At 36.4% G+C, this 72,089-nt stretch overlaps 3 protein-coding genes across 3 annotated transcripts; 1 reads left to right on the top strand and 2 right to left on the bottom strand.

The window, feature by feature from the left end:
• Positions 1 to 23,643: 23,643 nt before the first annotated feature.
• Positions 23,644 to 28,665, bottom strand: LOC145012904 (uncharacterized). Its single transcript, XM_078971698.1, has 5 exons — positions 28,470 to 28,665; positions 27,575 to 27,725; positions 26,518 to 26,854; positions 26,225 to 26,388; positions 23,644 to 24,020 (listed from the first exon to the last, which is right to left on the bottom strand). The coding sequence occupies exons 1-5, from the start codon at positions 28,525 to 28,527 to the stop codon at positions 23,879 to 23,881; spliced, it is 852 nt and encodes a 283-aa protein (XP_078827824.1). The 5' UTR covers positions 28,528 to 28,665; the 3' UTR covers positions 23,644 to 23,878.
• Positions 28,666 to 39,063: 10,398 nt separating this feature from the next.
• ASHH1 (SET domain group 26) lies at positions 39,064 to 44,523 on the top strand. Its single transcript, XM_078971150.1, has 11 exons — positions 39,064 to 39,253; positions 39,355 to 39,435; positions 41,674 to 41,732; positions 42,403 to 42,559; positions 42,657 to 42,743; positions 42,840 to 42,924; positions 43,011 to 43,104; positions 43,180 to 43,378; positions 43,440 to 43,474; positions 43,577 to 43,937; positions 44,012 to 44,523. The coding sequence occupies exons 2-11, from the start codon at positions 39,409 to 39,411 to the stop codon at positions 44,243 to 44,245; spliced, it is 1,338 nt and encodes a 445-aa protein (XP_078827276.1). The 5' UTR covers positions 39,064 to 39,253; positions 39,355 to 39,408; the 3' UTR covers positions 44,246 to 44,523.
• Positions 44,524 to 45,655: 1,132 nt separating this feature from the next.
• On the bottom strand, positions 45,656 to 54,781 carry LOC145011726 (putative serine/threonine protein kinase IREH1). The gene is made up of 18 exons (XM_078970456.1): positions 53,848 to 54,781; positions 53,249 to 53,316; positions 52,978 to 53,160; positions 51,541 to 52,893; positions 51,293 to 51,465; positions 50,956 to 51,205; positions 50,793 to 50,885; positions 50,579 to 50,719; positions 50,051 to 50,143; positions 49,707 to 49,944; positions 49,533 to 49,618; positions 49,366 to 49,454; positions 49,239 to 49,290; positions 49,110 to 49,166; positions 48,861 to 49,031; positions 48,700 to 48,777; positions 46,349 to 46,582; positions 45,656 to 46,019 (listed from the first exon to the last, which is right to left on the bottom strand). Exons 1-17 carry the CDS (start codon positions 54,626 to 54,628, stop codon positions 46,493 to 46,495), a joined length of 3,996 nt encoding a protein of 1,331 aa, XP_078826582.1. The 5' UTR covers positions 54,629 to 54,781; the 3' UTR covers positions 45,656 to 46,019; positions 46,349 to 46,492.
• Positions 54,782 to 72,089: the final 17,308 nt, after the last annotated feature.

The raw sequence follows: 72,089 nt of genomic DNA, 5'->3' as shown, positions 1-72,089 counted from the left end.
GGGCTAGACCTGGGGTAAAATGGTTATTTTACCTAAAGGACAGTTAGCAGTGTTTGATTGAGTATGTTGTGGGAATTGCAGCCGGAGGATTTCTGGAGCAGCAGCAGCAGCAGCAGTCAGTCAGTTCCTGATCAGTTCAACAGCTACTTTGAGGTGAGTTACCTTCCAGTAGCGGTGGGTCCATGGCCACAATGCCGGCCCACCAGTAAGAGATGTATGATATATGATTGTCTTTGTGATATCATCTAGGTTTGCTACTACCTGATATGTTATATGCTAGCATGATATGTTGTATGTGATAGTAGTAAAGTTCGGTTGTTAGGACCGAAGGGTAGTCAGACACCCCAGAAATGTCTGACAGTATGTGATGATATGTTTGTATGCTGGCCTGTTATGTTATGCGATAGAGGTAGTAGGAGGGGACCAGTCCCCGAGGATCGGTTGTTACCGATGGGTAGTCAGCACCCCAGAATGGCTTGACACGGGTAGGTCGGCACCCCAGAATGGCCGTACCGGGTAGTCAGGCACCCCAGAATAGCCTGGCAGTATGTATATTATGTGTTTGTATGGTATGTGGTACGATGGGGGAAATCACTAAGCTTTGTGCTTACCTTTTACAATTTTGGTTTCAGGTACCTCTTCTTCGAAGGGGAAGGAGCTGGCGCGGTAGCAGCACATCATGCACACACTCTGGTTTCCGCATTTACGAGATTCACTGGGATTTGTACTCTGATATTTTGATGGGTTGTATAGTTTGGCTTTTAGACATGGTTTACGTTGTGTTATGGTTTGATCAAACAATGTTTTTAATTGTTAATGTTTTTCTAAAGTAATGTTTTCAAAACGAAATTTTCGGACATGAAAATTGGGTTGTTACAGAATTGGTTTTCTAGCTCAAGCAAATTTTGGGCTGAGCAGTACTTACGTTTGAACTGCACCAAAAACTCTGCCCATGTCAGTTGCAGGGGCTCATTGGGGCTTAGAGTCTTCCCCAGAGTGTTCCACCAACGAACTGCGCCTCCTCTGAAACGGCGTACCGCAAACGTTGTTTGTAGTTTGCCTCTGCAACCACACGTCATGAAAGCTAAGTCCATCTCCGAGATCCAATGCATGACCCCGATCGGATCTTCCTTTCCAGTGAAATTCGATGGCTTGTAGGTCTGAAAATCCTTGTACTTACATCCATTCCTCTCGACTTCGTCATCTTGATTGTTCCTTCTAATCACCGGTGGATCAGCTTGACCAACGGTCCTGCTGTCGTTCCCTTCCTCAGACTGCCCGTCATTCAGCTCGGGCTGCTCAATAGGCATTGTAAGTTCCTCTCGAGCTTGTTGAAGTAAACGCCTTGTTTCCTCCATTTAACGATCCAACATCACATGGATCATCGCTTGCACTCCGGCCACCGTTATTGGCTCAACAGCGGCTACCACAACCGGTATCTGCTCAATCACTGGGGGTTGGTTTTTGTTCCCATTTGTGTTCACGTTTCCGCTACGGGTCCTTGCCATCTTGATCTATACACCAAATAAGGTGAATCTAGATCTTTATTTAGGATTGACGTTTAAATCATCCTTATCACTCCGAAACGTTTATATGCTAGTTCTAATATCATAGTTAAACGCTTAGAACCCTAAACACATAAGGTTTCCAAATCCGGTCGGCAACAGACCAGAGATCCGAACAAATAATAGCATGTCAGGCACAAAGCATTTAGCACATAAAATCATTTTAGGCACAATCCCTAAAATAATCTAGTGCTCACACCTCACAATCATCGCTTAGCATTCTAAGTTTAACTCTAGAAATAAATCCATATTCCTAGTTCGCTTAAACTAATGCTCTGATACCAACTGTGACATCCCCATTCTCACGGCCAGAAAAGACCGATTTTGTTTATGCTTTATAAAAATCAGAGTTCTTCTTTTACTAAAAATGTTACGGAATTTGTTCCAATAAAACACGATAAATACGTTATTAAAACATTTTTGAAGAAACGTATTTTATTCATTTCAAAACGTTTGGGATGTCATCGTTAATACAGAAACATAAGCATAAACTGAACTTACATTTATGTACACTAGTGATCGACATCTCTTTAAATCTCTCAGTGTAATGTGACTTCATATCAACACCTGTGATGTAAATAAACTGAGTGGATCAGGTTGGGAAACCTGGTGAGTACATAGGGATTTCAATCCTACAATGTTATACGATATATATAGTTTAAAACTCACAAAATATACAATTTCACCGTATATATAAACAACTCTTATCCCACCACGTCGATCCTCACAACGAGGTTATCCATACTCTCGGACCTAAGATTAGTCGTTTTACCTACTCCATACTCCCGGATCAGAAATGAACAAATTTACCAAATCCATACTCTCGGACTAGGGACGAATGACTAATCCATACTCTCGGATTAATCATGAATGATTACGCCTAATCCATACACTCGGACTAGGGACAATGACTAATCCATACTCTCGGATTAATGATGAATGATTATGCTTAATCCATACTCTCGGACTAGGAACAATGACTATGTCTAATCCATACTCCTGGATAAATGACATATACTAAATTCTATTCTCTGAGTATAACTCACTTGTACTCGTAAGAATATACTACCCAATATTCCTCATATTTAATTTAGGTCTACTCTTTATCCTAAATTATCAAATATAATCACGTATGTTCTTTATCACGTATTTCAGGCAACATTAGTTAACTCGCACATAAACCTATAATTAATACTTCAATCAATACTTGTATTAAAATCATGTTCATGAAAGGGACTATGCACTCACCTGATAGGTGGTGACTCAGCACTCGGACAGCGCTTCGATACTCTTAAAACAACTTTCCTTCGATAAAACCTAGTACCAATACCACTAGGGTTTAGTCTAACGATAACCGCGACAAATTAATAGTCTGACTATTATTATTATTATTATATAAGCGTTAAATAACACTTAATATAACTCATAATAATAACCCAAATAATTATTTTAAGGACCTAATAACATTCCTATAATTATTTGAAAGCTATATTAAAAACTGCGTAAGCGTAGCACACTTACAGTGAATTTTATCGAAAACCGGAACTTAATTGGAGCAGCGTTTCGAAACCGAAAGACTCTTTTTCTCGGGATTCCGGGAGCCTCGGGGCTTCCCTCGGGAGCCAGGGGTTTTATCTAGGGCTTAGGGAGGTTTATGGAACTTATAGAGAGAAAGAAGCTAGAGAGAGTGTGGAATTTGGAGTGAAAAATGAAGCTGCCTCAGCCTCCCTTTTATAGCCGTGAGGCCTCGGATTACACTGGGCGTAATCCTTGGCTACGCTGGGCGTAAGGCTCGGATATGGTTGCCAAGTTTGCATAGTTGGCTCGCACTTGGAAGAAGACCCGGATAAGACCGGAGGTACGCGGGGCGTACCGAACCTCATACGCGGGCCATAATGCGAAGCGACGTGTCGTAAATCCGAAGCGAAGCGTGATCAGCAAGCGACGGCCCTGATTGAGCCACATCATCACCCTCGCAACAGATTTCGCAAATTCACTTTCTGACTTCTAAAAATCATAACTTTCGCATACGAGCTCCGTTTTCGATGTTCTTTATATCCACGCAAAGCTGGGAATGTACTCTACAACTTTCATTTAGAATCTGTCGGGTAATTTTGGCTCGATTTTTAATTTTATATTATTAACAGGCCGGGAGAGGATTGGTCCGTTAAATCCTCATAACTTCTTCATCCGATGTGCGTGTTCACCCATATTTTCTTCGTTACGCTACTCTTATCGAGATCTTCGATTCTCATTTAGGTCGTGTTGGCTAAAAACCATTTGATCTAACATTCGAATTTCAGGTTGTACACTGCTAATCCGAAACTTCGAAAAATCACAACTTCTTCATACGAAGTCAGATTTGGGCGTTCTTTTAATCAAAGTTCTTAGTTTAACACATTCTATGACTTTTGTTTAGATCGCTAGGGCTAAATCTCGCTCTATCGTAAATTCACTATTTACGTTTCTCGGTATTGTGTCGGTTCCGTCGCGAAACTTCAACGGGTCATAACTTGTTCGTTATAACTCGGATTTCGGCGTTCTTTATATGCATGGAAACCTTGATACATATTCTACAACTTGGTTAAGATTATTTATTCTAAATAATCTTTTGTCGAAAAGTCGTTTTCGACACTTATTGTCTCTAAATTGACTAGCCCGGATCTACGGGCGTTACAACAGTAAAATCTTAATATTTTGGAAAAAGTTTTAACTCCAAAATTTTTATTATTATTATACTTATTTTAATAAAATTAGTCCAATAAACCGAACAAACCTAACAATTTAATCATTTTTATCTTGTAACCCTCGTTTTACCGGTTTCACATGTCTATGAGGACTGCACATGCTGAGGTGGATGGTGACTCACTATAGGAGTCATAAATATAAAGCCTATACGTAGAAAAGTTTCATTCATGCCCTAAAATCGAACCAAGCATAAACCGAAGCAAGACGAGGACCAACAGATATCATCTTCGTCTTTTGTAGGAAGTCGAGGATCAAATCGAGGAGTGATGAATCGTCTAAGAAGCAAGTGTTATTGTGGTGACCTCGTTGGAAAATGGACTTCATAGACCCCATTAAATTCTAGAAAAAGGATTATAGGCTACCCAGATTACCAGGATGAACCCTGTAACGCCCGTAGATCCGGGCTAGTCAATTTAGAGGCAATAAGTGTCGAAAATGACTTTTCGAAAAAAGATTATTTATAACAAATAATATTAACCAAGTTGTATAATATGTCTCAAGGGTACCGTACATATAAAAAACACCGAAATTCGAGTTATAACGAAGAAGTTATGGCCCGTCGAAGTTTTTCGGCAAAACTGGAACGGCAGCGGGAGACGTAAATAGTGAATTTAAGATAGAGGACTTTTTAGCCTTATGGATCTAAATGAAAGTTGTAGAATACGTCTCCACCTACGCGTGGGTATAAAGAACGTCAAAAACGGAGTTCGTATGCAAAAGTTATGACATTCCGAAGATTTAGCTTTTAAAAACCCTAAACGAGCTAATTCACGACGTGAGAATTATGACGCTCACGACATTCTGTCATAATTCGGAATCTAGAAGTTGCGAGAGGATAAGATCCAATTCACGATGTGAGAATTATGACTCTCACAGCATTCTATATTGATTCGGAATCTAGAATCTGCAAGAGGATAAGATCCAATTTACGGTGTGAGGTGTCATGGCTACCATCCGAAGTTAGGGACGCGAATGGCAAGTCTACAGAGTGAATCATGAGATTCACGACGTGAGTGTCATAAAAACTTACTATAAATAGCATGCGAGCCATTCCAAAAATCTCACACCTTTCTTCATTTCTTCTCTCTAAAATTTCTCTCTCTAAGGGTTTTAACCCTCCCCTAAGCCTAGGTGATCCCCTAGCACCCTAAGGAAGCCTCGAGGCTCCCGGAGTCCCGAGAAAAAAGAGTCTTTCAGTTTCGAAACGCTGCTCCAGCAAAGCCCAGTTTTCTTTAAAATCCGCTATAAGTGAGCTACGCTTACACTATTTTTAATATAGCTTCTAATTAATTATAGTAACATTATTAGGACCTTAAAATAATTATTTGGGCTATTATTATGAGTTATATAGTGTTGTTTAACGTTTATATAATAATAATAATAATAATAATAATAATAATAATAATAATAATAATAATAGCTAGACTATTAATTAGTCGCGGTTAATGTTAGACTAAACCCTAGTGGTATTGATACTAGGTTTTGTCGAGGAAAATTGTTTTAAGAGTTACGAAGTACTGTCCGAGAACCGAGTCACCACCTACTCAGGTGATTGCATAGTTACTTTCATCTTACACATAGATATGAAGTATTTTACATAAATTACGTGCTACGTGTGCATATTATATGAATACTTGCTGTCTATGCTGGATGAATGATTTTATACATGTTTTAAATGATTTAAACTGTATGTTTATTTTATATCTACAAATACGTTGGGATAAAACATGGGTAGATGAAATAGTTGGTGTGTGATGAAATAAAATAATGAGAGATAGGTGATAATAGGAAGGTGATAATATTTAGGTGAGGATAGATAGGTGATGATGAATCGATGATGTAGGATACTACGACCTTGTCCGACAATTTGGAGATGTAGTCATCTACCAGAGTATAGATGGCAACCACAGACTATTCTAGACAACCCCGTGGAAACACTAGCAGGCTCATAACCTGTAGGTGATGAATTACGAGTTCAGGCGATGTTGTAACTACATATTCATGCGATGATACTCTAACCCCTTACTATGAATTAAGAGTTCAGGCGATGTTGTAACTACGTGTTCATGCGATGATACCCTAACCCTTGTTGGGCACGTATTGAGGGAGTAATCCCTGAATCAATATTGTCTATGTGATGTAGGTGATGATCCTTAGGGAGAGTCCTTAGGAACAAACATCTAAGGAAATGCGATGTAAGGAGATGAGAGGAAAATATGATGTAGGAGATGACCCTTAGGATAAATCCTTAGGGAAGGTACTTAGGAATAAAGAAAATAATGGGGATGGGTAATTGTGTTAATTTTTTGTTGATTAAACATAATAATTATATTATTGTGGGTTGAAAACCCTATGTACTCACCAGGTTTCCCAACCTGACCCACTCAGTTTACTTGTATCACAGGTGACGATGTGAAGTTACATTACACTGAGAGATTAAGGAGATATAGATCACTAGTGTAAATGAATGTAAGTTCTGTTTATGCTTATCTTTCTGTATTGACGATGACATCCCAAATGTCTTGAAATGAATAAAAATACATCTCTTCGGAAATGCTTTGATAACGAAATTATCATGTTTTTCTGGGAACAAATTCCGCAATGTTTTTATTAAAAGAGATACTCTGATTTTTTTTATAAAGCATAAAAAATAATCTGTCTTTTCTGGCCATGAAAATGGGGATGTCACAAACTCAAAGACTGCAAATACTTTTGTTGGGCGGATCCTCCTCTACCAAATCAGTAGCATGCAAATATCTTACTAAAATTTCACAACAATGTTAATTTGGAGAACAATGTAATATCTGGGGAGTTTGGACAACAACAAGTTTAAAGGAACTTTTTTGGAGACATTGTGGAACAACTAGTGGCACAACAACCGAGTAGGCATTCAGTGATAGAATGGAAATGAAGGTGGAAGATAAAATGCATCGTTTTATGTGTTTATGGTTTCTTTTTGTGTTTATGTTAGTGATGTTGAAGGATTGGTATGATAGATAGAAGATGTATGGGAAGTAGTGTTTTGGTTATGTTTGTTTGGCTAATATTAATGTGTTTTGGTTGTGTATGTTAGGGTACTATCAATGTCTTTTGGAGTGTGTGTACCATGTAAAATGTTGTGTCCCATTATGAAATGAAATGACTAAACAAGTTTATGTTTATGTAGGACTTATAATTGTTTCCAATGTAATCACGAATGAATGGAATCAATAAACAAATATGATGAATAAACAATGGAATCAACAATGAATAGACTCACTCATAAATGGAATCAATAAACAAAGATGATCAATAAACAATGTAATCACAATGTAATCATTTGTAACTGGAATTATGCATGACTGGAATCAAGTATGGATGGAATCAAACATGGTTGGAATTACATTTAACTAAACAATGTAATCATGGTTAAAGCACTGAAATGAAATTAAAAACATAAACATAAACAATTGAATCAGCTTAAAGAAACAAAAACCATTTTTATCATAGAACATGTCATATTAACCAAAGCCAAAAGTTTTAATTTCTCCACATAGATGCTCTCCTAAATTGGGATAAAATGTGCGCTCTTGGTCAATCGATCCACGATGACCCAAATCGAATCCACATTTCGCACTATCTATGGTAACTTCATGATGAAGTCCATCGTGATCTCCTCCCATTTCCAAATGGTAATACCCAACGACTCTATCTAGTTGTGAGCTCACTGATGCTCAGCATTGACTTTCCTGCAAGTCAAGCACCTCTCCATGTACCAAGCCACTTCCTACTTCATGCAGCGCCACCAATAATCTGGTTTGAGATCTGTGTACATCTTCGTCGCACCCAGATGGATAGAGAACCTTGACTTATATTCCTTATCCATCAATACCTGGCACACACCACACCAATACGGAAACCCTACCCTCTGATGTAAGGTCCACATTCCCCTACTGTCTTAGTCAAAAGATGACACCTTCCCCACAATACGCTCACTCTTGAGGTGCTCCTCTTTCATGGCCTCAACCTGAGCCCTGCGAATCTGCTCTAAGAGTGGGGTAATCACTATCATCCTCAAACACAAATCTAGGATATAAGTAATAGCTGTCTTGTGGCTAAGAACATCGACCACCACATTGGCTTTTCCAGGATGATAAAGGATCTCACAATCATAATCCTTCACCACGTCGAGCCACTGGGGCTGCCTCATGTTCAGATTCGACTGATCCATAAGACATCTCAAACTCTTATGGTTCGTTTAAATGATATAATTAACCCAATACAAATAGTGACGCCAAATCTTGAGGGAAAGAACCGCAACTCCCAGCTCCAGATCATGAGTAGGATAATTCGCCTTATGAGGCTTCAACTGCCTCGAAGCATAAGAAATCACATGGCCCATCTACATTAGCACTGCACCCAATGTTGTGATCAAACCATCACAATAAACCACGAAATCCTCCATGCCATTGGGTAGGGCCTGAATTGAAGCCTCGCAAAAATTTTGTCTCAATTTGTCAAATGTTGTCTGTTGCTCAGGATCCCAATGGAAAATTACAGTCTTCTTCGTCATTTTGGTCAACAGAACTGCAGTCCAAGAGAAGTTCTCGATGAACCTCCAATGATACCCTACTGACCCAAGCAAACTACAAATCTTAGATGGGGACCTCAGAACCTCCCACTAAATTATGGCCTCGATCTTGTCCTGGTCGACCAATATCCCCTTTTGATTGATAAGGTGCCCCAGAAACTACACATCGCTTAACAAAACTCTCACTTGGAGAGTTTGGCATAAAGCCACTCCCTCCTCAGAGTCTCATGGACCTCATGCAGATGATCCTCATGTTGCTCCTTGGTCTTAGAATAGACCAGAATATCGTCAATAAATACAATGACATACCGATCCAGCATCGGTTTATACATGCGGTTTATGAGATCCATGAACATGGTTGGAGCATTTGTGAGCCCGAAAGCCATCACCATGAACTCATAATGACCGTAACAAGTTTTGAAATCGTTCTTCTTCATGTCCTCCTATCTGACCCTCATCTGATGATATCCCGACCGTAGATCTAGCTTGGAGAACCAAGATACACCTTGAAGTTGATCGAACAAATCACTGATCTTTGGTAGTGGGTAACGTTTCTTCACCGTCAGCTTGTTCAACTCCCTGTAATTGATACACATCATGTGGGAACCATCCTTCTTTTTCAGTATCGGTGCTCCCAAGGGTGAACTACTTGGTCTAATAAACCTCTTGTCTAAAAGTTCATGCATTTGTGTAGACAGCTCCTGCATCTCTGGAGCTGCTAACTGGTAAGGTACCTTAGCTATCGAAGCCGCACCTGGAATCGAATCTATACAGAAGTCAACCTGCCTCTCCAGAGGCACTCCTGGTAAATTCTCTGGCAACACATCGGGATACTCCCGAATGATCGGCACATCATCAATCATCTTCCTTCACTACTCTTGGGTATTCAACAATTAGGCAACAAAACCAGAACAACCCTGTTGAAGAAATCTCCTAGCCCTTGCAGCCGAACAGAGAATCGGTCCACGTTGAGCACCCTCTCCATGAATAACTAGCTCTCCTCCACTTGGGGTTCAAACCAAAACTAACTAGTGCTTGAGATCAATCATCTCCCAGTTAGGGCTCAACCAATCCATCCCCACGATAACCTTGCTCTCATACAACCCCGGTGAACCTTTTATTCTTTCACTGAATGATCGTCGGTGATCTGCACCTCTGGTGGACAATCAAGCTCCCCGGCAGCATCACCAAATCTCTTGTTGAGCACAAGAGATACGAATGATCGGGTTGCGCCCGAATCGAAGAGAATCGATGCTGAAACACCATTCACTAAGAACGTCCCTATAAAACCACAAACACATTAAGCAAAACAAATAAACAATAAAATAAGATAGGGAGAAGATACATACCAATAACCACATCTAGTGACTAGCGTTGAACGTGCCTCCTCGGATATCAACTGGAAAGCTTGACTCCTCACGACAGGTGCCTCTGCATTACCATGGTGGCCGTCAGTGATCCTCGATGTCACTGGATCGGGTGTTGCAACCTCTTTTATGACCAAACTCGGGAAATTGTCCTTTTTATGGCCCCTCAATGTCACTGAACCCCTGGCTGTCTGCACCTACTCTGCGTTCCTCTTTCTGAGGTGCTCCAAATCGATCTCCCATTCCTAGGATCTAGCTATCATATCCTCTAATGTTCGATAAGATGAAAAGCTAACAAACTCCCTGGTGTCCGCTCTCAGCATGTCGTGGTACCATGTCTTCATGATCTCTTCGTCTAGGACATACTGAGGTATTAATAAAGCTCTCTTTTGGAACTTGGCGGTGATCTCTATCACGGTCTCAGTCGTCTAGCGCAGGTCCTGGAATTCCCTCACCAGCTGTTGCACCTCAACAACTGGTGCAAACTCCGCTCAAAATCAGGTTACAAAGTCAGGCCATGTCATAGCCTCAATATCTGGTGATCCTACAGTATATCCCCTAAGACATCCTGCAGCGAACCTCACCTTCGACTTCTCGGGGTAGAAGCTAGTCATTTAGGTGCTCTCCATGTATGTTATCCACCTCCTGGCGGGAATGGGGTCTTTCACCCCTAAAGAACTCTATCGCCCTACATCCCCTGAAATCCTTGAAGGAGAGAGTGTAAGCTCCGTGCTGCCCGACAGCCAACTTGACCCTAAAGTCCTGAAAGCGCTCATCCATCATCTCAATGATACCCTTATTGATTGTCCCAAAGGATACCTATTGTAATCTTAGATGCAATGAAATCGCCTCGTCAATTGATTCAGAGCCCGTGCCTGAGCCAGATCCAAATCTCGAACCTCCTGCTCCATCATGTCATCATCATGTTGATACACAACACATAAACAATCAATACACACATGAAGAGGTTCACACTCCCAATGTTTCTTGCAATCATCAAGACCTTCCTCGTCTCGTGTATAGATCTTATGCTTTAAGCACTACAGACCTTCCACGCCTATTTATACCTTCCACAAGGACTGCCTCAAATCCTCCAAGTCACTTCCCTACTATCAATTACTTCACTTGCATTATAGATCACCTTATATGTTAAAACATCTCCTAGGATTTCCTAGGGTTCCCTTCCCCACCACTCTCTACCATCATTTATAGAAGAGACTCCCTCCAATACCTTCTAACTACCTCGTGAATACAATTACATGTCACTAGTACCAAATAATTATTTGACTGCTAGGTCCCACCCCACAATGGTTAGACTCAAACAAGAGATGTGCCATAGGGTTGAACCTAATCTTATAAAATTATTCAGCCCCTATAACATGTAACTTAATGTATTCACTTGGTAGTTAGTTGACCTCATTGGGGTCTCTAAAGCACAAAACAAGCATCGAGCAGTCCAAACCAGTGTATCATCTAACAGGCCATCCTATCCAATATTCGATTCCCATACTAGCATGTAGTTCTACAGGCTCAATTAACATGCATATGAAGGCATCTCTCCTATCATCCTATTATCCAATCATGAGCAGATCATCAACCCTAATCTAGCATGCAACTCTCATATACTCATATCATAATAACATCCTAACACATGTATGAGTATTTTGGAAATACTTACTTGAGCTCGGTCTATTTCACACATCACACACACTTTTTTCTTTTTAGAAATATTTTTAGAAAAGTTGTTTTCCTTCAAAAAAATATCAATTCCTTAGTTTGATTTCAAACACACCCGAGAGCATACCTAAATCCATCAAACCAAGTTGTAACAACCCAAAATTTATGAGTGAAAATTTTTCTTTCAATTTTTCAACAACCGTTCATTCATTAAGAAAAACCCATCAAAGTATAAAACATGTCATATAATCATCAAATTAGAAAATGAAATCATAGAATGCGGAACACTGGTGGATGTGGTGCGGTCGTGTCGGGCCCTTCCTTTTCGAACCAGAAGTATCTGAAACCATAAACATAAAACTGTAAGCACAAAACTTAATGAGTTTCCCCAAAATACCCCATACTAAACATACATAATAGCATGAAGCTAAACCAGGTCTAGTTCACCCTCGAGTCTATTTCAACTCCTTCGGTGTTTTTCAACCGGTACGGGTCTATTTCACTAACTGGTATGAATATATATCACCCCGAATCTAGTTCAATTCCTTTGATTTTTTTCAACCGGAATGAGTTTATTTCACCCCCGGGTCTATTTCACCCCTACAACTATGCATACAGTCATATCAACAAGTGTAACATCCCCCTCTGGCACGTATCACAATGTTGTCCGCTTTGGGCTCTCGGCGCGAAACTTCCCACGGGGTCACCCATCAGTGGATTGCTCTCTCCCGGGATCACTTAACTGCAGAGTTCTTATGGGATCTGCTACCCTTACGGCTTTAAAACGCGTTGTGACAAGGAAGGTCTCCACACCCCTTATAAGGAAATGTTTCATTCTCCTTCCAAGCCGATGTGGGATCAGGTGCAACCCACCTTCACCCCCCCCCCCCCATTATAAGGTTCGACGTCCCTGTTGAACGCATCGACCCGTGCTCTAGCTCTGATACCATTTGTAACATCCCCCTCTAGCACGTATCACAATATTATCTGCTTTGAGCCACTCAGAACGAGGACTTCCCAAGGGGTCACCCATCCCGGTACTATTCCCACATCTTCTTGGAAGGAGAACTATAATGGGGGTGAAGGTAGGTTGAACCTGATCTCATATCGGCTTGGAAGGAGAACTAAGTATTCCTTGAAAATGGTGTGGATACCTTCCCTATCACAACGCGTTTTAAAGTTGTGAGGGCAGCATATCACATAAGAACTTTGTAGTTAAGCGTGCCCGGGAGAGAGCAATTCAGGGATAGGTTACCCCTGGGAAGTCCTCGTGTCGAGTGGCCTAAAGCGAACAATATTGTGATTCGTGTCGGAGGGGGATGTCACAGATGGTATCAAAGTTGGGGCACGGGTCGATGTGTTCGACAAGGACATCGAACCCTAAAATGGGGGGTGAAGGTAGGTTGTACCTGATCCCACATCGGCTTGGAAAGAGAACTAAGCATTCCTTGAAAAAGGGTGTGGATGCCTTCCCTATCACAACGCGTTTTAAAGTCGTGAGGGAAGAGATCCCATAAGAACTCTGCAGTTAAGCGTGCCCGAGCGAGAGCAATTTAGGGATGGGTGAACCCCTGGGAAGTTCTCGTGCCAAGTGGCCAAAAGCAGACAATATTGTGATACGTGTCGGATGGGGGTGTTACAGCAAGAGTCACAAAGACAACAAGCACATACAAACATATTAGTAAGTGCCTTCGACCCCCCGAGTACAGTGAAGAGACTCACCTCTCAATCGATACTCAGTTGCTGCTACTCTTACTGCAAAAATTCTAAAGCTACGCACCACCTATACCATTACATAAGGTGAACCCTCAACTCTCCTTGCAAAACTAGGAGTTTGACCAAAAGTCAACTAAAGTAAAAAAAAAAAAAAAAAAGGCAACGATCAACATTGACTTTAGTCAACTGCCACGTCGTGGCCTTCATTCATTGGGACAGTCGGGTTTTTCTCAGTCTCCACACGGTGATGACCTAAGGCCAGGCTATGGGCACTGGGTTTCCAACAACTTAATGGGTTAAGTTGTTTCTTCGATTCCAAGAGCTCCAAATCTCATATTTGATCTAGTTCGTGGTTTAGAGGGATAAAGTTTCCAACTTTATCCATTAAGACCACCCCAAATGTCAAAATACCAAACCCTAGGTCCAAATAAGGCTAAATACAACAATGTCTTAATCATTAAGCCCTTATTCCAAAAAAAGTTCTTAATCCAACCACTCCAGAAGAGTTTCTAGTACCAAATCTTTCAAAAAGGTTGGTACTTTATAGACATGCATGTCCAATGCATGTATTGAAGCCATAATAGGTCCAAAATATGAGTGTTTGATAAAAACAAATCTCATGTATGGCTCAAAAACTCAACTACATTTCATATCCAAACCCACAATCATACTAAATGTTCCAAAGATTCATAAAGTTGCAACCTTTATGAAGTCTCACCATTCTAACTATCAAGAACAAGAAATTTATGGGCTAAAACTCAAGATCTAGCAACCTAGCATGATAAGAATCGAGTTTCTGACACTTACAAAGGTTTAGAAGAGTGCAAGGGCGATTAATGGAGACTTGTTTGTCGGATCTTAACTCCCTTTTCTTCCTTCACACTTCCAAACTTCCATGAACACCAAAAAGGGCTTTAATAATGGAGGAAAGAGGTTAGGGTATTCTTTAGAGCTTTAGGAGGTTAATGGAGGTTGAGGGTGAGCAAACCCTAGCTTACTCATTCCTTTAAATAGTGGTCCGACCCAGAAATCTAGGGTTTCATTAAAATCATCTGCCACGTCGTGGCTGGTCATTAAATCTAAACCTTTGTCACATCGTGGTGAAGATCCACCATGTTGTGGCCACCTAAGAATGAAACTTACAAATTAATATATTAGCTCATACCTGAGACGGTTGTTACAGTAAGTCGAGAGACTCCAAGCGTTCACGTACGTATAAAAAAGGTCGTGCAAAAGAGGCAATGAAGCAAAGGGTACATGCGATAGATTTGGTGGATATCCTTGTTCGATTTTTGGAGGGATTTTGTGAGATCTTGAGAAGAAGGGTCGACTTTGTTCATTGTCGCATCCTCTTCCTTCCCTCAAGCCACCATCTCGAACCTTGTTTGATGTTTTGAGAGAGAGCAATGGGGAAATTGAGCTCGAACCAAAGATGTTTCAAAAAAAAACCCCTCGAATCGTGATTTATTTTCTCAATAATACATGGGCACGCGTTTTGTTAAAAGAAATATAAAACAACATGTCTATGACACGCTGAGAACCCTCCGTGTTTTCTTTCTTTTTTTTTTTTTGCTTTTCTGACACTAATTTTAGGGCACGTACAAATGCGTGTCCTCTATCCTTCAAATTTTGGAAAACTGACATTATTTTTAGGAAGCGCAAAAAATGTGTATCGTAAATTAGTGTGTGTCATTGTTCCTCTGTCATTAAAAGGTTGTTTTCTAGTAGTGTGGTGTAAACTAGTTGTGTCTACATGATTTTCAAACAATTCCATGGAGGTCTCAATTAGGTCGAACCCTTATCAGTCATTTCAACTCGATCTTCTATTGTTGGACTTGTCTTACGTGTTTCTTCGATGATCTTCATTGTGTTCACAAATTACCGTATATCTTCAGACATGGTAATGAGGAGTATTTTCATGTTATACAATGCTACTTTTCTCCGCTCCTCGTCCGCTGAAGGCGGTGATGAGATTTCTTATATTATCATTCATTGTTTCACCCGTTGATAATCACGAATCATTTCTAATGTAGTCATGTCAACAAGACATCGTTGCTCATTTTCAAGACGTATTGTATCATCTGTTATTGTTAACTCATCATCATCGATCGAGTCATCAGATGTTGGAGACTAAAATAAAATATATTATCATACACGTTAAAACCCTACTTGCATAAACGTATATAATAATAATAATAATAATAATAATAATAATAATAATAATAATAATAATAAAATCAGATTGTTGAAACATATCCATACAAAAATTGCGACTAATTTATCATAACAGGTTTATCTGCACTTGCTTCGATGTCATCTTTCGGAGTTCTATTTACTTTCAATTTAAGTTTAACACTCTTTCTGATTTCTTTCTTAATCTTATAGGTGTTTTTGTTGGTTTATTTTTATTTTATTTTCTAACATTTTAATACATTTCCGTAAAAATAAAACAAATATTTATTACAATTTTTTGTTTTTCGATTTTACCTTTATCATACGCAATTCTAAAAGCTCATGTAAATGGAATACAACTTCTTTGTCCTTAAACCCCATTTTTAACACCCATGCAAAATCATCTTTGGACTAATAAAAGTTATTAACCATCATCAGCAAAAAAAAAATACAATTAGTAGTTATTTCAGATTATCATTCTAGAATAGAATATCGGGCCAAACTACATTCTTCGTGTTCCGAACTTATAGTAACATTTTGGATTGCCTACAAAAATTATTTCCGATCTAAAAAACGATCCTAAACACTCTCAAGGACACTTACATGAGATTCAGACACATACAACGATAGAAAAACATTTAAAATATGGAAATTCTGGACTGGATCATCTTATTCCGGACTATTCTGGAATACTTAAAGTTGTTTGTAAAATCAAGTGTAAGTAACTTAAAAAGTAGAACTCACTTGGTTTGACAAATCCAGGCTGAAAATTAGATCTGAAATTCGAGTAGATCGATCCTCGAAATTTTACAATCTAGAATGCATATTCTAGATTTCTATATGTGGGACCTATATATATATATATATATATATATATATATATATATATATATATATATATATATATATAATTGGGCTACAGTACTAGGCTTGAACCGGGTTTTGTGTCTAAAATGGTCTATTTCGAACCAAATGGTTAGTTTTTTTAAAAAATGGTTACTTTTGTTAACTCTTTATTCGTGGTTAGATTACTCAATTTCCCAAAAAAATATATATCTAAAGACTTTTAAAAAATGAATATTAAATGAAAAATCTAAAACGAGAGGTCAAATAGACAAAAAAAAATCAAGTCTTCTACTTTTATAAACAATTCAAAAATATCAACATAGGAAGTTTTTAAATTAACTAAAAATAAAAAATTCAAAAATATCAACATATGTAGTTTTTAATTCAAAAGATCAATGGTCTAGGGGTAAAGAGTGATCCCTCATAGGAGAGATCATGGGTTCAAATCTCAGTGGAGACATAGGTCATTATTTAGAAATATGTTAGTTAGTCTGTCATTTCAAACAAAATAATAATAATAATAATAATAATAATAATTATTATTATTATTATTATAACGTTAAATCAAAAATATATTTAACTAAAAAACACATGAAATTAAAAATTATGTTACTTGGAATTGTTATGAGGGTGCACGAAATAATGAATATTTTTTGTGTTTGGTTGGAAATATCAGGGACATCCAATGGATGCATCATCAAATTGCTCTCTTCAACGGCTTAGTCATCTCTCTCTCTCTCTCTCTCTCTCTCTCTCCACGAGCTTACAAACTTGTACCCGACCTATGTTTTTTTTATGTTTTAAACTGAAGGGGTTAAATGGATTGGAAATATATGTGTTGTGGGTTGAAAAAGATAAAAAAAATAAAAGAGAAAATCCTTGATGTGGCATTGAATGGCTTCTACTCCTACCATCATTAATGAAATTAGGAAATGACTAACAAAATAGTTAAATTAATCCACTATAATAATAATACTGAATAAAAAATTATATACATAATTCATACACAGTTTGTAAGTAGAATCCATACACATTTTGTAAGTAGAGTCCAAAGTTTTTCAAGATAAATAGTTATTATTTTATAATGATAATATATTACATCAACCTTTTAATTTGATATAAGAATATTATTATTTTATAACTACTGACAATGAGTTAAGTGATTTATCAATATTTTGAGTACGTTGTTTTATTTTTTTTCTTCATAAGACAATATAAGATTATAGGGAGTGGCATAGTTTCTAACGCATCTTTTGCCACATAGAAAAGGGAACCCCCCCCCCCCCCCCCCCCCGGCTCTATGCGGTCTTGCGGACTCTCACTTTTTTTGGTTGCGTTTTGTGATTGATTAATAAGAAAAGTGATCGTTAAACGGTCAAAAAGTTCAAACATTTATTTATTTATTTATTTGTGTTTTTACATATAAATTAAACCATTTGTCTGTATTTGTTCAAACCAAAATCAAACTTTTAGATTTTTCTATTGTTTTTTCTCTCAAAATTAATAGAAAATATCATCTTTTTCATATTCCAAAGAATTTCAAGTTATTTTTTATACTACTATTGTTTGTACTCAAATGGCGGAACAAACGTATGATGCTTTTTGTAATAACGTTGCCGAAAGTTCTCAACGGAGAACACGAATATATATTTAAAGAAATTGTGAGGAAGTCAACCAACGTTTGATACAATATTACTTTCACGTGAATGTCACTTATCAATGATACTATTTTCATGCGTTTGATGTTCAAATATTTATACGAACATATAGTTGAAGATGTAATAAGGGAGTGCAGTTTTTTCCAACAACGTTCCAATGCTAAAGCTACATCCGGTTTCACTCCTTTATAAAAATGCACATCACACTTCGTCAATTAGCATATGACATCACGTCTGATGCGTTGGACGAGAGTTTTAGGATGTTTGTTAGGACTGCACGATATAGTCTCCACTATTTTTGCAAGATTGTGATTCAGTTTTATGTAGGGATGAGCATTGGAACCGGGTACCCGCTTTCGAAACTGGAACCGCCTCGGAACTGCCGGTTCCGGTTCTGGTTTCTAAAATTACGAAACCGCCTTAAGGGGTTCGGTTTCGATTCTCATTTTTTCAGAACCGCTACCCATCGGAATATATATATATATATATATATATATATATACACACACACACACACAGAGTATTTACTATTAATATTAATATGTGTGTGTTATTTAGACCGATTTAAAATATATTGGTCCGATTTTATCCATCTTTTGTCCGAATTGATTCGATTTCAACTAAACTAAATTACGGTTTTATTGAAAATTTTTAATAAAGTTGATGTAACCGGGTTACCTGCTCCAAGAACCGGAACCGCCGGTTCCGGGAGTGGTTCCAAAAATTTAAAAACTGCCTTAGACTAGTTCTGATTTCGGTATTAATTTTCTAGGAACCTTTGGTTCCGGTTCTTGCCAAATGAGGCGGGTACCCGTCTATGCTCATCCCTAGTTTTATGGTCCAAAATATTTATATAATCCTATACGTAATGACATCTTACAATTGTAAGGTTATCATGCTAGTGTACATGGCTTTTTTGGAATGATAAAAGTTTTAGATTGTCCTACCTCACGCCATGAGCAATTTACTCAAGGTGATCATGGTCACCCAACGGTCATACTTGAAACAGTTGCATCATAGGATATGTTGATTTGACATGTTTTTTTTGGTTCTCCCGTGTCACACCCCAAAAACCAAGAACGGCGGAAACGTTCAGGGGTGTAAGACGTCATGTACAGTATCACAACAATGCAAAGTAGTAAACAACCAACAACATCATCCATTACATTAAAAGTAAATATTTAATACATGTGTGTTCTTTAAAAGTAATAAGACACCAAAATATGAAATCAAAATAAAAGATGAGTCTTGTATGTGCTCCGTCTTCTCAAAACCTGGCCATCGTACCTGTCTACTGGTGACCTGAGAATACAAGTTATTTTGAAAGCGAGTATCAGCATAAAGCTAGTGAATTCATAAGTATTTAAGTGTCATTGTCTTGTTTTGGAAAGCTATTATGAATTCCATGTAAATCTTTTAAATGAAATAATTTATATAAGTATGAAAAATCCTAGAAAATCCCATATTTCCTATCAGTATAAGAGAAGTCTTCTATCAAGACCCGAATGTTTTGAAAGTAGTCTTCTACCAAGACCTGTATATTTTGTCGTAACAAAGATGGTTTTCCCCTTTATGACTACTATTAACAATATATAGTCTACCTCCTCGTTTATGTGAATGTAACACAAAACAAAAGTAATAGGGAAAATATAACCATAAAAGTATTATCCTTTTCCATTAGGATAAACACGACATCGCGACTGCCGAAATGTATAACCTTGAACATCCGTAGATTGTTCATTTTCCTCTGTAGCTAGCAGCAGGTTTAAGGAATGGTTAGTCTCGTAAAGGTACTCCTAATATAAGTATTGACCGTAGGCATCCATAGATGTTCATTACCTCTGTTGCTAACAGGTGGGTTCCGGAATGGTTAGTCCCGTCAAGTTATCCTTTTGAACTAGGATAGGCAGAACAATTTACACATAATGTACTAGTAATTCATCATAGTGAATCTAGGTACAAGTATCCATGTAAGTGTATACAAATAAAGGTATATATGTAAATGTATTCTGATAAGCGTATCGATGTACACGTATTCATGTAATATGTAATGTATAGTATAGACTCATGAATGAACTGACTCTGGTGTAATTCCTTGTAATAGGAATAATGTTTTGTATCTCCTAACTATCCCTATAATAGTTAAATGGAAGGTAATTGATTGTCCAAGCAGTTTTATACACCCTTGTTACACAAGAGTGTGGGAAACTGAATGAAGGATGACAGCTATCATATCAATACATATAAAAGAACATAAGTGTATAGATATAGTTTTGTTCAAGGAGATAAAAATAGTTTTGTATGACATTTAAGAGTTTTGAACAATAATTAACAATGACTTGATATCATTTTAATAAACATTTCAAAAGTAATACATTTGATAACAAAGTATTTTTAAGATAAAAAACCATTTCATACATCACATTTTGAAGCATGTGAAATCAGTTGGATGAAAACACAGTTATAAATCACATGTGATTGATTCTATAGCATGTTGTTTTCTACTTGTATCCCCCCCCCATTAAAGCATTTAAAATCATTTAAAACATTGATTAAGGGGTATGAACTCACCTGTAGATGGTGGTTTGGATGAACTGAATGATGTAGGATTGCTAGGTGTCAAGTGAAGACTTATACACACACTATGATCCTAGTGAACATATAATCACACATATATGCACCCAATTAGTCTTAAACTACTAATTGAAAATGTTAAGACATCCTAGAACATGATAAACACTTTATATAAGTGTTATAGGCCCTAAGGATTGCATCTAAGTTGTTGTAGGACAAGGCTAGTGGGTTTTGGGTTCCAAAGGACCCCATTCTTGAGTTTACTCTTCAATGTCATAACAACAAGGAGTTTACGGTCGTAAACCCTTGAGTTTACGGTTGTAAGATCCTAAGCTTAGGTTTATTTGGTGTTTTGAAGTCTTAAATGTCCTTTAGAAGTATTGATACTTTATGGCTTAGCCCTTGGAAGAGATTAGGGCACCTTTCAACCCCTTTGAGGAGTTCATGGCCCTAGGACCAATTCCCTTAGAGATTACGGCCGTAATCTCTTATGGGTAGGGTGATTTTTTGGTGATTTCAAGTCCATAACTTAACTAGGAATGCATCTAGGCTAGTGTCCAAGGCTTATGGAGAGTTTAAAGCATACTTTGGCCCTTTTGTTTGGAGTTCACGGTCCAAGAACTTCTTGGGCCGTGAACACCTTACTCTTGGTGTTCTTGGGGTGTTTTCTAGTCCTACATACATTAGGATACGAGTCTAGGCCAGTTTCAATGCAAAGGAAGGGACTAGGGCATCATTTGTCCCTTAAAGAAGGGTTTACGGTCTAAGATGTTCTTGGGCCATAAACTCTTTAATCTTGTGGTTTTGATATGATTTTTAGTTTATTAGACACATATCAAGCCCTATAAAACACTTAGATAGAAGCACTCACGATTTGGGACTAAAAGTCGAAGATCCGTGAGAGAGAATTTGACTTTTCTCTAGTTGGAAATGGAACAAATGAATAAATATGGCTAAGGATCATATATATACCCCTAGGGTTTCGGACAGCAAATTCCATGATCGGGTCGTATAATTCCAATTTCTTGGATTATGAAATGTCATTGTTACACAATAACCCTAATCGCATCCCCTCTCCTGGCATCTCCTAAAGTGTAAATCATGAAATGTTTCAAACTTATCCCAAATCATTTGAAAGTTAACAGTAATTGCTCCGACTTCTATTGACTTGACATGTAGTACATAATGAAAATTTCGGGTTGTCACATCCCGGTTCGATTAACGACATCAACGTTCTTAATCATTCACATATATTAACAACATATATAACAGATCTGCAACAGATTCTTCTTTTGAAGTGCATGGAACATCATATAAGTAGAGATGTACACAAAAACCGGTTTCACTATTCAAAACTGGATCCAATCCGAAACCGGATTTGGTCAAAACCGGTTTTGACCAAACCGGATCGGATCGGATTCAAAACTGGATTTTCAATCGGATCCTAATCCTACATTTCAAATCGGATTTGATACCGGATCGTAAACCGGATTTGCTAAAAACCGGATCCAAATCCGCCCCAAAATCCGCTTAAAACCCACTAAAATCGGTTTAAACTGGATTAGAATCGGATTCAGATTTTGACCGGATCTGGATCAGATTTTGAGCGGATTGAATTCTTGATGATGTAAGCAAAACCGGATCGGATCGGATTTAGGTTTTGTGCATCTCTACATATAAGTATGATTATTATTTTGTTGATGAGATCTATCATGGGTATGTTGTGTTTGTTAAACCGTTTACGTGTCCACATTGTTGTAGACAGAAAAAATTCAAAATAACTCAAGAAATAGCTAAGAAGGATGTCGAGCGGGCTTTTGGAGCTCTTAAGAAACGTTGATTCATATTGAAAAAACCAACAATTTATTTAGGTAAGAAAAAACTTCAAGAAATCATGTATACATGTCTCATATTAATATGATTATTGAAGACAAAGGAAGAGCAATATGTGTTTATGACGAGCAAGAAACCAATTGGTGGCGACGGGTATATGAACAGGAGAGCAGAGATACTTTGCACCGAACATTTCACAATCTTCGTACAAACTTGGTGGAACACATTTACGGGATTCAACACATTAACCTTAATTTGGATCCACCGGATGACTCGGAAAACAAGTTCTCGGAGAACAACCTTATGTAGCATGTTTTAATTCTTTTATTTGTGTTTTTTTTATTATTTTAATAAGTTGACGTGTGTTTTTTAAGTTTGTAGGATTTTTTAATGTCATGTTTTTTTTTTTAAATTTAAAGTAATGCAATGTAATATATATATATATATATATATATATATATATATATATATATATATATTGAAGTAATGAAAACTTATGTTTTTTTATTAAAAAAAGCTTTATTTAAATTAAATTATTTAAAAAAAACAAAAAAACAAAAATATAGCACCACTCCTTGAATGTGTCAAGGAACCATACTTATGTGGTAAAAAATGATGTGATGCCTATATAACAGTGAAGGGAGTACGGTTTCGGTGGCACCATTCCCTCCAACCTAATAATAATTCTAGATTTTACCTCAAAAAGTAAATACCAGCCAGCAAATGTCAAGATTTGAACGATGTCATTCCACATCAAAAATCAAAATCGGAGCATTAATAATATTGTGGTGCATGCCAGTGCCAGGATTAGGTTAGCTTTTCATGTCTAAGCCTCTTTAATGGAATCCCACACTTGAGCCATTTCATCAACAACTTTGGCCCCACAAGAAGCGGGTCCAGATCATTGGCCACCTCTGTGCAAATTAGTCACACGCTTTATAAATATTAAATAGCACATGACATTAGTTTTACAAACCGTGTACTAAAATTAGCTTACGTTGATTTAAAAACCTCCTCTCAAAATTCCATATCTTCACAAAGATTTCATCAATGAAATGTACAAATCTAACTGATCCAACATCAGAATGAAGCTACATTTTTCCTATTCATAGCTTGTAAGTTGTACCTTGAACTAGTGCCAGACAACTACAATTATTGTTTCTTCCAGATGTTAATAAAGCCAGATGCCAGCGACTTCAAATTTCCCCATATAGATGATGATGAAGATGATGATGATGATGATGATAATGCCTTCTCTCTCAACTCCTCATCTTTTTGAGTCTCAGAAGTCTCCCTACATTCAAGAATTTGCACAATTCATCCAATTAATAATATTACAGACACATATTTTATCTATGAATACATAAGTTTGTTTGCTTTTTGTTTTGATTTGAGCTACCAAGGAAAATTTGTTGAAAATAGCAGGTACTTTACTTGTCACCCATGAGAGCAACATGATTGCCTTTCTTTAACCCATAATAGCAACGTACTTTCATTTCTTTATCTATATAGCAATATGTAACCCAAAACTTGTAAAATGTTTACAAGTAAGAAATTTAAGTATGTTGTTATCAGAGGTAAACAAGTATAAGTATGTTGCTGTTATGGGTAAATAAATTTAAGTAATTGCTATTATTTGTATAAGTTTCATGTTAAATATATTGTTATAACCAGTAAAAATGTTAAATATATTGTTATAACAAGTATAAGTGCATTGTCTATAGTGATAATAAGAGTAAAAAAGTATGTGGCTATTTCCTGCACTTTGCCCATATATGAACTACCAGAAGTTGAGAGTTTAAAGAAGAATCATAGTGTGCAATTTCCCAGCAAAATAAAATGGGTGGTAAGAAGACAGACAACTCAAGCAGCACCAATCAAGGACAACAAAACATGTGAGGCTCAGAGATAATCAAAACAGCTTTACATCAACTGACCATGTCCAGAATAAGAAGCAACAAATGTAAGAGAGAGAGAGAGAGAGAGAGAGAGAGAGAGAGAGAGAGAGATATGAAAAGCTTGCATTTATAGTTATCAAAAAGCCTACACAAAGAAAACAAAGTATAAAATCTATTATATCATTCGTGATTGGTGGTGTAGCTTTTGCAATATAATGAAATACAAAAGAAAAACTATTTTGGATATTCAAATTGTAGTTATGATTAAACTAAGGCTGACTAAGTGTTGGTAAATCATAACAGTTAAAAGAGAAGAGATAACTACAAGATTGATCTTTCGGCAATAGGGACTGTACTGAAGAATTTAGATAGTAATTTTGGTTTTCAAAAATAAGTTAAATAAACTATTATAGTTAATGTTACATAAACAGAAACTATAGCCCATGCCATGCCTCATGGCTTACGACTCTGCTAATGAACCTTACATCCTTATGGATTAGGAGAAATATAGACAACAAAATAGCACTCTCTACATGGTGTATCGACCCAGAGAAGATGGATGTTGGAACAGATGTCCAAGTTCATAACTAAAGTGGTTAAAGTCAAAAACTAAATTGATATAACTTTATGGAATGCAAGTAAAGCCCTTTTTAGGTTGCCCTTAATAACTAGAAATGACTTTAGGAGAGAGAGAGAGAGAGAGAGAGAGAGAGAGAGAGAGAGATAAAATGATTTGTTGATTTATTATATGATTAATAAATTAATTAGAAATAGTTGGAATTAATTAATTATTAAGCAGAATTAATCTGGAATTAATTAAAGGTGCAAGGCTGAATTGTAATTGTTCATAATTGAGCAAGGAATGCAATTCTAGAAGGTTCCTAGTAGGGACGGTTTTATAGAGGTCTTTTAGGGTTTCTGGAAGCCTCCTGGTATCTGATAAGGATAATTGCCTTGAAAAGATTAAATCTAATATTCAATTATTCAAATAAGGTTTTATCCTAGAGATCCCCTAGCTATAAATACCTCCTCCCCTTGGCATCAAATTTCGTGGTTAATCTTTCTTAGAATGAGAAATCCGAATTTCTCATCCTCTCTCCTTGTGATTTCTAGTGCTCTAGGGTTTTTGGTGTGAGCCATTAGAGGCATCCATATATTTGGTGCTAGATTTCTGAAGCAGATCTGAGGATTCAAGAGTGCTACATACAATGTAACACTAATCTATCAATTTCGATCATGGCTAGTTTATATGATTGTTTCATAAGTATGTTGCTATAATGAGAAAAGACATAGATCTCTAGGTTGAATGGCCCATAATTAGATTTTATGATGTTTCCATTGTGCAATTACTTATTTTGAAACCTAGAAAATCCATTAGTGGAAGCATAGAATCAAGGTATAAGATTAGTATATGCATTAGCTTCCTTTCCATAGTGTATGCTTTCAATATACGTGACGTGCACAAAACTAAATAACGTTTCATTTGTAGAAAATCACTGCAACGCGTTTCTATGCTAGAGGTCATTATATGGAAGCAACATGTCATGGGACTGGGGTACTAATACTATTATGTTGTGTGAATTAGAATAAAGAAGATTACCTGGCCATGCTTCCTATCCCATTCCCATCATGTTCATGTTGTAGTTCAACTTTTGAGGCTATACCCTCAAATCCAAATTTATCATTTTCCAAGGGAGATTCATTCTCAAATTGCTCATGACGTTGAGCTCTCCTCCTCTCCTGAGTTTGTGTAGCAGTATCATCCTACATTGACAAGCAATTAATAAATATTTGTGGCAACTGGCAAATGCATATAATATTGATGTTATTATAGTAGCTGCAGCTCATATTAATATAACATAAAATCATTAATGCAGTAGAATATAAGCTTACTCTTGTAATATTCTTGCTCGTTGATGGTTGAAGCCCTTCCTTCCCTTTAGAGTTTTTGTCTAAATTACCAACAGATTCTAGCCAGGCATCTTCATAAAGATTTTGGTCCATGGTTATTTGACTGTTTGACACCTGTTGACTTGGAGATGCTATTACAGTATCTTCACTTTTATTCTGCTTTTTGGTCTCCTTTGTAACAGGCAGTTTCTCCAAAGAAGATAATTTAAAATTGTATTCCATTTCCTGAAGCAGCTTTCTAATTGAATAGTAACCACCACCTACTTCTTTCTGTGCACTTGTTGGGCTCGGGAATTTCCCTGAATTCATAGCTCTATACCTACAATAGCCCAGTCCAGACAAATGGTATTCTTATCTCTCATCAATCATCATGTATATGCTAGAGCCATACCATACACAAAGACCCTAAATTCAAAGACAGCAACTGGACACTTGTTTTTATTCGGGGTTAAATTTAAATGCAGGAAGGAAATAACATATTACTTTCATTTATTTGTTTCTTTCTATTACATCACCGTAGTTAGAATTGTTTTCTTATCAAGGCATTGTAGTTTGAGCTAAATCTACCCAAATAAAATATAGCATTGTGATTTGAACTTTTTCCTTTTTAGGACATTATACTTTGAAAATTGTTTTGCTTATGGATGACATGACATTACTATAACTGGGTGGAATTTTCAAAGTACAGTAGAAATGAAAAAGTAGGGTGCTAGTAGGATAAACAGGTCAAGGGAGGTACTGTTTATTTTGTATAAAAAAAAAATAAATAACATTGCAGCTTCTATTGCACATAGTAACAGTCATGAGTATGCAAATTTTATAGTCTTTCATAGCATTATGTGAAACAGAGGTGTCCATATGTAAATTTCGACATTGTTCAACAAGGTTTTTCATTATTACCCTACCCAGTAGTGACTAGTGACTACTGACTAGAGATTCAGTATTGCCTAAAAATGCAAACAAAGCAAAGCAAAGAGCATTAGTAACAAATAAATAAATAAATAAATAAATAAATGCAAGCATGTGAAAAGACACATACTTGTTGACAAAGGATTCCAGCAGCTCCTTCCGATCAGCAATACTTATCCTTTTACTTTTACTCTTAGAAGTAAAAGGAGCAGCACCACATCCTGACTGTTGACCATTTGAACCAGGCACCACCACACTCACACTGGATATCTCACTGACAACTGCCATGTCTCCACATTAATTCAACCATCACACTTTTATTTTTATTTAAGCATAATGCAAAGACAAAGCAGTTCACTATTTAAATCAGGTGGCAAGCAGATACAATGGCTACTCTCAACTCTCCTAATGGCTAATGCTTATGATGCTCGCTCACACAATTGTCTTCAATTCAATAATGAAAAAACCATAGCAAATACATACCCTAGCCTATCCCCCTTTACTTACTAATTACTATAGAGTATAGACTAACCCTAACCAAACAGTAATTTGATACAACCACCATCTCACAATAAATGCCACACCTTATGTTATTGATTCAGCTATAAGATCTTCTCTTGTAGGTTGTGGCTATATGCCTAACAATGATGAGTCGCAGGTACCCAAACTTATAGCTTTACAGACCTGTAAAAGCATTCAAGTTGTGTGCCTTGTAACAAACACAGATTAAACCCTATATATTCCAAACCTAAACTTGTGTGCCTAATAGTGATTTAGCAATTAAAATGCTATTTTAACTTGTATAAAACGTGCAAACAGAAACCAGATCCTATAAATATAAAGTTCACAGACATTCAAATGCAATTGATGAACACAAATCTAGACATACAGGTATTACGTTAAATCGCTAAACAAATGGAAAGATGTAAATGTATATTCGGGTTGCAGTCAACGAATAGGTTCATAAAACAATCGTGCCACATCAAGAAAATCCGGGTATGTTTACGATAAAAATATGAACAAACCTTGTCTGAAACAAACAATATTTGACTGAAATCGTCGGAAACCTTTAACGATCGGCATCAAGAAAGGTGCGAGGAAACACTAGGAAAACAGAATATGAAACTCAGCAGCATTGCAGATATCGAAACATGTACAGGAGTTGCGTCTACTTCATGTTTTAACATATATTGCCCATACCAAGATGTGGATGCAGGTGGACATTGGACAAGCAAGGTTTAAGGTTTTGGGGTTTTGGCAACAACAATTTATCGAGGTCATCAGGCATCAGCCTTTACTTTTACGCCATGTTCCGAGTTTTTTTATAAATTCATTAAAGGAAAGGGTAGGAAAAATTTGATAGAAATAAAGAAAGGTGAACGAAAATATTACGAAAATATTCATTGTTCTCGGGTTTGAACCAAATGAAAGGAAATGAAAGGTTTTTAGTTTTTGTGTTCCCAAGTTAAAGGAAAAAGAAAATAAAACTTAAAATTTTTATTTCACTTTTTTCCCACATCCGTTTTCCTTCCTTTCACTTTTTTCCCAAATCCGTTCAATTTGGAAGGAAAATATGACTCCAAAATCCTTCCCCTCTCCTCACTTTCCTTCCATTAATAAAACTCGAGAACACGATTTTCCTTCAACACCCCTCACTTTCCCTCCGTATCCTCCGATTTCTCTCCTTAAGTGGAACTCGGAAACACGACGTTAATTTATTTAATTGTTGCAACATGTTAATTTTTTTTAGCATTGTTTAAATGTAATAATTTAGACTAAAATAATGAATAATTTAGTATCTGTGTTCTGTGTATTTTATATAATTTAAATGTAATAATGTATATAACATGATCAAATTATGGTTTTCAAATGTCAAGATATGTATATGTATATTGAAATGTTTGTTAAAATAATAATAATAATAATAATAATAATAATAACTAGATGCTTACCCCCGCGTTGCGGGGGTTGGAAGATATTGTTTTTGTGTACATGTATAGTAGATTGTCTTAATTGGTAGACACACTTACGCATGTTACTATTTCGCCCTTTTGCAATTTTGATGCTTAAAATAATAAAAAGAAAGGACATTGCCCTTTGCAGAAAAAAGGATCCAAAATATATAAAGCTAAACATTAAATTGAAATTCATTACTCTATTTTAGTTTTTTTTTTCCTAAGATATGCAAAAAAAAAAAAAAAAAAAAAAAAAAAAAAAAAAAAAAATCCACTTAACATCAGTCTTGCTAATGTGCATTTGGTAGACTTATTATTTATTGACGCATCCCACTAAATGTGGAAGAGCTACTGCATTCAAGTCTGTTCCCATCACTGATTTCTTAATACCTCCTGAATAAAACCAATTATCTGAATTTTTAATGTTTATATTAAAAAAAAATTACTTGAGCCGTGGCAGTCTTGTCCATTTAAATCTTCTTTCAAGTTCGGGTTGGTCGATTCAATATTTAGCGGGGTCTCTAGCTGCTTTAGAAATAGCTTTCTTCAATTCATCCACCTTCCTATCAGCAAAATAGATTTTCAGCCTACATTCTTAAATCTTTTATGGAATAACAAATTCTATGTTCAGATGCATACCTGCCATTCAATATATGAATATATACGAATAGGCTTAAACCCAACTGAAAGTTTACCTACCAACGTTAAACCTTGTGCATGCATCCTATAGTGGGAAACAAATACATATAAAAGTAACCACAAAGATAAATATAAATTTTTTAAATGCTTCAATATAAATTACATGTCTAACGTTAGGCTTAAATGCAACTCTCTTAGCACTTGTGCAAGTCATTGATGTAGTAACTGATGTTGCACAAATTGTGCCTAAATATACATTTTTATCAAGACTCCATTATATTTTGTCGGTTTGATTATTCAAAAATCAAATCTATTATTATATTGAATTAAAGTTAAAGTTTATAAATTAAACTAAAGAATACTGGTAAGCTTGTAGTTTGAGATCACAGATTGCAAGCCTTCCATTTGACCTGCACCATACTTCCAATTTTTTGCTTCATAATATATAATATGAATAAACAAAAAATAGAATGTCATTAAATTTTTTTAACAGTTAGCAGGATGGACAAGGGGCAAATAGACAAACTGTTATCAAAGAGAAAATGATAGACCAACCATTTTATGACAAAATAAAAGTTTTGAATCATAATAGTTTTGTGGCAAAATCGTCAAAAACTAAGAGATTAATGACTAAATCAATAAAAAAAATATTAGTTTAGCGGCTTAATTAGTAAATAAAGTTTTTAGACGATGAAAAAAGTATAACGGTAAAAATAAGTTGTTTTTTTTTAATTATTATAATACAAAAACAGATCAATTTTTAGACAGTAAAAGAAAATATAATGGTTTAATGACTAACTAAAACAGGTAAAAGGCAAAATCGATAAGATTATGAAAGTACATGTGGGTTTTTTTTTAATTTCCCCAAAAATATAACAATACCACTATGAATAGTCATATTCGATTAGTATAAATTAGAAGGTAGAAACTAGAAAGTAATATGTTTTCAAAAAGCATACCTTTAAACCCCTTACTCAAATTTCATTTTTTTGGCATTGCAAGAACAATTGTGTAACATCCCGGAATAGCAAGAGTAAAGTAGAAGGACTAAAAGTGTAAATTTTGAAGGGCAACTCGGCGAGTCCATGGATGGACTCGGCGAGTAAAATCGCGACTTTGGTCGCGAGTCAGGTGGCCTACTCGGTGAGTCCAAAGATGGACTCAGCGAGTAGGTGCTAAGTGGAGAAAACCCTAAATCCGGGGAATGAGCCCTATTTAAAGAACATTATATCCTCTCCCCAACCTCTTTGATCCCCCTTGAAGTCCAGAAACCCTAGAAAGCGTGATTGAAGAAGATTGGAGTGCATTTAGAGCTTGGGGAGGTGTTTGTTGAAGAAATCTTGAAGGAGAAGACGCTTGGATCAAAGGGCTTTGCTTGGATTCGAGTTTCATTGCAGTTGGGGCATTCTTTTGAGGTAATATCTCGTTCTTGGGCTATCACTCATATGGATTCATCATTTTGGGGTTTGTGGGGAGTATATCTTGGTATGTTTTGGAGTTTGGAGGTTAGATCTGAGGTTGCTACCTCAGATCTGGAATATTGAAGGCCTAGAGTGCATTAAAGTTCCTATGTTTTAGTGCTTAGTGAAGCCATCATGTCCCAAACCCTAGCTCTAAAGTGAATAAGGCCTAGATCTCTTTGGATTCACATAAAGTTTGCCACTTTACGTGATGGATGGGTTGTAGGAGGCTAGATCTATGTTTTGGATCAATTGCATGGCCTAGAAATACTTATGTTTGGATTCAGACCGGTTGTACTCGGCGAGTCACAAGGGTGGACTTGACGAGTTGCTTGAAGATAAGCTGGAACTCGACGAGTTGGATGAACAACTCGGCGAGTAGATTGAAGATAGCCTTAGACTCGGCGAGTCTTGTCGAAGAGTCCCAATATTTTATGGTTTAGTCAAGAATCGGTGAGTCAAGGGATGACTCGGTGAGTTGTGTGCGAGTGGACTCAGAGTTGTTGGACTCGGTGAGTCTCGGGGCGACTCGGCGAGTTAGGTCGCGGATTGAGTGAAGTTTTGAGTATGGGAACTCGGCGAGTCATAGGGTAGACTCGGCGAGTAGGGTCAGTCAGGGGTTGACTTTGACCTAGTAATTGACCAAGGGTTAACCAGTGGTTTCCAGGGGTATTTTGGTAATTGTTGATTATGGTTTTGAGTTCAGTGCATTGGTAGCTGTCCAGTGGCGGAGATCGTATCAGGGATCGGAGCAGCTTGGGTTATCTGTTCAGTCGGCAGTTCGAGGTGAGTTATCCTCACTATATCTATAGGGTTTAAGGCACCAAGGCTGACCCTTTTATCGGATGGAAATCCGAGTAATTGTCTGTTGTATGATATTGCGGGATATGGGCCGGAAGGCGTTACGTTATGGGCCGGAAGGCATTACATGTTGTGGGCCGGAAGGCAATGCGATGTGGACCGGAAGGTCATGGCCTGGAAAGGCGTATGTACGTAATTATTATGTTGACTGAGTCGTAGGGTGATGTTATGCTAGTGATCGGCTAGGCTGGTATCTTGGTTAGGGTAATGATATGTTATGTGATTTGTTGATCGAGTTGCTAACTGTGAATAGTTATATGATTATATGTTATGTGCACGGTTGTCTGGTCTGGAGTGTAACCCGGTATGCATGGTTGTTCTATGTTCTGTTATGTTATGTATGTTTTTTATGTTATGGGCCGGAAGGCAATATGTTATGGGACGGAAGGCAATATGTTTTGGACCGGAAGGTCGTGGCCTGGAAGGGCATATATGTGGTTGGTATTTTGGGGGTATCTCACTAAGCTTTCAGGCTTACAGTTGTGGTTTAATGTTTTTCAGGTTCTTCAGGAGGCTGTGGCAAAGCAAAGGCATGATCGTACCGTTCCTCGCGTTGGTGTTTTATGAAATGGACCTGAGAAATACTCTGTTAAATAATGTATTGAAAACCTTTTTGTAACAACGTTATTAAAATAGATTGTTTTTGAAAAGTTTTAATTGTTTCGAAATTTCGGTCGTTATAAATTGTCTGGTAGAAAAGAAAAAAAAAAACTCATAAATGTATGATTTTGAGTTTTTATTTAAATATTTAATGGTAAAATGTTGAGTTTGCATGTGTTATGATTTTGTAATGGGTATGATCAGATACACCATTCTGAAACCCCATTATTATGCTAATATCTTCAACCTAAAAAAAAACGAATTTCAATATTTCATTATACTTCATTTATTCCGATAAATGCCAGTAATGGAACCGGAATATCATTAGTTCACTTACCTTAATGTCAGCAACTCGATTTTTACTATACATGTAAAGTAAGGGAGAATGAAAGGTCAATTAGAAATCAGGTGTAACTTACGGTGTCTTTTTTTGGTTTCTTTTGGCCACAAATTTGATTAGTAAGTTTTGTAATACAAAAACAACAAAATAAATAAGAAAATGAGAATAAAAATTAATGCATCGTTAATCAATATTGATTTTAATGAACGTGTACAAATGTAAAAACCTTGAACCCATTTGATACTTAAACATTTAATGTTTCAACAAATAATGACAACCGTAATGTAAATCAAGAGTGTAATCAAAGAACTATTTTATTTTATCTATAAATAATTTGATGAGATAATCATAAAATAATAATAATAATAATAATAATAATAATAATAATAATAATAATAATAATAATAATAATTGTATAAAGCCACCCAACTCAAATGTTGATTCTTCAATATCATTATCATCATAATCCAAGAGAGAATCCAGTGAAATTGAAGAGGAACGAAACTGTGACAGAAATGGTAAAATACATTATTTATTGCAATTTTCCTTAATTTTCAATATACTTAATTAATAGAACCAATACATAAGTTAAAATCACATACTTTACTACTCTCTTTTGTTTGGAGAACCCATATCTTTAACATCTTTCTCTTTTTTCACTTTCTCATTCTTTAACTTCTCCTCAATTTCCAATTTTTCTTTATTTTCAAAATGGACAATAATACCCTTCCTAGAAAAGAGTTAAATATAACCTTTAGGCAGTATAATAATAATAATTGATCAATGGACTACATTTAAATCTAAAATTATAATAATATGCTTTACCTTCAGTCCTCTGCAACAAATTGTTGCAGTATTTGTAATTAAAGATCATACCCACCAGATGATGCAAAACTTTTCTGTCAAATGAAACATAATCCAACAAATCATTAGTTATAGACTTTAAAGTTGTTTTATGCTTACTTTCCTAGAGCTAAACAAATATACAACATCAAAAATGAATTATGTAGCATTAACGTTTCGGTCATTCGATTGGTATCTTAAAATAATCACATTTGCAAATGAAGCTCAAGATATTAAAACTAACAGGTAAAAAAATACAATACCAATTATGGCTTTTTTCTCTTTGGAAAATCAAATAAATATACAATCAAATCAAATGAAGCATTAAAACAAATCCTTGGTTAATATCCATGAAAAAAAAAACAAATTTAAAATAAAAAAAAAAGTTGGTAGCATGACCATTTATCTTTTCAACCACAACCAGTGTTGACCACATTTCATTTGGATATTTTGTCAAACAGTTGGAGGGTGTTTTTTATGTAGATTATAGCTGAAACTCTAAAAAAAACAATGAAGGAACCAAAAACCAGCCTTCATTTATTCGTGTTTATGTGTGTATGAGTGCAAACAAATATATCGATGTTGGACCAGGAATCTATAAGCAGATGCAAAAATATCGTGAGAGAAACATAAAGATATACCTGCTGAAAATGAAACCATAACTGAATGGGGCTTCAAAACCACTTCGTCTGGCGGACTGACAATCGTTGTGTGTACATAGGCAAAGGGGGCGGTGTAATTGGAGTCAGTAGAAAGAGGGACGTGGTAGAAAGAAATGAAGCAATCGGTATTGAGTAAAATGACACTAATTGTCAATTGATCAGGGCTTCCAAATCGATGGACCACACGGCGACAACTTCAAATCGGGGGATGGGGAGGCGTGGTAGTTGGAAAACTGGGTTGCGGATTAGAGGATAAACATTGCAGATGGATGGATGACAGTGTAGAGAAGAAACAGAGATGAACCGAAAGGTACAATCGGCAGTGAGGTGGTTTTAATCCTGAGTCGAACAGGGGCGATGCTTGTGGTGAAAATCGGTGGAAGAGATTGTGAATAAGAGAAGAGAGTGGAACGATGAAGACAATTAAGTCGATGGCAGTGGATAAAGTCGATGAATAAGATAAGAGACTAAAAAGCAACTAATTACATAAAATACACGTGGAAGATTTAAAAGTGAACCACGCCATGAAACGTTGATGAGTAAGCAGGAAAGAAAAAGGAATTAAAAAAAAAAACCCGACAAAAGTGTAACAGATGAAGAATGAAAGTAAGGGAGCCAGAGGAAATAAACGAAAGTGTAAGGTCCAAAATTTACAAAGGATTTATATGTATATAATAATAAAAGTAAATGGACCAAAATAGACCAGAAGTCAAAACATGAGTGACAAAAGTCATAAATCAAAACTGTTACTTTACTTCATAACTTTATATATATATATATATATATATATATATATATATATATATATATATATATATATATATATATATATTAATAAATAAATAACATTCATGTGTAGAGCTAGTATTTTAACTATTTTTAGTACAAAAGTTAAATTTTGGCAAAATAATAAATAAATAAATAATGTGTAAAAGATATAAAGATAAAATAAATAAAATAGTCAATAATCTAAGAGAAAAACAATAATAACAATAAAAGGAAGCATAAAATAAAATATGATTAAGTAAAAATTTGTGAAAATAAACTAAACTTGACAAATTGGTAAAATATAGATTTGACCTAGATAGTTGACCCAAATAGTTAAAAATTACCTAAATATTATGTTATATAGTGGGAAGGGACCATAATAACCGAAATAACTAGTTATATTGGTGCTAAATGTAAAATGTATAAACATGAAGGACCAAATGTATAAATTAAGTATTAGACATGAACTAGTTGAGTTTTCTCCTCAGTTGAGCTGAGATCGATCTAAAGTTGGGAGAAAACCATGGAGTGTCGATTTCCATGAAGTTTGAAGATTCTGAGTGAATCATTTGAAGAAAAAGCTAAGATTTGGTGTTAGAAGTGGAATTGGAGCTTAAGAGGTTGTGGTTCTTCCCCTCCTTTGCCTTATGTCGATCTAGGGTTTAGAAACTCAATTCAAAGATAATAATGTTAGTATAATTATGAATCTTATGTGTTTGTTCAATTTTTTTAGCATCTAATCCACAAAATCCCATATGAATCTACATCCATTAGATTGTTATGGAGTTTATGGATGATTGATAAGTTTGATGCTTCTTTACTAATGGGTCTTAGTTGTGGTTTAAATAAGTGAAATGACTCATTGAGACTGATCAATTGAATCATTGGTGACGTTCAACTTTTAACATGTGGTTTTTATGGATGATGACCTACTTTGAAATAGGATTTTATGAAATGAATTGTAACCCAAATGACTCATTGAAATTGGATATATGTTTTTAACTAAGTAACTTTTGAAAATCACCTTCAATCTTTAAATCAATGTATTAATGAGGTAAACAAGGTTTCATTGAGATGATTGGAAGTTTTTTTTAGTAGGAAGTAAGTTCATTAAGTAATAACTGATGTTTTGGGAAGTTTGAAGACTTTATGGCTTAAGGGTAGAGGGAGTCCTACCCTCCCAACCCATTCAACTCACTGTCATATCAGCGCCACATCAGCATTTCTCTCTCATCTCTCTTCCATCTTTCTCAACCCACAACACATGGAAATCCAATCTTTCCCAACTCACTCAACCCACTTAATTTTTTTTATTTTGAAATAAATACAAACTAATATAAAATTATACAAAACTAATTTACATAATATTAAAAATATACAAACTAATTTAGAAAATAATTAAAAAAACATATAAAATTGTTTTGGTACAAGTTTTGATGCATGATGCACAAGTGATTATTGCTTGAATTGAAAATGAGGATCGGGTTAGTGAAGCCGCTTATTAAACCCATTCAACCCACAACTATTAAACCGTTGAATAAGGAACTGCTCCTTGGGGGTACCAGCGGTACCACCCATAAATATTTCCAAAACCGTGCATGATACTATCCCCCTAATTGAAGCTTTAATACTTCCATGGGTTTACCTGTTAAGCACATGAAACATTAAGCTCTTATGTCACACCCCCGACCGCCAGGGAAATCGCCATGCAGTGAGGCGATGTCATGGATCACAATGACTGATTACATATAACAAGCACAACAAATAACATAGAATGGGGAATCTCATTACTAAAAAAGAATTAATAAGGTGCTTGTCTAGAGTTACAACATTTAATATTACATAAACATGCCTCTAACAATAGGTTATATCTAAATAAGACTATGACTCCAAGACTTATCCATAGGCGTAAGCTTCCTACTCTTATTTCCCTTAAAATACATATTATTTGAAGAAATTCAACATAAAGTTGGTAAGTTAATATATATTAAGTATTTGAATCATGGTACTTTCAACCATAAATAGTTTTTCAACATATATATTACCAATGAATTAATCACACTTCAATGTTATGAAAAGTCCCTATAACCAAGTTCGTTATGACTAAGTGGTGTGCCTTGTTCGATGCTTCATTGACATCACTATAATTAAAGACAATTATCACTCATTATGACCTATTTGTCAAGGTTATAGCTAGCAACTATAGGCGAGACTCTCAACCCATATAGATTTATACATAATTATCTCGATCAGTAAGATTAACAATTATAAGTTAGAGTACTTCTAAGTATCGCATGTGTCTTTCGACTTCATCACACTTAGCTAATGAATGTGTTTCATGTAACCATTGAGTTATAAGTTCCATAAGTTTATATGTATAAGTCCATAAGATCACAAGTTCATAAGTTCGCAAGCATAAGTTCATAAGTTCGTAAACTTAAGTTCATAAGTTCACAAGCATAAGTTCGTAAGCACAAGTTCATATGTTTGTAAGCATAAGTTCATAAGTTCACACGCATAAGTTCGTAAGCATAACTTCATAAGTTCGTAAGCATAAGTTCCTAGGTTTGCAAGCATAAGTTTGTAAACATTTTTACATGTATTCTCCCTCTTACGTATAAAATTTAAGAAAAATGGACTGTAAAACTCACAATGATGATCACGTGCAAAAATCATAAGACTAAGGAGAGAAGTCCGAAAATAGTGTTGAAACGATCGTCGGAAAATAAGTTGCCAGAATATTCCTCGCCGGAAGTAGGCAACTTGTCGAGAAATTTGGTAAAAAAAGTTGTATGAAAGTATTTTTTTTTTTAATGTAAAACAAGTTTTTAACTATTTTGTAAATAACAAGGTTGTAAAAATCGTTCGGCGGTCGACTGGGATCAAACGATTAATCGGTTTGACGGGGATTAATCGGATGATTAATTGGGGACCATAAATTACTAATAAAACTATTTTAAAACTTAATATATCCTAAGAAAAAATAGTATTTGAAAATTTAAAATTTTTAAATTTTGAATTTTTGAAATATTTGGTATAATATTTGAAATTTAAAATTTTGAAAATTTTGGTGTAATATTTGAAAATTTGAATTTTTTAAAATCTTTCCGCCAAGGACCGTCTAGTCCGAGTTTAACCGATATTGACCAATTTCCGCCTAGCACCCCTAATCGTAATCAGTTGCAGAGCACCTAGCGCCTAGGCGGATATTTACAACATTGGTAAATAAAAAAATTGTAATTTTTTTTCTTTTAAAAATTATGGTATTTTTTTTTTCAAATATTTTTATATTTCAAATGGTCAGTTAAATTAAAAATTATTTATAGAATTGAGTAAATCTGAAGTAAATAAATAAAAAAAAGTTGAATAACTTTTATAATTTTAAACTTAAATAACTTAATATAACCCTCTTAAAACTTTGATTATCAATTAATTAAAACTACGTTTAACTTAACCCTTTTATCATATATGTCCTGATTAACCCTATTTTTGTAATGGAAGACAAACTTCAGGGGCTAATCGGAAATCCAAAGGACGGAAGCACACACTTGAATCGCAGCGCCAAAGATTTTGCAACAGCAAGCAACATTTTCCTTCTCTCAGATAAATGCGTAGCCACTGACGAAGATCAGCAAAATCCTCATCACCCATCACATCCTCGTGTTAGAGAAGAAGCATGAGGTAAAACTTGCATTTTTTCAAAACTTATCTCAAAAAACAGATCAACATGTGCTAGATTTTTCGAATTTTATGTATCTTAATCTCCTTTTTTGTTGTTTTAGAAGTTGTAATATCAAACCCTAGAGCAAGTGTCCGATTTTTTCTATGTGGCGGAAATGGAGCTCGAATTCAACAGAATCCATGTAGGTATTCGAAACCGGTCTTCGTTGATTTGTGAGTTATTGGTCAAATTTAGTGGCTTTTGGATTTTGGGCTTCTTATGGCTTCTTAATTAGCTTTCTGTTAATGTTTCGGAAGCAAACAACTTTCGGCTTATATTCCACTTTAAGATTGGCAACTCACACATAGTGTTCTTTTTACCCTAAACGTGGTTGTTTTCATGGAGAAAAGAGAATCGAAGGTGCCAAGTTTTAGATGGATATCAGTTTCCGGGACTAGTAGGTTTAGAGAATGGATTAATTTCTTATCAAGTAGCAACAAGCAAATTGGTATTCTTTTACCATATAAATCAAGATGCAAGCTTTGACTGACTCTTACATGTTTTTAGGTTAAAAGACAATTAACTGGTTGGTATTATGTGCTTTACACTAGAACATTGAACTTGTAGAACCATACTTTGGAACATTTGGACTATCTAACTAATATTTTATTGTCCAAACTTTTAATGATTTCTAATGCTATGCTGTTGGTTTTAAGTGGATGCATACAAGTTTTTTCCTTTGGTTTTGTCAAGTTAAGAACTATTGAGTTTCACCATGTGTTAATTTGGAACATTCTTTAGATAAACAAATCCAAAATCATAAGGGTGTTTTGGAGTTTTGAAGAACTCCTCACATTTCTTGAAAAAGCTGTTGATGAAATTGGAGGTGGATAGATACAATAGGACTTATATGTATGGAAGATATACGTGATCTTTTATTTTCTATTTGGCTCTTTTGTTCTTCGAGATGAAGTTGATGAAAGGAATAACATTTATGTTCTTTATTTATAAAATACAAGTTGAATTCATGTGACCTCATCGAGTGCTAAACGAGCATTTTGCACTCTTTTAGTTGGAAAACAGGGGAAGTTGAGGGGTGTAGGTCTAAATACAATTTATCATGAGGTTTATGGGCCCTCTCTCAGGAATATGAACTTTATAGGCCTATTTCCAATTTGGCTCAAAGTTCACAAGCCCAAATAGTGTCATTCCACTCCCAAATCTCCCTTACTAGGCTCACTCTCCATATTAATTCTAGATAGAGATTTAAAGAAAGAGTAGATTGGGATTATTTATTGTCGGGAGAGAATCATTTGGAGTCTTACACTCATTGACACAAAACCCTAACCATCTGTGTGTTGATTGATGGAGACGGGTGAACAAACAGATAGACATTCCCAATGTTCATATCTGGGAAAAAGAGCAAACCGCAACCTTGCTGGAAATAAGAAGGTTTGTTGGCTCCATAGCACATGTGTTGTCGATTTAAGATCCCTACTTATGTATCTTCACAAATCTTTTACTTTTAGTAGGGTTTTTTCTTTCGATATGTTTCTTTGATTTTTTATACCGATCAATCCATTTGCAAAATTTACTTGACACGAGTATCTCCTTCGGTTAGCGAAAATTTTGTTGATCCCTATATCTTTGTTCCCTTATATGTGTTTATTTTACTTTCCTTGTATGAGGAAAGAAAGATTAGAAAGATTTGGTTTTTGATAAATGGTAAGTGATCTTGATCAATTGATGCGGACGATTTGTTCTAAAAGTGAAGATCTTGGGGTTTCATTTTTGATTGGATGCTAATGCTGTTGTTGTCGATAGAAATAAAAATCCATAAACTTGATGCATAATTTTTGTCCCAATATTCTTATTGGTTACACTCAAACTTACATGTTAATATGACACAAGATCTTTAATTAACTATATACATTTACCAGGATTTTGAAAGCAAAAGTTCCTGTGAGTTTGCAGTGAGAAAAAGGCTAATTTGATAATGGGCCTTACTTTATATCATACTGTCTAGATTTGCTTGTATCCATACAGGTCTATTGGTCAGTTGACCTACAAAATGCATGTGAGAGTTAGAGAGTGGGCTTGGTTGATGCTATAATTTCATTCTGATCTGTTTACTTTATTTGACTTAGTACTGATCTAAGCTAACCTCCATCCAGATGCTATCTAAAATTGCACTTTTCAATGTATTGCTATTGAAATATGATTACCCATGTCTATGTTATGTTGATACGTTTGTAATAACATTAACAGTAATATAACTATGCTCCTCAAGGCTTAACATTAAAGACATATCACATATGTAGTTTACATTATTAATGGTTGTCTGAGGAGGTTTGCATGCATTTGACACTTGTATGATACAAATTTATCATATTTCTGATAATCCTATATTAACACTATGAACATTTTGTTTAATGCTCAGTTACCTGAAGGAGTGGCTCCATTCACACATATTACTCGAAATGAACGTTCAGGCCGGAAGTATGTTATTTCTTGCTCCCATTCATTATGATTAATGATAAATTAATTAGTCTGTCCACTGAATTTTTTTATAATACTTGATGAATATGCTTTTTGGTCATTTCTGCATTTACGAGAATGCATTATGTTAGCCTAACTTTTTTTTTGCTTGATCCTAAGTTGTCTTGTTTTTCTCTTTTTGTGCATCTCTGGGAAATTAGCCTCACTCTGTCTTCCTTAACTTCTTTCTGTTGTGCTTGGTCATATATTGTTGGTTTTGTCTTATGATTTTTGGAACAAAAGAGAGTTTAGAGTTTAGTAGGAAGATGATATTGACCCCAAAATGTAATCTTCCTCATTACAGCAATGCCAACTCCCTAAATCCCTATAATCATCTTACTCCAGTCACTCTTATACCCTTTTCCCACAAAAACCACCCCTTTCACTGTCTTGAACATGTCAGCAAGTAAATGTGAGCAGTGCAATGATGGTGGATATGGGTTTCTGAGTTGAAAGTCACATACACAATGCGTCTCCTTTTGTTCTGCTGTTATGCCCTTGTAGTCTTCAGTTGAAAGTTGTGGTGTCAGAAGTTTTAAGTTGTAAATAGAGATTTCTAGACTTGAGCTGTGCCTGTGTGTTTGGTTTGGGGTAGGTTTGAAGTTGTAATGTATGTGTTTGTACTTTGTAGACAGATAAAGAAAAAAGATGAGGATATTGTTGTGTGTGAATGCAAATTGGATCCTGGTAAGACCGAGCTTGCATGTGGAGAGAGGTGTTTGAATGTATTAACCAACACAGAATGCACCCCTGGATATTGCCCTTGTGGCACCTATTGCAACAACCAGGTACATTATAATTTTTATATTATTAGAAATGTATTCATGGTCTTGCATAAAAGGACTAGATTTTTGTGAATCAGTTTTAATGTGTCACCATTTACAGAGGTTTCAAAAATGTGAATATGCAAAGACAAAGTTATTCAAGACGGAGGGTCGTGGATGGGGTCTTTTAGCTGATGAAAATATCAAGGTTTAATATATATTTTTTTTATCATATACATTATATATGCACTGCTTCTATCTTTTAGATGTTTGTTTACGTTGGTATGACTTATTTATTGAGTAGGCTGGACAGTTCATTATTGAATATTGTGGAGAAGTAATATCTTCAGACGAAGCAAAGGCCAGATCCCAAACTTATGAAGCTCAAGGTTAGAATGTGTGTGGGTGGTAATGACGAAAAAACATATGTATATATAGTTATTTATTGGCATTGCATATTTAATTTTTTATGCAGGATTAAGGGATGCATATATAATTTCTCTTAATGGCAGCTACTTTATTGATGCCACAAGGAAAGGAAGCCTTGGTAGATTTATAAACCATTCCTGGTAAGGATTAAATATTAATTTCCATTTCCATTCCCATTTGTGGATTAAGTAAGTAACTTTATATTCTTTCTGCAGCCAACCAAATTGTGAGACTAGAAAGTGGACGGTTTCAGGGGAAACTCGGGTTGGGATTTTTGCAAAACAAGACATTTCTGTTGGAACTGAACTTGCATATAACTATAATTTTGAATGGTATGGTGGTGTTAACGTGCGGTGTTTGTGTGGGGCCCCAAACTGTTCTATTTTTCTTGGTGCAAAGTCTCAGGGTTTCCAGGTAAATATGTTTTGCAAACTTTTTCGATTCCTCATTTTTTAATCCGTTCTATTCACTTCAGGAGCATAATCATGTCTGGGAAGATGGCGATGACAGGTCGGTTAGTTTGTATATATATACATGTTTTTTTTTTTTTTATTTATTTACATGAAGTTGATAAAAACATTTGGGATTTGGTATTGTTTTCCATGAGTTCAGATATACAGTTGATGAGTTCCCTCTGTATGATTCTGCTGAAGATGAAGAGCCTTCAGAAAAGGTGAACAAGGTTACTACAGAAGAACCCCCTTCAGTAGTAACGGTGAGAAGAAGCGAGGTTAACAACAACAACAATGGTTTTGGATATAAACACAAGACCAATTTTTCAGGTGGTAACATTAAGCGTGGTGGTGGTGATATGGTGGTTTCTGGGGATTTTAACAACGGGCCTGCAAAGCGGGCAGGTAAACGCAGCCCAAACCGAAAGCAAAAGGCTTCGGGCAGGAAACCGGTGAATGGAAAACGTGTTGCACAACTCTTTGCTTCAAAAAAAGTACAAGATCAACTCATAAAATGCGAGGTAGCAATGGATCCCTTATTTAATTTCATAAATAAATATATAAATAAATAATTCAATATATTTATTGCATGCAGGATATAAGAAGTGAAGCGAGTGTGATGCTTGATTCTGTGTATGATGAAATACGGCCTGCAATTGAAGAAAGGGAAAGGGAGAGCCTGGACAGTTTGCCCACAAATGTAGCAGAAAAGTGGATAGAGGCTTCCTGCTCTAAATTAAATGCAGATTTCAACTTGTACTTCACAGTCGTCAAAAATGTCGTCTGCCCTTCTCCTCCTCCTCCTCCTCCTTCTGATCCTCAAACTTAATGTCCTTCTGCATCCACAACAACATATTGCATATGCATGCAGTTTGGGTCTGGAATTTCATGATGTAATTTTATTGTTCAAAAAGTTTGTGAATGGTAGGACCCTACTTTTTTCATACAAATTTTTTGCATAGTCAGCAAGGTAAGGTGGGTGTTGGTTCAATTTCAGATTTTATGAATTCGTTGTTATAAAACTCAAATCAGAAAAAGGTGTTTTTCAATTTGAGGAACTCTCGGTTTGATGATATATTTTATTTAAAGTGACATGCCATTCCAAGTTTTGTTAGATCATGCTCTCTTCTCTTCGATGATATAACTTCATGGCAGCCCTGTTGTGTCTTGTGATGCATAATTTAATCTCTTGTCTTGAGGCTTGTTATTGTCACTTTGAAAGAATTATTTGTTTTCTTCTTTTTTTGGTGGAAATAACATTTCACACTCATAAAATTAAATTGTTAGATGGATATTAAAGTAGCACTGATTATTTTATTGGAAATGTAATATAGTTCTTATTTTGTATACGTTTAGTCTTTATTGTTTTTTTTTTTAAATTAAGTCTTTTAACTTGTTTCGTACACATTCAATTCTTATAACTGGTTATTCTTGGTTAAATTTTTAGTTTTTACACATTTAATCTTTAATATTTTTTAATTGCAAAATAAATCTTTGTTTTTTACATATTTATTCCTTATGACTGATTTTCTTTAGGTTCCAGCATGGCATCATATGTAGCACAATAATTAATAAGGTGTTCTTATATATAACCTTTCATTTATATCAATAACCTAATTTATAAATTGGTCAAATAATGATGGTGTTTTAATTTTCTCCAAAAAGATGTCTTTGGTTTCAATTTCATCTATCTATCTCAATAGTAGACAAGAAATTCTTTATGATTGTTTTCTCTAAACCCGAATAAGGATTTCCAGACAAAATAACACCCTGAAGAAAAGTTTAGAGTGCTTTCTGATTTCTTGCTATGCCGATTTTGACCATTTTTCTGCAAATGTATTTTTTTTTTCTTTTCAAATTGACCCTAGATTTTGAAATTAAGTTAACAGCTGTTAAAGATGAAATTTACCTTGAATCAATAGAGTGATACAATGCAATGGTGGTAGAAAGGAAAAAACGACACATAGATCGTGCCAAATAGAAAAGAGACTTACTTGAGCAACAATAACAAATTATTGCAATATTTTAAAGAGCTTTATTATTTGTGTATTAGAAATTATTTAACCTCAAAGGAATAATATTATTGCATGCAAGTTAAAGAGTTATATTATTAATCAACTGCAACCAGTTGGGAATGAGATAGCAAGTCCAAATTTCCTTTGAAACTCTACTCCAATTCCTCAGTCTCATGTAGTCATGTAATGTAACTAACAGAAGCAACCCAATGACAATATCAATATGGCAGATTGACCTCTTGCAACAAGTCATAAAAAAACATTCATTAAATTATGAACATACATACATACATAACAACATTTACAACAATTCTGGGTAGCTGGCTGGGAAAAACAATCACTAACAAATCATGACGATACTGGATTCGATTCGATTCCAATCTAATCCAATAGGATGGGATGGAATGCCAATTTTGACAACTTCACTTACTTTGTGAGTGAGTCAACGACAGTCGTCATCATCAAAATCAAGTGTAGGAACTAAAAAGTGGATTGATGATCAACATTTTATCTTATTCCACCCATCATCATCATCATCATCATCATGTCATGTGATTTCCATTAACAGCTACTTGACTTGTAGTACATCTGCAACAAAAAAGAAGGCAACATCACATCATTCCGTGAAACTAATGGGCCCCGTTTTTTAGATAGGACAGAACAAAACAGGTTGTATTGCATTTGTGCAAAAGACGTGAATGCCCTCCACATCCACATCAGCAAAAATAACCCTAGATAGCCTGTTGAGTCCCGTCCCATTAAAACAAAATGCAAAAGATATATATATATATATATATATATATATATATATATATATATATATATATATATATATATATATATATATATATGAGAGAGAGAGAGAGAGAAAGGCGCATACAGATTAAAAATTTACAGACAAGAGAGGATGTACATACAGTAAACATGTGCAGCTGATGACTCCACTTTCATATTCATCTGCCATCTGTGATCTATCTATCTATCTGACAACAACAACAAACATTTTTTTTTACTTTTTCTTTCCGTGTGTGTCTTTTAACTGGAGCTGGAGGAGATCATGCTTATAAATTAGGATTTGTATGTGGATGTGGATCCTCTTTCAACCCTTTACTCAGTAAATCATAGTTGATTGATGCTAGTTGCGAAAGATTCTGAACCAAACACAGCAAACCATCTTCATGTTAATTATTAACATCAACATACAATGAAAGCAATATATATATATATCACAGCAACATAATAAGTACATTAATAAGTAAGTAATTACAATGTATTTACAGTTTTTATCCCCATAATAGTAACGTATTTTACATTTGCTAGCAACATGTTGATGGGCAATGTACTTTGTTGTTACATGTTGCTACTATTCATAAAAAGATTTACGTACATTGCTACTATCAGTAAGGAATCATAAGCATGTTGCTATTATGTGTAAGGAAATGCAAGTAAGTTTGCTATTATGGTACATTTCACAACTTTTAGGTTATATACTGAAATCAGGGGTAAAAAATATACAAAAATGTGGCTAGTAACTAGTTCAGTTATGTTTATAATTATCTTAATCTAGAGACATATACGTAAATTTATGTCTAGGTATAGAGATCTCTGTATACATATCATATTATGCAATCAATATACAAGATACTGTGGTTTATTATGGTGCCATAGTCTAAGGTTTACCTACCCTAAAAAAATCTAGTATTTACTGTTGTGCCATCATAACTCCCACAAGTTTGCATTTGCACTTACCAAGTATGGCTACTGCAGACAAGTTATTCGACTGTGTTGTTTTGATGGAACAATTCCCTGTCCATCTAAACACCTCACACCTACTCAACAGTATCATATCTACCATCAATTCATTGCGTGATAAATTAAATAGTGAACTACACGCCCTACTCATTTCCACGCCACGAGCAACAATCTTAATCTTGGTCTGGTCTGGTCTGGTCCGTCCTATTGGCTGGCTTTCAATTGGTACCTCTAAAGCTTCCTATGGCTATCAAGTATCAACAACCCATTTATTTAGTAACAAGGAAAACACATTATTTTATGGCACTTGCAATCGTTTGACTCCTCTATCATTTATACCAGTCTCAATGCCAATGTTGTTGACACTCGTGCCTCGGAGCAACCAACCAACCATGAAAGCATGGATCACTCTCATACCTATTTGTTCCTCCCTCACCACACAACACCTTTCATCTCTCTAATATTCCATACATCCGAATACACCAAAAATCTTCTCTCTTCGAAAAACTTGTCTTGAAAATCATGTATATTTTTTAATTTCATTCCACTTTTTTTTTTTTTTTTTGAATGATGAATCTACACACACTACCCTACATGTAACCCCAATGCTGCTCGTGCATCCTCTATTGTCTGGCACAAGCATCGTAGTCATCCACATCAGCGTCTTTTACATTCTTTGTTATTTAGATTTTCACTTCCTGTTACAAACAACCATTATCCATTTTTTGCACCTCTTGTCTAATGGGTCGATTGTGCAAACTACCCGTTTCAAAGCCATAAAATATTAGATTTAATATATTCTGATGGCCATATCACTTTATGTTATGTGTTGATTATCATTCTTAGTAGATGTGGATATTTCTACTAGCTCGAAAATCAAATGACTACAACACTTTCAAACTTTGTCACCTCTTGTTCACCAAAGATCTATTCTTGTCTTCACATTAGTCAGCAAAACGGATTTGTTAAGCGTTGAACCATGCTTCACTACTCGCAAACAAACCGTCTACATGGAGCAACAGAGTAGCTAAACTTACTTGGCTCCAAATGAACTTGGTGTCCTCAACTCCCAATTTATGGTGTGACACTTACCTCTCTGTCAATCCTATATCTTTCATGCTCGTAAAAAAGCATGTGAAAGTGAGAAAATGTTGTTCGGGAAAGGGGAAGTCTTCGTGTATAATTCATATCCACAAATGATCAGATTACGGATATCTTCACAAAACAATTACCAACTCCTAGATTTCTCTTCCTACAGTCCAAGCTGGCGTGTATTAGTTATGCATAGTAATCTGAATCTAGAGGGTAGCTATGAGTAACATTTATCTCTCTGTACATCATTTTATAAAAGAATTGGTAAAGGAATGTAAGTACACTGCTATGCTATTATGGGTAAAAACTAAAGTACATTAACTAATCACATAAACAAATACTGTTTGGCTAAAGTGTTTAATTTTATTCATTTGACTAGAATTCACATAATAAATAAGTTGTAAAGGCGAGGCATACAGCATACCTTGAAGGAGAAATTACTAAAAGAATAGTTGACAGAAGTTCCGGATTCAAGTTCAGCAAGACCCCCAAAATCATCAGCCTGAGACCAAAACAAAACAGAAAGAAAATCATACAAAGTTGAAAGTTTCAAATCATTTTTATCAATAAAATCTAACTACTAACCACTTCATCATTACGATTGCTTAGGCAGCTACTGCTACCACTCATGCTTCCATCGTCACTAGAATCCTCTGTTTCACTTGCTGCATATACCTGCTCTGAGTTATTCCATGTGTACCTACTTGTGAAATAACTTGTGTCCAGTGCACTCTCCGATGAAGGCACAAATGCAGCCTGACACAAAATATAATTACTTCTACTTTCTTTTATATGATCAGAATCAGATCAAACAAAGTTTTATAGTTCATGCACCTTTTGCCTGGCAAGGGTATCCCAGTTAATATCCCTAAAATACGGATGCTGTTTCACCTGCATTTATCAGATTATTCAGCTTCCTGTTCACAATGATTAATGTTGATCAAGAAAAAGAAGAAAGCAGACCTCGGTTGCTCCCCTCGCTCCAAGTCTCTGGTTAGGATCTTCTGTCAGTAATCTGCAGTGCACAATGATTGAATTCAGAAAAAATGTATTTAAATTTTAAAGATGATAACTAAAAAGTTTCTCTTACTGATCAATGAGATCCTGGGCATCAGGGCTCATTTCATCAGGCACTGCAGGCCAGGGTATGTTACGGTTGAGAATGTTGTCAAATATCATCTGAAAAAAACAATGAAGAAAAGATAAGATGACAGCAACTAACAAACAAGTGAAAGTAGAACCCCAACCCCAACCCACCTGAGGGTGCTCTGCATTGAAAGGAGGAATGCCAACAATCAGCTCAAATAGTATTACACCAACAGACCACCAATCCGCTGATGTCCCTGAAAGATATTTAAATAAAACATTTTCATGCATGAGATTTTATAAGCAATTGGTGTCATTATTATATCAAGTTAGTTGTGAAAAAACCATGTCCAGTTCCCAGAAGAATTTCGGGTGCCAAATAGTCTGGAGTTCCAACAGCAGAGCGGTTTTTGCGTCTTTCTTGTTGAGTCTCAGTGGCAGATAGAGATAGAGATGGAGATGGAGATGATAGAGATGACTGAGACTCGTTATCACCCAATAGTGATGTGCCGCTCACTGCTGGACCAGATAAATCGTCTGTACTGTTAATTAGACCAACCTTTGACAGCCCAAAATCTGTTAACTGCTCACAAAACACAAAACAATTATCCAAGCATGCTTACTGAATACATATTTTTGTATGTTTATAACCAAAACCAAAACCCAGAAGCTAGTTATAACATGACTACCTTAATATGACCATCATGTGCAATCAATAAATTATCCGGTTTTAGATCACGGTGAACCACACGCAGAGAATGTAGATACTCCAAAGCAAGCACCTGCAGTGCACAATATATCAAAACTCAACAAACTTACATTCATTCATTTGTCTGTCCATTAGCATCCTACTTTGAAAAATCTATTCTACCCAATTATATTTATAGCGATATCCTCCACAAAAGAAAAAATTGCAAGTAATGATACAAACTTGCATTATGGAAGGATTTTGTTATTTAAAACCATCAAAGGGTGTTAGATTGTAGGGGGCTTAGTGTTGTTTTTATTGTCTAATGTCTATCTATTCTTTCATAACAACCTACCGACTTAGGTGTTAGGGCAGAAATTGATTTTAGTACTTGTTGAATTGTAGACCTATAATTGTACTTTCTTTTAGCCAGTTCATATCATATAATTGGCATTGGGTAGATTTTTCAAGGTAAGATGTCTTGATAAGAAATGAAATGAAAATAAAATATACACAAAAAAAAACATACCACTTCTGCAATGTATATACGAGCAACATCTTCATCCAAGCAGCCTAAGTTTCTCAACAACGAATATAAATCACCGCCATTCAAGTATTCCATGACAAGGTACAAATTTTCGCGACAAGTAAAAGAATAAAAAAAACGGACCTGTCACAATTTTAAGTATTTATATTTGATTATATTTTCTAAAGAAAGACCAAAAAAAATTATATATTATTACCACAAACGGATTGCGGACTGATATCAAAATATCACGCTCTGCCAATATACTCTCAACCGCATTCTTCCGGATCATGTCAGCTTTCTTAAGAACCTGCCAAAAATCCATAAATATAAATATATCATATATAATAAACAAACGAATGAATGAAAGAGTGAACTACCTTTATAGCGAAAAGATCTCCTGTGGTTCTCTTTTTGGCTAAAAAGACACGCCCAAATGCTCCACGGCTAATCGGTTTTATAATCTCAAAGTCATCGATGGAAGTGCGGTCCTTATTTCCGGAATGTATGGGGCTGGTTCTCAAGCTCCGTACCACATCATCCTCCAATGGAGCATCCTCATCGATAACCGTGCTTGAGATGTCAACTTTTTCATCATCAACCATTTCGCACAGCTGCAAATACTTCTCCCTGCTTGTAACAGTTAACAGTTAACATTTATGATTTAACAAACACCTCATAAAAACATGTTTATTATAAAAATGTTAATGTTATCACCGAATAAGCTTCTCTATGCGTGCTCCAAATGTCTCGACGGTCAGGGCATCAAACTTTCTCCGGTCGATCACGACTCTCAAGTCATCAAGACACGTCAGCAGATACGACAGAGACCGGTCATCATCCAATGGCGTATTGCCAGCACATCGAGCAATATCAGCAAGCTCATTCATCTAAAAAGATTTCAATGTCAGTGACTATATCTCATACGAAACAAGAACTACCTAACCTATCACAGTATCACCTACCTGTGGAAGGTCATCATGTTCAGAATAGGCACCCTTCCCTGCCAACAACAAGTCTATCTGGCTGGTTTTTGGTGTCATCAATGGCGACCTAGGAGTCATGCTGCCAGCAGATGATGTGGTCATTCCTTGATCAGATTTAGGACCAAAGCGGGTCCTACATGACATGGAGGGGTGAGCTTTAAGATCATCCATTGATACAGAATTATCACCTTGATCAGGAAAACAATCAAGCATGTCTTCTGAACCTCTACGTGACCAATCACTAAGCTTAGGGGACATGAAATCACAGTCTTCGGTAACACTTGGACTTGCTTTAGCAGCGTCTGGACTTCTATTATCCTTTTGTGAAATCAACTCCATCAACTTCTCTAGGGTTTCAGCAACCCTTACAAGCCGTTCATCCACACGTATACCCGTCTGATCGCAACGATCAGCAATCGCACAGATTCTAGAATGTTCTTCCACGTGTAAAGTCGGAACCTCCTCTTCACAAATCCGACAAATGATGGAAGTTTCATCAGAGATATTCGGTTGATCCCCCCACCCCCACGAAACTCGATGCTGATGCTTAAAAGGCGTACTTGATTGTGATTGTGATTGTGCATGTGAATCTTTAACAGGCGATAGCTTCATGGTGGTGGTAGTGGTAGTCAGATCCACATCCACATCTTTTTCAGCAGCTACCCTCCTCTCAACAATAGCATCCAACTTTGTATCAGTCTGTTCCTTGACCACAACTTCTTCTTGGGGGCTTTTTGGTCCAGGTCCAGGAGATGGGAATTTCTTCCAAGAAGCCATTCGGTCTCTACCGGCGTCCAGGTTTTTAGGTATTTCTACAGTAGGCGGAGATGCAGTAGCATGTGCAGGATGTTGAATTTGTTTCTTGGGTTCCAGCATCCCGTGCTGTTCCTGACTGAAAGATTTTCTTGGTGCTGGTTTTGAGGGTCTCGGAGGAATACGTTTATCTGCTGAATGAAGGGATTGACGGAGCTGAAGAACAAGTTCATCTTCAGCCAATCCGCTTTCTTTATGGAACTGCAGGAGCCTTGTGCATCTTGTGAGGATGAAGAGCATTCGGGTGTGAAGCTGTTTCAAGATACCCATGGGGAGCTCTTGGCGTCTGTCGTCCAGTTCTTGAACAATCCCCTCGCACTGCAACCAAAACTCTCCAGGAGATGTCATGGCACACCTCTGAGCCAACACCAGTAAGTCCTCTAGGGTTTCCTGCCATTGCGGTTGACTCTCTGCATTCTTTTCTAGAATGCCAAGCAAATCTCCAGCAAATATATGAAGATCAGCATCTACTTCTTCCTTTGCTTTGTCAAACTTACCCCGTATCATCGACAAAACCTCCTGCTCCCCATCACATAAATTAAATTTAAATCAATCATCTATTTATCTTAAGTTTAACACAAATATACAAGATAATAAGCCTACCTCTACGTTATTTAAACCTCGAGGCTTCCAAAGTGGGAAAGGTCTTACGCCTTTTGAGTTCAATTCATGGGAAAAACTTTTGATGTCAGCCGGATATCTCTTTCTAGGAGCACTTGTAACCCGGAGTATGGCTTGAAACCGGGGTGATTCAGATTCCTTAGGGTTCTCACAATCATATGATGTCTACAAACACACAAATATATAATGTTTCAGCTACCATAAACAACTAACTAACTAAGATAATGTTCAATTAAGTAACATTATTTATTACCTTCATCTCCGGTGTACAGATCTCTGAGCTCCTCAACCCTCCAGAGTATCCCCTTGACTTCAGACGACCTATCATCATAATTGATTCAAACAATCAGAAAGCTAGACTTATCAGCATTTCAACAAATGCTCAAACATATAAAACTATCATATGCTTTAAAGCAAGTACCTCTAACAACTAGAATGGCCACAGGCCATCAGATGTACTAGAAATTACAAGTTTTGCCCTAACAAATAATACATATCCGCATAACATGATAACTAACTTAACTATTTACAGCTACCTGTCTGAAGTTGAGGCATTCCTAAAAACAATTTGTTTCTTAGTTTAGAGTAGTTCCATGACTCAGTTAGCCATATAAATGTATTAGATATGGAATGTATGCGATCTTATAATTTGGAAAGTTTTAGGTTCGGATGATTAAAGCCAAAATTCAATTTTTTGGTCGGAGGGGGAACATAGGCAGAGTACTCTCACTAAGCTAACCATTTGGTGTGTCTATTATCTAAAACCTAAGCATAAAAGGGAAACACCATAGATGATTAAAGAAAAAGAAAAAAAAAAAAAAAACACATCATGAAAAGTTATCCAAATCGTACCAGCTTCTGACGAAGATTCTACATTTCGTAGTGGCGAACGGCCTAAAACATTGGGGGTCTGATCTCTTGAAAGCAAGCTTTTAGTGGTGGCATTTGAAGCGCTGACATTGTCGGCCCATGAACCCCGATCAACAGTTTCGAAAGAAGAAGGTATCTTTTTCTTATCAGCAGTAATCCCCATCTTTTTGAAGCTACCCTCATCACCACCTGCGCTGTTTTTTGCTTTAGAAAGGTTACTGGCCCCAAGCGAAGACATTTTGCTATTAGCATTGTTATTATTACTATCTCTATTGAACCCCAGAAAGCTCTCTCGCGGCAGCGGCCCCGATCTGGTCTTGATCCGATTCAGACCAAGTGAAGACGCCAATATTGGGGAAACCGTCGGCGGAACTTCCGCCGCAGATTCCCGCGTCGACTTGGATGATGTTGATGCTGCTCCAGAGCTAGGTCTTGTGCTGACTGGAATCTGAGTCTGAGCATGAATCTTTGATTCAGTGCCTACTGTTACGTCTTTCCTGGTCTGATTCTGGTGCTTTAGGTTTGAAGTTGAAGTTGAAGTTGAAGTTGAAGTTGAGCCATCTTTGACTTGAGTTTGACGGAACGAAGAACTGCCACCGATCGGCCGATGATGATCTTCTTTAGTTGCCGACTTGGGTTTCTTCTTTTCGGATCTGATGGGAGAATTTGAGTTAGAACCGATAGATCGAGGACTGTTGGATCCCTCGGGGCTTGAAGTGCCGGATGATTTCTTTGAAGAGAAAAATCTACCTTTAAACACCATTATATCATACTATTACTATTACTATTAGGGAGTTTCAGCAATCTAACATATATGTATGGGTATATCTGATTGATGGCCGCTTCTAGTTTCACTCACTGCAATGTGTTCATCGTACAAGGGGAAAAGGCTTGGATTTTGGTATTATTTGAGTTCTGGAGTTAAATCACGAAACGGCCCCGCCGCCAGAAAATAGAAAATAATAGTGGTTAAAAACTTAAAATGCCAAATTATGTAAAAGTTATTTTACTTTAAGCCAAGCTATTCTAATCTTTATTTTAGGGTGTCTTTGGATATGAAAAAAAAGAAATGTTTATTGTTTATTTCCACAATAAGCTAATTTAAGTGTTTGGATAAAATCCAGTTTATTAGGCTAAATAAGCTAATTTTAATAAGCATTTCTCCCCATACTTATTGTCTATTGCTTATTCCCACCACAAATAAGCTATAAGCAATAAGCTAAAAATCTAATCCAAACACCCCTTAGAATCAAACATGCATATAATTTTTACTATCTTACAACATCTATAATTATGGGTAGGTGAGTAGTGCTACTTGTGAGCTATTCAAGATCGACTCATTAAAAAATTTGACACGAGCTCGAGTTAAATGAGCCTGAACACCGAGCTCAAGCTCAACTTGAGGCTCGTTTATTAAAAGAGTTTGAGCCCGAGATTTTGATGTTGAGTTCAACTAAGCTTGTGAGTTTGAACAAGCATATATATATATATATATATATATATATATATATATATATATATATATATATATATATATATACACACGAGAATGCTATATTGTAACACCCCGACTTTCAAATACAAATTTTACAGTCTTATATTTCCATTTTTAAAAGGTCGACTCGATGGGTTGAATGCCCTTATTCGTCAAGTAGGAACGTGTAACATGTGGACTTCCAGGTATATTGTTATTTATTTATTTATCTATTTCGAGGACTATTGAGCTACTCAACGAGTCGGTGCTCCAACTCGTCGAGTAGAGTCGCGATGTGCCATGTGGGGTTAATTGTCACAACCAGGAATTTTGATGTTTTGTAACAACAACAATTATACCAACTGTAAACCAACAATGTGAAAGTATGTATGATGTTTATTCAATAATAACAAAATAACAACAAAACTTCAATCAAACACCTTATACAAGCACATCAAATAGTCAATAAATTATTGGAAACCCTAAAAATCCCGGTTTAAGTCCATTTTGGACTAGGATTTCCTTATTGGGCCTAATGGACCAATAAGCTTCCAATTTGACCACTTTAGGCTTAGAACTCTTATATTGGCTCTAATTTGGACCCACTTTTTTTTATTTTCACATTTTGGGCCGATTGGGCCTATAATGAAATAAAATACACTAATAGACCTTACTGGGCCATAACAAAACTAAATAGCCCTAATGGGCCATAAAACTCATACTTTGATGAATTTTGGGTCGTGAATTACCCTAAAAGGGCCAATGGGCCGAAAATCATTAACTTAGGCTCCACGATATAGGTTTAAACACAAAAGGCCCAAACATTCTATTCTTCCTACTCTCTCTCGGCCCAACTACAAAAGAAAGGGGAGGAGTTGACTTTTGGTGCCACCTCACAATTGTACATGGGGTATCCATGCACTCTTCTCATGTTCCCATGCATGGTCACTTCAACACTCTCTCTTCTCTCTCTTATCTATCCTCAGCCGAGAGCAAGGGAAAACACACACACACACACAAAACACTTAAAACTCTCTCTAAGTCTTCAAGAACATCTTCTCACTTCTCCTTCAAAACTTTCGAGATTAAAGAGCTTTACAAAGAGGATTTTCCACAAAATTCATCATCTAAGGTAAGTTGATGTTTAATATATGATCTAACAACTTCATTTCATCAAAAACCTCTTCCTAATCTATTCAAACTCATGATCACCATCTTAGAAGCCTCTAAGTTCGAGATCTTCCAAGAAGGCTTGCTAGGATCGAATCTTCTTCATTTCTCTCTTCAAAAAACCGAATCCACAAATCAAGGTGAGCTTCATACCCCTCTCTTTTCGGTTTTTATATGTTTTATGGGGGAGAATACAAGTAAAATGTGTAGATTTATGTGTATGTGTATGCTATATATGATTTTATGCATGTATGTGTGACTTTATGTGTTTTTGAGTTGAATATGTAAACAAAAGGGAAGAAATCTCGTATGTGTGACTTTATGTGTTTTTGTGTTGAATATGAAATAAGAATGAAATCAAACATGATCTAAGTTATCTTACACTAAACTAGTCAAGAATAATAACTTATAAGATTGTGATAAACATATTTCACCACAAAACCCATTTTTGGGCTTAAATTGTCAAATATACAAAAGTTGGGCTCAAAGTTGCTTTCACGTTTTCTTAAAGGTCTAAAGGGTCAAAACATTTACAATAATTGCTTTTCTAAACATTATGATCTTCAAAGGAGTTAAAATGTAAATATTAGCTTAATGGGCTAAATTTTGGGCTTTCGACACAATAAGCCCAAAATTGTGAAAATATGACATTTAAAAGGGCTGAAGTAGTAAGCTCTTCAAAACAGGGGATAAAAAGTGTAACAAAACTATTTCAAGGGTTAAAGATGGTTTTCATTTCCAAAAAGGATCAAAAACGTAAAGTTTTTGGATTTTGGGTTAAAAGTGTAAAAATTGCAAAAAGTTGGGCTTTAACCGGAAAATACTATTTTGGAAGGGCTGAAACTGTTAGAAAAATAAGTTTCAAGTTAAAAATATCATTTCAAAAAATCTATGATGCAAAAGTGTCAAGAAAATGTTTTAAGGGCCTAAAATGACTTTTCTTTTATATTAAGGACTACATTTGTTATTTTATAAAAAGAAAGGGGCTGAAAAAGTCAAACCACTATTTTTAAACCAATTATTTTATTTATAGAATATTGAGTCAAAAATATTAATCTACGGTTTACAAAAATCAAAAGACAGATACACGTATAACTCCAAATATCGTTATAAACAAATCGATCGGTCTCGAGTCGATACAAAACAACAATCGTTAAATCGAACTCTCCAATAGATATGCGATACCTAAGACAAGTAAACATTCGACACTTGGGCTTGAAAGTTTCAAATCATGCTTGTTGGACCTTGCAAGTCCATTAACATGATCTTTGGGCCCAAGGGATAATGATTATATGTTATTGGGCCTTCTATGACCCAATTCCATATAAAGGGACCTGCAATGGCTCTTAAGTGCTATTAGGCCCTAGTGATCCAATAGTATTTCCAGTAAGGTCAAAGTAATCAAATGCGAGATGGGCCAACGAGTCTTTCTCATCCCCGACAGCCTAAAGTGAACTCACGGAAGTAGCAGGACTTTGTACTCCTCTTATCCTCGTTTGATAGGCTTATGAGTAATCAAAGTAAATAGATTCATGTTGTTAATCGATAGTAATCAAGGTTGTTTGGATTAAGTGAGTGATAACGGACGACGCCTCTAAGGATCGTTCGTATTCAGTAGTTATAACTCGTCATTATCAATGCATGATTATAACGACTCACGACCCGTAATTAATCCAACACCCCCCGAGTAATCAAGGAAGAGTAAACAATAATCATTCGTTGTAGCGATATAGAAACTCGTAAACAAGTATGTCATGCGTTATCGAAAAACATCGGGTTTTCCGGGGAAGTTTGACATTGTGCACTTGTATGGTTAATACAAAGTTTTTCAATTATACATGTGTTGAAATCATTATGCATATATTTACGGATCTTCACACCCTTTTTTTATAAACAATGGTCTTTTCATAAAATATCGGATTTTCTGGGTTTTACAAACTACACAAATCATTTTATCACAACATTGCTTATGAACTCACCAACATTCCATATGTTGACCGTTTTTCAAAATAACTCGTATTCTCAGGTAACAGGTAAGCTGAGGAATAAGTACCAAGTATGTTAGTGTATTTTGTTATTGAAAACTATTAAACGGTTTATGTATGGGTTTGTAACGTTAAAACAATATATTTGATGTGAACAATTCCAGTTGTAATATATTAATGCATGGTGATGTTTATGTTATGATTCATGTATATTCATTGTGATGATATTCAATTTAAGTCACGCGAGCCCTCGAACATTTCTGCCATCTAGTTTGGGGGTGTGACATTAATGACCTACTCGATGAGTCTGAGAGCCGACTCGCGCGAGTAGATGCTGGGATGAGAAACCTTAAATCCCCGGGTTTGGGGCCTATTTAAATGTCACACCCCAAAACCGAGAACGGCGGAAACGTTCTGGGGCGGAGGACGTCATGTAATGTATCACAACAATGCAAAGTAGTAAACAAAGTAACAACATCATCCATTGCATTTAATAGTATAATTTTAATTACATTTGAGTTCTTTCATAGTATAATTCTACAAAATGAATATTCAAAAATAAAAGACGAGTCTTGATTGCTCCGTCTTCACAGAACCTGGTAGTCGTATCTGTCTATTCGTATCCTGGGAATACAAGTTATTTTGAAAGCGAGTATCAGCGATAATGCTGGTGAATTCATAAGTATTTATGTGACTTTGATTTGTAAAGCTGTAATTGAAAGACCTGTAAATGTTTTTGAAGGAAAGTTTGTACCAATGAACATGTTTGTAAATATTTGTAAACATTTGAAAGCTCTAGAAAATCCCATATTTTCTACTTGTATAAAATGTAGCCTTCTACCAAGACCCGACTATTTTAAATGTTTGCTTTCAGAAATCCGATATTTGTTTGTAAGTGAGTGGTAGTTTAAAAGTCCCAAAATGAACTACCATGATGTTTTTCATGTCATAAAATAGTAGATTTTTGCACAGTTATAATCGCTAAGATATATGAAACTCCATAAATCAACGTGTTTTTAATACTCCATGTGAGTTTTATAACCATACTATTGACACTGATGGCCTGTAACAACGTTCTTCAGGCGTTGGAATGTTATGACATTTGTCACCCCAGACCTGCCGGTCTAACTGTAGCTAACAGTTTAGGTGCGGGGTTGTCAATCCCGTATAGATCTATACACAAGTATCACGTTCCCCCTACAAGGGATTATGGTATATAATACAGGACTTAATAATGCATACTTGAAAGTACATGAAGCGTCTCACAACCTAGTATAAAACAGATTTACGTATGAAAATGTCCATTTGTTTATGTATGAAAATACCTTCTTGATATGGCACTTGTAGTATATAAAATGTTATGAATATCTAGTATACTACCTCACGTAATTGTATTCTTTTGTAATTGTATGTCTTAAGATTGTATGTCTTTTAAGTGTATATGATTGTATCTCTTCGCACAGTATGTAATGTATTTGTATAGACTCATGAATAGACTGAATCTTGTATGAATCCTGGTACTTGGAATGGTAAATAGTATATCTTAACTATACCTATTATAGTTACTAGTAGTGTGTGTATAATCGAAATATGCCTTTGTTACTCAAAGGTACTGAACCAACTGAATAGGAAACTTTTATGTCTATATTTGCATACATGAGATATATATATATATATACATACATACATATATATATATATATATATATATATATATATATATATATATAACCATGCGTGTTTAGGCGCGCATTTGACAAATAAAATATAAAAGAGGTTTTGTATAACCTTTGAGAAGTTTAATAAATAATAAGAAGTGATGACTTGATGTCAGTTTATAAAACGGTTTGAAAGTAGTTTGTTTGACTAGAACAATTTTAAGTATAAGAAGACCTTTGTTTGAAATACGATTCTCATGGTGTTTAAAAGGAAATAGAAAGTATGTAAGATAGTTTGATAAAGAGTTTTTAACATGTAAAAATGTTTGTCGTAAACTATTATAGTTTTTTTTTTTTAAAGTTCGTTTCATTTGTATAGTAAACCCTAGTGTGGTGCTCACTAGTATTATAACGTGTAACTTTTTGTGATGACATAAATGAACACATGTACTCAAGGTATAAATAAACCGTTTGATTCGTATACGTATAACCACCTTTTTAATTTCAACGGGTAATATGATATCGTGTTATGTTTTCCGTACGAAGGATTTCATATAATGGTTATGAATCACATATGTTTTACTTGATAAAAATGAGTATTTAGTGAATTTTTGAGTTACACACGATAATAATCATGTGTTTACTTGTATTCCCCCCCTCAAAAGTGTATATTAAAACAATATTGATAACATATTTAAAAATGTAGATTATAGGGGTATGAACTCACCAAAGAAAGTGCGTGATTTGAAGAAAACGAGATTTTCCCGGGCGGCACCTCGACCGGAAAGTGACGAGATTCTCGAGAATCTCGGGGCTTCGGACTTTCATCGGGGCTTGAATATGAAACCAGGGAGTCGGGATGTTGTCGGCACAAAAAACGAGGCGAAAATGAGAGAGAAATGAGGTATTTTTGTGAAAACAGCCGGCACCCTCGCAGCCTATTTATATAGGCTGGAGGTCCTCGGTACGCAGGGCGTACTTCGGACTTACGCGGGGCGTTCTTCGTACGCAGGGCGTACTCCGAAGGTACGCGGGGCGTTCGTTTGCGTCACTGCTTACCGCATCCTCGGGCGAAGTTCTAGTCGACGTGGCTGATCCGGAGCCTTGTATCCGAGTACGCGGTGCGTACGAGGGTACGCAGGGCGTACTCCTTCGAATAAGACTTTGAAGTGCGTGCCAAGAACTTCAAAAATGCGTAACTTTCGCATACGAGCTCCGTTTTTGACGTTCTTTATATCCACGCGAAGGTGAGAAAATACTATACAACTTTCATTTAGACTCCGTCGGCTAATTTTGATTTTATTTTTAGTTATATTTTAATTAATAGGTCGGGACACGATAACTTCGTTAAAAATCCGTAACTTCTTTATCCGAAGTCCGTTAGCATCAGACTTTTTATTGTTATACTCTTATTGTCGGGCTCTCCAACTTTCGTTTAGGTTGTGTTGGCTAAAGATCGCTCGATTTCTGTTTCGAGTTTTTAGCTGTCTACTGCTAGGTTAGAAACTTCGGAAAATCATAACTTCCTCATACGAAGTCAGATTTGGGCGTTCTTTTTATGCATGATCACGGTTTAACATAATCTACGACTTTTGTTTAGATACCTAAGGCTAAAAATTATTGTATCGAAACTTTGCGTTTTACGTCTACCAACGTTGCCGGCTTTCGCCGTGAATTTTAGATTGGTCATAACTTCTTCGTTATAACTCGGATTTTAGTGTTCTTTATATGTACGAAAACCTTGATACGAGTCCTACCACTTTATTTAACCCAAATATGATTTTAGGAAAGTTTAAGTTTTGGCTTAAATTTGACTGGCGTTACATTTTATCATCTCAAAATATTGGGTTGTCACATCATCCCCCTGTTAGAGGGAATTTCGTCTCGAAATTCGAGTTTTAAGTAGTATTAACAATCATGCTACTGACTGGAGTTTTATTTGATACTCGTGTTCTTAAGCAAACATTCGTCTTCGCCTGGCATTCCAGTGAATCTTTCACTAATGGGATACGACTTTGCTTCTTTCGTTTAACCACACTGGTATGATATCCTTTCCTTGTCGAATGTGTGTTGTGTGTTTCCGTGTTCGGTGAGAGTATTACACCTTGTACCCTACAAGTGGTGTCTCCAGATCTTCCGAGCAATTAACGCTGCTTCTGAATCAGGGTCATGTGTCGAACAACCTATTTTTTGTGTCTTAAACTGTTTTGAGGTACATGTAGTGATCTTTCCTCTTGCATAAGAACACAACCAAGCCCTTGGTTAGATGCATCGCATTACATCATGAAATATTCTATTCCTTTTGGGAGGGATAATATTGGTGCGAGGCATCAGGCTTAATTTAGCATTGGAATGCTTTTCGTTGTTTACATAAAAGTCCGATGCTCCTCTAAGTGAGAAACTTGTCCTAAAGAATCCCATTCTGAGGAGTTTGTTAAGCTCGCTAGGAAGTTCTCGCATCTCGGTTGGAGCTAGTCAATAAGGTGATTTGGCTACTGGAACTAAGTCGATTTTGAATTTGACTTGACGCCGTGTTGGTAGCCTTGGTTGTCCTTCTGGAAAGGTGTCGGGAAAAGTCGCGTACTTCTTGGATGTTCTGAATGTCCTTCTCTTCTTGGCACGTCTCGGCGATGTGTGCAAGGAATACATGATATTCCTTTCGTAAGCATTTCTAAGCTTGTATACACGAATTTGATGAGAGGGTTCGTACTTGGTTTGTTGTTGTAAATAACTAGAGCTTCGTTGTTTTAGGGAGGTTAGGATGAACTGCTTTATCAAGGCACCTGATGTCGGTTCAATGTAGACCTAACCAACTCTTGCTGATCATGATGTTGAAACCTTGGGGTGGATTAGCTGTCGTGAATATCTAATAGAAGTATGACTACTCATGATTTAGGGGAAAAGGATAGGTATTTCTAAGTTTATTCTTACGGATGCACGATCACTCGCAGTCTTGAGCAGTCTCCGTATTGAAGTTCATAGTAGAACTCATACCTGGTTCATCCATCACAGTCTCGGTTATACGAGTCGTTTATAATTAAGGTTGAAATGGTAGTCGAATAGATGATCCTTCTTTAACCTCAATCCCATCGAGGAAAAAGAAGTTTAAAGTGGAATTGTCAATTTCAAACTTGTAGGACCTTGATTATATATCACCCCTATGTATACATTCATCAGCGAAGATCAACCGTATGGACCTTTGGATTTGAACTTGACGTACTGTACAAGTGGCACTTCGGGGATTTCTTTGGAAAGGAAAAGAACTATGAGGTATTCTATACATGGGTATTCTATATAATATCATATATGACAACATATAACATTTAGCACATAAAAGCATTTTAAGCAACTTTCCTAAAATAAACTAGTGCTTGTGTCTAAAATTTAACAGACACACACCTCGCAATCTCCACTTAGTATTCTAAGTTTAAGTTTAGAAATCCTATAAATTCCTAGTTCGCTTCAACTAATGCTCTGATACCAACTGTAACATCCCCCTCTGGCACGTATCACAATATTATCCGCTTTAGGCCACTCGACACGAGGATTTCCCAGGGGGTCACCCATCCTGGTACTACTCCTGCCCGAGCACGCTTAACTGCAGAGTTCTTATGGGATCTGCTGCCCTTACGACTTTAAAATGCGTTGTGATAGGGAAGGTATCCGCACCCTTTATAAGGAATGTTTAGTTCTCCTTCCCAGCCAATGTGGGATCAGATCTAACCCACTTTCACCCCCATTATAGGGTTCGACGTCCCTGTCGAACACATCGACCCGTGCCCTAGCTCTGATACCAACTGTGACATCCCCAAAAACACGGCCAGAAAAGACCGATTTTCATTTATGCTTTTAAAATAATTTCAGAGTAAATCCTTTTGATTTGAAAGAGTTGCGGAATTTGTTCCCAAAAACAAAACATGAATAAACAATGTTTACCAAAGCATTTCATAAAAGAAATGTATTTTCATTATATAATCAAAACTCGGGGTGTCATGTTCCGATACAGACCAATAAGCATAAACGATAACATTACAAGTCATTCAACAAATATATACATATGCAGACTTGTAAACAAAACAACTTGATGGTTCATCCATCTTACGCCCTTGCGCCACTTCCTGTAATACAAATAAAACTGAGTGGGTCAGGCTCGCGAGCCTGGTGAGGATATAGGGTTTTCAACCCACAATAAATAAATTATATTTAATTTTACCAACCAATCACTATCCCGATTACCCATTCCCGTTATCCTCACTTTACGTCCCTAAAACAACATCTATCTCAAGGGACCTAATCTAGGATTTTCATCGGGACAAACATTACTGCTAAGGGGTTTCCTCAACAATAGATATCATAAAGGCAACCATGAGGGGGATAGAGTACACCGGTGAACACATCGTTCACAACACCTACAGGTTATGAACCTGCTAGCGTTCCACAAGATTGTCTAGAAGGAGTCTGTGGTCGTTATCCATACTCCGCTGAATAACTAGGTCAAGCCTCTCATCTGTTTATTACACACCAACTATCTACCCATGCTCTACCCAACATATTAGTAGATTAAAATATATATTTTTATACATAGTTAAAAACATGTATAGCATTTTCATCCAATACATATTTCACATAACAGATGAGGCATACCCACATAACATGTATTTCATAGAAAACAAATCATATCTATGAGATTGAAGAGAGTGAATATACATTCACGCACATAACAACAAAATTATACACATAACACGTATTTCGTATAAAATACTTCATAATTATGCGTTAGAAGAAATTAACTACACACTCACTTGATCAGAAGATGATCGGACAGCACTACGTCTTGTAGAAGTAGTAATCCTCAGCAGATCTGGAAGATCTCTACAAAAATCGAACTTCTCGCGGGCAGAGCTTCGGCTCGGAAACCGCACTTCTCGGGATCTTCGGGATCTCGGGACTTGCTTCGGGACTCGGGAATATTACTGGGGCTTCGGGGTGGCTTCGGGGGTTAAAATGCAGAGCTTCGGCACAAAATGGAGGAGAAATGAGCAAATAAGCCCGGACCCCTCGCATCCTATTTATAGGAGGCTGAGACCTCGCAATACGCGGGGCGTACTGCCTTACATGGGGCGTAGACCTCCAAAACGTCACTGCATGCGTCATCCGAAGTCCTCAAGTGCGAGTGTCGACATTCTTCGCTGTACGCGGGGCGTACACGAGTACGCGGGGCGTACCTCGGATGAGTCCGGTGACTCGCCTCTGGATAATACCGAGACTTAATAATTAAATTTAATTATTAATTATTTAATAAACTTCGAAAATTCATATCTTCCTCATGCGAACTCCATTTTTTACGTTCTTTATATCCACGCGAAAGTGAGACTACGCTCTACAACTTCTGTTTAGACTCCGTCGGCTAATTTTGACTTTATTTTTATTATTTATTTTTAATATGCCGGGACATAAAATTTCGTTATAAATTCATAACTTCTTCGTTTGACGTCCGTTCTCGCCTAACTTTTTATCGCTTTGATACTAACAACGAGATCTTCGAATCTCATTTAGATCATTAAGGCTAAATATCGCTCTAACGTAAATTGCACTTTTTACGTCATTCAACGTTGCCGGTTCTGTCACGAAACTTCGACATGTCATAAACTTCTTTGTTATAACTCGGATTTCGGCATTCTTTATATCCTTGGAAACCTTGTTTCAACTACTACAACATTATCTAAAGATATCAAGTTTATTTTATAATTAAATTTTGACGCTTATTTTTATTCTTAATTAAAAACCACATAATTAAGCAATTAAGCACAAAACACATAATACTCAAATAATACACTTCTATTATTTCAAAACGGGTTACAAAGGTTAACCTAGACTATTATATCATCATTAATGACAGGCGCAAAAACACAGGCGTTACACTTACCAAGAGTGGTATCTTTATGTGATTGAGCTATTTTATGTGTTTATCTATGTATTGTAATATTCTGCATTATGTCTTTGTGATTCATGCTGAATATTGTTACTATGAGTTTACTGAGTTGGGACTGGAGGGTTCCACTAAGATACATCGACCGGAGGGTCTTACTGAGTTATGGCCTAGAGTGGCTAATGAGTTGTGTATGGTATTTCAGGGAACTCACTAAGCCTTGTGCTTACCGTGTTATGTGTTATATGTTTCAGGTACTTCTTAGGATCACGGGAAGGCGTCAACTTTATTGTACACACACACACCGGAGATTGTTTTATGAGTGAGAGGATCTTGGAGTTTTATATACGGTTTTCTTCTGGACATGAGCTTTGATGAATTGACATTGTGGCACTTTGTGGTTTTATTATTGGAATGAATGTGTTTTGAAATTTAAAATTTGGTCGAAAATTTTACGTTGTTACAAGTTGGTATCAAAGCCTTAGTTTGAGGGATTCGGACGCACCTCTTGGTTTGTTTGGACTCAAATTGAGGATTTGAGAAGAATTTTCAAAAGAAAAGAATTTTCCCATAATGAGAACGAGTTTTAAGAGAAAACAAGTTGAAGCGGTGTGTACAATTAGCCAGAGCCCGAACGGTGGTTTCCCAAAATACCCTTACTTTTGTGTTACGTGATATTTATAAGATATTTTACTAAAATTGCATGCTAGAGGGTAAGCTAGGTATTTCATATTCTAGGGCTAGAGTTGCCTGATTTGTGATGCCTTAGCCTAGGTATTTCATATTCTACTCATCATTACTTGATCCTTATATGTTTGTTCTTATGAAATTTTCCTAAGGATCATTGCCTACAATACGTGTCCAATAAGGGTTAGAGTATCATCACATGAATATGTAGTTACTACATCACCTGAACCCGTAATTCATCATCTACAGGTTATGAGCCTACCGGTGTTTCCACATGACTTGTTGAGATTAGTTAGTGGTCGCCATCTATACTCTAGCAGATGACTACATTGCAACATCCCGACATTGCAGGTCAAGGTTATGGCATCACCTAATCTTGTCTTATATCGCATCACCTATTCATCATCACATATATGTCATCACCTTCCTATCATCACTTATCTCTCATCACTTGTCGCTACCCAATATATTTGTAAGTATATAATACCTATATGATTAAATCCGTTAAACATCATCACATAATATCTTATCTAACACATAATATTCACGACATAGATAATAAGCACATAAGCATGTAATTATCTAGATACTTCATATCTTTGTGTAAGATGAAAGTAACTATGCACTCACTTGTTAAAGTGATGACTCGAAATTCGGGCAGTGCTTCGCTTTTAACAATCTTCTTTTTCTTCGACGAAACCTAGAATTATTATCGCTAAGTTTTATTCTAATACTTATTGCAGCTAATTATTAGTCTAGATTCATCATTAAATCAAACTTTACTTTCGTGATCTATCAAGTAAAGAACAACCAGGTAGGATCATATTAGAGGTAGGGTCCATTTGGTATACGAAGTATACTGTTTGAAAAGCCCACTTTAAACACCTCACTAAATCACAGCCTAGACATCATCCCTGTAAGTAGATAAATCAGTATAACGAATTAGAATAAATGATTAATCTTATTTATAGGTTCATAATAATGATAATGAACTTAAACATAAGTTATACTTAAAGTAGGGTAAGCATAACTCACTTACAAGGGAGTTTAGCGAAGAATCGGGCTCTGCGGGGGCAGAACATCTAAGCCGAAAGCTCTTTTTCTCGGAGCCTTATGGTACTCCGGGACTTGCCTCTAACACCTAAGAGGTGCTAGGGAAAAACCTTGAGGGTTTAGGGGTATTTAGGAGATGATTGGAGTGAATTGGTGTGGAAAAATTAGAAGAAACAAGTTGTAACATCCCGGAATCACAGGAGTAGAGTTGAAGGGCTAAAAGTGTGAGTTTCGGAGGGTGACTCGGCGAGTCCATGGGTAGACTCGGCGAGTCAGGTCGCGGCTATGGTCGCGTGTCAAGTGGCCTACTCGGCGAGTCCCTAGGATGGACTCGACGAGTAGGTGCTGTATGAAGAAAACCCTAAATTCCGGGGTTGAGCCCTATATAAAGAGCATAATACCCCTCCACAGCCTCCCTTATCCCCCCTTGAGTTCCAGAAACCCTAAATTCGTGGAGAGATCATTGGTGGAGCAAATTAGAGCTTGGAGAGGTGTTGTTTGAAGAGATCTTGAAGGAGAAGTGGTTTGGATCAAAGGGCTTTGCTTGGATTCGAGTTTGGCTGCTATTGAGGCATCTTTTGGAGGTAATATCTTCGTCCTTAGGCTGTGCATTCCTAGTTCCATCATTTTGGGTTGTGTGGGGTGCTTGGTTGTGTGACATTTTGATGTTGGAGGATGGATCTGAGGTTGCTACCTCAAATCTGGAGTGGAGAAGACCTTAAGAGCAGTAAAGCCCCTATCTTTGTGTTGTTAATGAAGCTACCATGTCCCAAACCTTGGTTCTAAGGTGAAAATGGCTTAGATCTCGTTAGATTCACGTAAAGTTTGCCACTTTACGTGATGGATGGATTGTAGGAGGTTGGATCTATGTTTTGGATCAATTGCATGGCCTGAGATGCTTCTGTATGGATTCAGACCGGTGGTACTTGGCGAGTCACATGGGTGGACTCGACGAGTTGCTTGAAGATGGCCTGGAACTCGACGAGTTGGAAGAACAACTCGGCGAGTAGGTTGAAGATGGCCTTGGACTCGACGAGTCCATTTGGACTCGGCGAGTCTTGTCGAGGAAGTCCCAATATTTCTGGTTGAGACGATGAATCGGTGAGTCGAGGGATGACTCGGTGAGTTGGGTGCGAGTGGACTCCGAGTTGTTGCACTCGACGAGTCTTGGGGTGACTCGGCGAGTTGGGTCGCTAATTGAGGGAAGTTATGAGCATAAGAACTCGGCGAGTCGTCGGGTTGACTCGGCGAGTAGGGTCAGTCAGGGGTTGACTTTGACTTGTCCAAGGTTGACCAGTTGTCTTCCAGGGGTATTTTGGTAATTAAGGGTATTTATTGGGTTATTGTTTGATGTTCAGTGGAGGAGTTTGTGTCAGAGTTCGGAGCAGCGGGATCTTATCTTTTCAGCCGTCAGTTTCGAGGTGAGTTATCCTCACTATATCAACAGGGTCTAAGGCACCAAAGCCGGCCCTTTATTGTATTGAGATTCAGTTATGTCTATCATGTTATTGTTGGTTGTGTCTGCATCCTGGTAGTTAGGATGGCACATGCTAGGGGACCTTGTTAAGGTCAGTTTCTCGATATACAGAGTGATGCTATGCTAGTGACAGGTTAGGTCGGTAGCCCGGTTAGGGTAATGATATGCTATGTGATCTGCTTACTCGGTTTGTTGATTATGACTGTTATATGGATGTATGTTTTGTGCACATGGTTGTTTGGACTAGAGATGGGTTGAGGCGGGTCCTGCTTTGTGTTGTAGGCCAAGATACCCAGGGCGGACCGGTTGTTTCGAAGGCCCAGTGAGCGGTCCGGATAGGCTGTAGGCCCCACGTGGGCGGACCAGACGTACCGAGGCTCGGAGAGTGGACCAGGCCGACTGAAGGCCCGACGCGGGCGGACCAGTCACACTGTAGACTCAGAGAGTGGACCAGGTGGGTTGAAGGCCCGATGCGGGCGGACCAACCCCACTGTAGACTCGAAGGACATGACTAGACCCGGAGGATGGATCCGATGGACTGAAGGCCCGATACGGCGGACCAGTCACACAGTAGACCCGATATGCATGGCTGTTCTATGTCCTGTTATGTTATGTATGTTTTATATGTTTTGGACCGGAAGGTCGCGGCCTGGAAGGGCGTATACGTGGTTGGTATTTTGGGGGTATCTCACTAAGCTTTCGGGCTTACAGTTGTGGTTTAATGTTTTTCAGGTTCTTCAGGAGACTGTGGCAAGGCGAAGGCGCAATCGTACCGCTCCTCATGATTTCGTAACAACGTGATTCTGGGAATATTTAAATGACTTGTATTGAAAACCTTTTTGTAAACATTTTAATGAAAATCGGGTTGTTTTGAAAATTTTAAATTGGTTGTGTTTTTCGGATGTTACACAAGCTCTATTTATAGGCTGCGTGAAGTGCGTACACGGGGAGTACTAGAGATGTACATTGGGTGTACTCAATACGCGGGGTGTACCAACAGCTACACAGGGTGTACGTTGCCACGTGTCAGCATCCGGTGGCAAGGCGCGGGAAGAAAGCAACGGTCATGATTTAGCCACGTGTTACCTCCAAAGTTAATTAAGAAAATTAATTATTTTCTAAAATCCGTATTTTTTGAATACAGGCTCCGTGTTTGATGTTATTTATATCCACGCGTAGCTAGCGATGTGATCTACAACTTTTTTTAGACTCCGTCAGCTTTGACTTTATTTTTAAAGTTATATTTTAACAGGCTTAGACAGTTAAAGTCCGTTAAAAATTCATAACTTTCTCATCTGACATCCGTTTCCTTTTGTCTTTATACCGTTGAGTTCCTATTAATGAGATCTTCAATTCTTTTTTAGGTTGTGTTGGCTAGAAATCGATCAGTCTAAAATTCGATTTTCGGGCTGTGTACTGTATGTTAAATCTTAGAAAAATAATAATTTCCTCATACAAAGTCAGAGTTCTCAATATGCACGCTCTCGGTTTAATGTATACTACAACTTTCGTTTAGACCTCTAAGGCTAAAAAGTAAATTATGAAAAATTTACGTTATGCAGCGTCGTGCCAGTTTAGTCATAAAACTTCGACGGGTAACAACTTTTTAGTTATAAGTCGGATTTTAGTGTTATTTATATGCATGTAATCCTTGTGACATATACTATGACTTGGTTAAGATTATTTACTATGAATAATCTTCTATCAAAAAGTCATTTTTTGATGCTTATTGCCTCTAAATTGACTAGCCCAAATCTGCGGGCGTTACAATTTAATTGGTCCATGGCAAACCTGTCTGATGCTCATCATGTGGGGTAAGTTGTGGAACACTAGCAATATTTTGTTCATGTCCGGTTTTGAACCCTTGACCACTTTTATGGAATTCCACATCTTAACCGCTAGGCTCCCATCTCAATGTGTTTCAAAAACATACTATATGTTGAATATAATGAAATTGAAGATGTCTGTTTCCAATCTTCCTTCCACATGGCTGACACCTTTCATTTTTTTCATATCACTTAACTAACCAATCCATCACACAGAACCTAATAACTTTCCAAACTAGAATGGGAAAGTTTAACTCTCTAGCTCAAACGATGTCCTTTATACAACTACAGCTCTTTCGTTTTCCATATACGGACGAATATCTAATTATAGATTGAAGATTAATTTTTTATTGAGTTGAATGTTCATTTGGGCTAAAAGAAAGATATAATTTGAAAATGCATGTTGGGTATCCTATTAAAGAGATTTATTAATCTATATGCATTTACACATCTTAAACGAAGTCAAATCAAATAAAGGTAAATAGCATGTTTGTTGTTGTTAGACTTCTTTATTTTCTTAGTATGCCATAAAATCAGTGTGTCATTATTTGTATGTCACTAAGGCTTATTTTTTAGTAGTGATTGGCCGCCTGTGGTGGTTAGCTAGTAGTAATGCTTGTTTCCCCCTTTTTTGCTAGTCCCCGGCTAACTAGTTATTATATATATATATATATATATATATATATATATATATATATATATATAGATCCGGTAAGAAATTTTTTTTGGTAGGAAGGTAAGAAGTTTTTTTTCTACATATTTTTTTGACGAACAAAAAAAAAATGAATCACTAGATGATTCATTTGTAAGATGATTCACAAGAAAAAAATCTCAAAAAAACATCTTTATGATTCATTTTTAAGTAAATTAAGAAAAAATTAACTTTTATGACAATTTTAGTGAATAACAACAAAATCATTATATAAATAAATCATCGAAATGTTTTTTTGAGAATTTTTTCTTGT

This window comes from Lactuca saligna, chromosome 8 (assembly GCF_052625555.1).
Source record: "Lactuca saligna cultivar CGN05327 chromosome 8, ASM5262555v1, whole genome shotgun sequence".
In the NCBI taxonomy this organism is placed as follows: Eukaryota; Viridiplantae; Streptophyta; class Magnoliopsida; order Asterales; family Asteraceae; genus Lactuca; species Lactuca saligna.
This window is presented reverse-complemented; position numbering and strand designations above follow the sequence as displayed.

What these genes read in the sequence shown, in the direction of transcription:
- LOC145012904 (XM_078971698.1), bottom strand. Translation starts at nt 28,527, where the DNA reads ATGCCGATCGTTAAAGGTTTCCGACGATTTCAGTCAAATATTGTTTGT. An exon ending in CTGGAATCCTTTGTCAACAA is followed by an intron (nt 26,855 to 27,574) that starts GTATGTGTCTTT and finishes GGGCTATTGTAG; the next exon opens with GTATAGAGCTATGAATTCAG. An exon ending in CGAGCAAGAATATTACAAGA is followed by an intron (nt 26,389 to 26,517) that starts GTAAGCTTATAT and finishes TTGTCAATGTAG; the next exon opens with GATGATACTGCTACACAAAC.
- LOC145011726 (XM_078970456.1), bottom strand. Translation starts at nt 54,628, where the DNA reads ATGGTGTTTAAAGGTAGATTTTTCTCTTCAAAGAAATCATCCGGCACT. An exon ending in CAGTCCGCAATCCGTTTGTG is followed by an intron (nt 50,720 to 50,792) that starts GTAATAATATAT and finishes AAATTGTGACAG; the next exon opens with GTCCGTTTTTTTTATTCTTT. An exon ending in ATACCCTTGCCAGGCAAAAG is followed by an intron (nt 49,032 to 49,109) that starts GTGCATGAACTA and finishes ATTTTGTGTCAG; the next exon opens with GCTGCATTTGTGCCTTCATC.
- ASHH1 (XM_078971150.1), top strand. Translation starts at nt 39,409, where the DNA reads ATGGAGCTCGAATTCAACAGAATCCAT. An exon ending in CAAAGTCTCAGGGTTTCCAG is followed by an intron (nt 43,379 to 43,439) that starts GTAAATATGTTT and finishes TATTCACTTCAG; the next exon opens with GAGCATAATCATGTCTGGGA. An exon ending in TGGGAAGATGGCGATGACAG is followed by an intron (nt 43,475 to 43,576) that starts GTCGGTTAGTTT and finishes CCATGAGTTCAG; the next exon opens with ATATACAGTTGATGAGTTCC.